General features: G+C 51.7%; 3 protein-coding genes and 1 long non-coding RNA gene across 10 annotated transcripts; 2 read left to right on the forward strand and 2 right to left on the reverse strand.

The window, feature by feature from the left end:
* The first annotated feature begins 2,962 nt into the window (after window positions 1–2,962).
* On the forward strand, window positions 2,963–17,729 carry DAPK3 (death associated protein kinase 3). Of its 3 annotated transcripts, none has more exons than XM_081077777.1 (9): window positions 2,963–3,053; window positions 4,016–4,172; window positions 11,269–11,629; window positions 11,910–12,039; window positions 12,385–12,433; window positions 13,111–13,137; window positions 14,081–14,233; window positions 15,053–15,098; window positions 15,556–17,729. In XM_081077777.1, exons 2-9 carry the CDS (start codon window positions 4,111–4,113, stop codon window positions 16,090–16,092), a joined length of 1,365 nt encoding a protein of 454 aa, XP_080933903.1. In that variant the 5' UTR covers window positions 2,963–3,053; window positions 4,016–4,110; the 3' UTR covers window positions 16,093–17,729. The 3 variants fall into 3 exon arrangements, with proteins under 3 accessions (XP_080933903.1, XP_080933902.1, XP_080933904.1); XM_081077776.1 differs by lacking the exon at window positions 2,963–3,053 and adding an exon at window positions 3,220–3,372; XM_081077778.1 differs by lacking the exon at window positions 2,963–3,053 and adding an exon at window positions 3,625–3,765.
* A 3,050-nt stretch (window positions 17,730–20,779) lies between these two features.
* On the forward strand, window positions 20,780–48,115 carry LOC308508871. Of its 2 annotated transcripts, none has more exons than XR_013995091.1 (4): window positions 20,780–20,830; window positions 45,489–45,750; window positions 46,256–46,411; window positions 46,557–48,115. It is a non-coding gene; the product is annotated as an uncharacterized lncRNA (long non-coding RNA). The 2 variants fall into 2 exon arrangements; XR_013995092.1 differs by having other exon boundaries at window positions 46,672–48,115.
* NMRK2 (nicotinamide riboside kinase 2) lies at window positions 22,671–29,346 on the reverse strand (the record flags this gene model as incomplete). 4 transcript variants are annotated; one of them, XM_081076276.1, is made up of 8 exons in its annotated part: window positions 23,821–25,378; window positions 25,650–25,756; window positions 26,112–26,183; window positions 26,643–26,799; window positions 26,885–26,933; window positions 27,492–27,582; window positions 28,127–28,255; window positions 29,225–29,332. In XM_081076276.1, 8 exons carry the CDS (start codon window positions 29,248–29,250, stop codon window positions 25,293–25,295), a joined length of 717 nt encoding a protein of 238 aa, XP_080932402.1. In that variant the 3' UTR covers window positions 23,821–25,292. The 4 variants fall into 4 exon arrangements, with proteins under 4 accessions (XP_080932403.1, XP_080932404.1, XP_080932402.1 ...); XM_081076277.1 differs by lacking the exon at window positions 28,127–28,255 and having other exon boundaries at window positions 22,671–25,378; window positions 29,225–29,346; XM_081076278.1 differs by lacking the exon at window positions 28,127–28,255 and having other exon boundaries at window positions 23,812–25,378; window positions 29,246–29,332.
* ATCAY (ATCAY kinesin light chain interacting caytaxin) lies at window positions 31,408–58,913 on the reverse strand. Its single transcript, XM_081076275.1, has 13 exons — window positions 58,564–58,913; window positions 56,097–56,214; window positions 46,807–46,865; window positions 46,225–46,446; window positions 44,726–44,911; window positions 44,365–44,467; window positions 43,196–43,327; window positions 42,417–42,503; window positions 39,380–39,478; window positions 38,604–38,639; window positions 36,692–36,763; window positions 35,461–35,493; window positions 31,408–33,854 (listed from the first exon to the last, which is right to left on the reverse strand). The coding sequence occupies exons 2-13, from the start codon at window positions 56,171–56,173 to the stop codon at window positions 33,845–33,847; spliced, it is 1,116 nt and encodes a 371-aa protein (XP_080932401.1). The 5' UTR covers window positions 56,174–56,214; window positions 58,564–58,913; the 3' UTR covers window positions 31,408–33,844.
* Window positions 58,914–60,835: the final 1,922 nt, after the last annotated feature.

Consider the following 60,835-nt stretch of genomic DNA (forward strand, 5'->3'; position numbering starts at 1 on the left):
AATTGCGCCAGGGATGAGTATATAAACAGAAAATTGAACTGCATTTGATTTAATTTCAAGAATTTTTCACCAATTCTAAATTAACTGGTGGCAGTGCCACTTGTATGTACTTTTATAGTTGTCACATTCACAGTGATTGTGTTTATAGGGTTGACTGATACCTTCAGTCCTTAAGGTCATGAGACTTGAACATTATTACTATGTTACAAGTGTGTATATTTGTACGTGTGTATTGCTCTCTACTTACATTTGTTGCCTTTTGATTTTAGTTGTTATTTTTCTCAATTGTTTTGGTGTCAGGACCGCTGTACACTCTCAAACACTGAGGGTCCCAGAGTTTAAATGGGTATATCTACTGACATACCGTATTTAAAAATTAAAATTAAGAAATTTTAAAAAGTTACTGACTTTAAAATAAAAATAAACCCATTACATTTTAACATAAATAACCTATTTTTAGGGGAAAAGTTCTCTATTTTCCAAAACAAAACAGGAGAGTGGGATTATTCCACATTTTTGCAAGTCTGCAATCTCCAGCATAATAGAAGACAGTTGGAGTCTCATGTTTGCTTCTGTATTAAATGTTTCAATACGTTGTTTTGGTTGAATTATAGGGAGAGAACCTACCCTCACTCATCCCAAACTTGGAATAGAGAGAAGCATTTTTTCAGATAATTGTGAATATTCTTTGATACAAAACCAAAACTCAACAAGTGTTTTTTGTTTTTTTAATTTTCCCCTCATTTCTTCCACTCCCCCCCGCCACTCCGGTTCAAGCCGTTGTCTCTCATCCTAGTTGTGTAGGACACACCCTGGCCCATGCTGCTGTTGCCCACAGCAGCTCTTGCCCACAGCACACGGTCGCCCTCGACACCACTCCGCAGCCTGCCGCCCATGGCAACTCACGCCAATCTCCGGGTTCTCACCGCACAGCCCAGCTCCAGGGAGAACTGTTGTTCACAATCTTAGCTGCAGAGGGCGCAGCTCACTGGCCCATTTGGGAATAGAACCAGCGACCTCGGCATTAGGAGCTGGGCACTCCACCTGCGTCACTGGGCCGGCCCCAGCTGTTGGTTTCTTAAATAGAAATTACAATGCATCTGAAACCACATTAATGAGCTTTTCGTACTGTTATATTAAAATCTATTGGTCTGTCTTGCATTTTGAATGGGTCTTTTCCCCAGGCACGATTTTAAAACACCAAGTGCTGGTTGTTTGGCAATTGGTAAACCAAGTTTGCAGCTATTTGAGATGTTGCCATATTTCATTAAACACTTGAAAAATCAAATTTGTCAATATCAATTTCATCAGGAAAGTGTGGAAGTATTGGGAATCTGTCAAGCAGTTTTTGAAAATTCAATTTTTTGCTTGAAATTTTGCCATTGGCAAACTGTTATTCTTGAATTGACAGTTTCAATTTGTTCGTTTTTGAGAAAATGCCTGTCTGAAAAAACAAGTCTGAATTATTATAGTTTGTTTATTATTATAGTTTGTCAGGTTTTTTTGGAAGTAAAAATGATGTTTCAACTCCTCATTAAGTGTGGGCTGCACAGAAGTAATTCCAAAGCACACAGTATGGAAGGGGAGAGAAAAGAAGTAACTTTATAGTGGAGAAACCTGTCAAACTAACCTAGAGCCAGGCGACCAAGGTCAACATCAACAGTGATAAGTCATGTTGATAGTATGGACCCTGGATATGATGGGATGAAAATGGCACTTTACTATGTAATACATTACCCATCACCCCAGTCTAACCATGAGAAAAACATCAGATACCTCCATTGAGGGAAATTCTATTAGGTTGGTACTAAAGTAATTGCGGATTTTGCAATAATACAAAATACCCGACCAACCCTCAAAACTGTCAGTCACTAAAAACAGGAAAGAGAAAACTGTCGTAGCCAAGAGGAGCCTAAGCTGTGATTACTAAATGTCATTGGGATCCTGGGACAGAGAAAGTACCAGGAAACAGGAATCTGAACAAAAGTACTTTGGTTAATAAAAATGTATCACCGCTGATTTCTTCAATTGTAAGACATGTACTATACTAATGGAAGAAGGTGCTGATTTAGCTGTGTACTGATGTGTGTGTATAGTTCTTAAGACAAGACTGGGGGAAGGTGATCTCCAGGCAGAAGAAACAGCTCGTGCCAACACTTGGGTTAGGAATGAAATGTTTGAAGTCAAAAGGAGGGCAAGTGGGGTTGAAGTACAGTGAACAGGAGGAGAATGGCACGATGTTAGAGTGGTCAGCAAAAGCCAAAAGACAGAGTCTAGTGTCTGAGGTGCTTAAGCATTAATTTGGGTTCGGGCCTATCTGGGAATCAGTCTCAGCGGTGTCATTTACTGGCTGTGTGATTTTGGGTGGGTTGCTTAACCTCTCTGTGTCTCAGTTCCCCATCTGTAGAAATAATATAAATAATAATATAATAATATAATTTACCTCCTAAGGTTTTTTTGTTGTTTCGTTTTTTTATGTATCTTGAGACAGACAGGAGTCGTAGAAGGATCCTCAAGAGGGAAAGGTAACACCGAACTGAACTCCTCGTGTATTTTTATTTACGGATTTGGAATGTGGGTAACATTTTACAGCTACTCAGGGACTAAAGCAACCCAGGAGCTGCCATGCCGGAGCTGGGCCTTGGATTCGTATATCTTGTGACTAAGAAAGGCAGGAAGAGGGATGCAGGACTTCAGCATGAACCTTCCAGCTTCAGGACCCGGGTCAGAGAAGAGCGGGCGGGGCGACCCAGGGGCCGAAAGTCGATCTGAATTCCGTAAGCTTGACCGGCTTCCATTATAGCCAATCAACTGCATAAAGGCGAGCCTGTCGACCAATGGCGACGCGGCATCCGGGTGCGGAGAGCCGAACGCTAGCGGACTTGGGCCTGGCAGGAAGCAGGGGGCGGGGCGTCACGATCGACAGGGGCGCTGACCAATGGGACTCCGCCTCAGAGGAAAGCACGGGTGGACGCGGTGACGTAGTCGCAGGTCAGCGCGTAGAGGTGGCCAGCGCGGCGGAGGGGCGGTCTGGGGCCGCGGGGCTGTGGAGGGTGAGGAGTGGGCTGTATTCGAGTCTGTTGAGTGTGTATGTGTGGGGCGGGGAGGGGAACCCTTGGGGGACCTGCGGCACGTTTGGGGACTCCTGGGATGACCGAGCCGGAGAAGGGTCTGGGCCGGGGCCTGTGAGGGGCGTGGCGGCCTCGGGGGCGCGTGAGCAGAGACGTTACCGGTTGGGGACCCTTGGAAGGGTTTATGAAGGGGGATTTCCGGGTCTGCCATGGAGTTTGAGGGAAGGTTGGGGGCGAAGGACAATGGAGGAGACTCTCAGATGTGGCTCTTTGCGGGGGCGCATGTGGAGTGGAGACGGAGGTGGGGGCCTTTACCAGGCGGGATGCCTTGCTCGGCATGAGGAGAGGGAAGCGGGGTCTTGCTAGGACGGAGGAGTTCGGGGGAGGCCAGAATGGGTGGGGAGCTCGCAGGAGCTTGGAAGCTGTTGTCCAGTTCCTGGATAATTCAGTGTTGGGGGGAGCATACCGCTGAGGAGGAGGCTGGGGGGGGGTATGTGGGGTGAGGACGCAGAGGACTTGAGATTGCTGATGGGCAGGGAGATGGGAGTGTCGGGACTAGAACCGGGACGTTGGGCAGGGAGTGTGAAGAGTGGGGGCGCCTGCAGGAATGCGTGGGGGCTCTGGGTGAGTAGGTGGGAGAAGCCCAGGAGGGAAGAAGCAGAGAAAGGCTGGGGCAGCGTGTGAGGAACCAGAGGTATGTGCCTGGTGGGAGTTATGGGGGCAAGGTGGCACCGGGGGGCTAATGGCGGCCTTGCGGCCGGTGTAGTGTCTGAGTGAGATGACACACGAAAGTACCTGGCCTGCCAAATGCAAGTGTCCTTCCCAGGGAGCGTGGAACTTCAGCGTGGAGTGATGTGCAACCTATTTTTGGTGAGCAGGTTGCTTTGTTTACTTGGAGTAATGGCTGACATCTCACTCCTCCCCTATTTCCCTGTCTCCTCCAGGGTCACGGCTAGGGGACTTCCCGAGGTCCTGTCCCCAGGCTGCGGTGACTGGGCTTTCACTGGAGCAGAAGGAGCTGGAAGGCAGACCGACCACCATGTCCACATTCAGGCAGGAAGATGTGGAAGACCACTACGAGATGGGGGAGGAGCTGGGCAGGTGAGTGACCCCTTTGGCGCAGCTCCAGTGTGGGAGAGGCACTGAGGGGTCTTCTGGATAGTTCTGTCCTTTATCCTACTCTCCTAAAAGGAGTGAGTCAGGGCCATGTGCCGGTGAAACAAGTTTGGGCTTTGGAACCAGACACCCTGGCCGAGAGTTCTTACTCTGACATCCTCTCTGCATTTTCCTTTGGGGAGAAACGTAATTGAGCACATATGGTATGACAGTGCCTGGCATATGGCGTGAGAGCAGTAGGTGTTAGCAGCTTTTGTAGGTAAAGGTCTGTCCCTCTCTTAATCCTCTCTTAGGGGCGGTACTTGAGTCTTCCCAGCTGTCGACCTTTCCAGGGAAGGCCTCCGGTCTGGGCCCACAACCCTGCTAGTTGTGTAGCATTCTTGTGGGAGAGAGGGGAGGCTTTCTGTGCCAGCCAGGCAGCTGATTTCCTGCCTGGCCGGGCCTTAGAGCCTCCCCTGGGAGCTGACTCCCCCGCCACCCCAGATCAGCCAGGCACTATCCTTTTTTGTTTTTGGTGGAGCCTCAAACCTTATTTGGTGAGTTTGCTGCTGGCTGGCCCCATGATGTCACCAGAAGGGAATGTAAATAACTGAGCCCTGCTTCAGGCCTTTGCTGAGACAGTGTTTCAGGCTCATTTGGGATTCTGAAGTCTCTCCTTTAGGAATTTCCCCTTTACAGTGGTAGTGAATGCAGCACCCCTCACCCCAAATCTCATACTTTATTGTTGAAAATGTATTAGGGTAGCCTGCTGAGGATAGTTTGGCAAAATTCAGCAAAATGTCATATGTGTATTTCCTTTAACCCACAGATTCCACTGCTAGGAATTAATTCAGTGTGAATATATACATACGTGGACTCAATGACCTAGGAACAGGGATAGTTGCTATAAAGATTTCATATGAGCAAAAGATGGGAAGCATCTTCAGCGGCCATAACAGCACCCCCGCGTCCATAGATGGAACATTATGCAGCCATTAAAAGAGCCAGGCACCTTGTGTGATGTGAGCCACAGAAGAAATTGATTGAAATTTAATTGAAAAATTAAAAGCTGTGTCAGTTTTAATAATTTTAATGATATATTTTATTTAACCTGATCAAACTATTATCATTTTGCTTTTTTATAAACTTTTATTTATTTAAGTGTGTTTTTCCAGGCCCCATCAGCTCCAAGTCAAATAGGTGTTTCCGTCTAGTTGTGGAGGGCGCAGCTCACAGTGGCCCACTAACTGAGCTAGCCAGCCTGCCCTTATCATTTTGTAATCATGTAGTCAGTATAACAATTATTAGTGAATATGTTACCACTTTTTTTATTCCGTATTTTTATTATTCAACATTTTATACATAGTAAATACAAACTTTTTACCGCCACTGGAAAGAAAGCATGTCTGCACCGAGACTCCCTTCAAGCCGGACCCTGTGCACTGTGATGCTACATTAAATGTCCTGCAGGGAGGGCTGCTTCTTAAAAAGGAGGCATATTTTTACAGCTTTGTTTTTTTGAAATAAAATTAGCAGCTCTTCCAAAAAACATTTTAAAAATATAACAAAAAATTTCAAATAACCCTCCAAAAATGTGGAAAAGCGAGATTCAAAGACAATTTGGCTAGCGAAAGAGAATACGCAAGTGGGTGGCAAGGGGGTGGACGCGTGGCTCAGTTGGTTAGAGCGCGAGCTCTGGGCAATGGGACTACCAGTTTGACGTCCACATGGGCCAGGGAGCTGTGCCCTCCGCAACTAGAATGAAGTCAGTGAACTGCCGCTGAGCTCCCGGGTGGTCAGATGGCTCAGCTGGTGGGAGCATGGGCTCTCAACCACAAGGCTGCTGGTTTGACTCCCACAGGGGATGGTGGGCTGCGCCCCCTGCAACTAACAACGGCGACTGGACCTGGAGCTGAGCTGCGCCCTCCACAATTAAGACTGAAAGGACAACAACTTGACTTGGATAGAGCTGATGAGTCCTGGGAAAAACACACTACTGTTTGTTCCCCAATAAAAAGTCCTGGAAATACACACTGTTCCGCAATAAAGTCCTGTTCCCCTTCCCCAATAAAATCTTTTTAAAAAAAAGGATAGAGAAAACAAAACTAATGGTGAATATTAGAAATGTACAGGGGTCATTACTGCAGATGGATCAAGACCTGCTTAAAAAAAAAAAAGGGTGGCAAGGACTGCCTAATTTTATGCACTTTGAAGATTTTTTTCTTTTTAACCTTTTTTTTTTTTTTTTTTTTTAATTTTAAGTGTGGTTTTCCAGGACCCATCAGCTCCAAGTCAAGTAGTTGTTTCAATCTAGTTGTGGAGGGCGCAGCTCACAGTGGCCCATGTGGGGATCGAACAGGCCACCTTGTTAAGAGTACACACTAACCAACTGAGCCATCCGGCTGCCCCTCGGCAGCTCAGTGGCAGCTCTGCTCAAGTTGTCCTCAATCTAACTGTGGAGGGCACAGCTCAGCTCCAAGCCCAGTCGCCAGCCTCAGTCTAGTTGCAGGGTGCGCAGCCCACCATCCCATGCGGGAATTGAACTGGCAACCTTGTTGTTCAGAGCTCCCACTCAACCAACTGAGCCATCCGGCTGCCCCTAGCACCTCTTTTTGATATGAAGCCTTTGAAATGTGGTGTGTATTTTGGCTCAAAGAACATCTCAGTTTGGACGGGCTTGACAGTGCCTTGTGGCCAGTGGCTGCTACCTTGGACAGCACTGCTCTGTGTAATGGTTGGGAACATTCCCAGAGATACATGAAGTTAAGGATTAATGGCGTAGAACACTGTGCACACTGTGTTGCAATTTGTATAAATTGTAGATGTCGTTTGATGTCATCTGGACATCTGAATTCTAGGCTGTCTTTATGTTACTTCCATTCACCTACCAAAGGACCTACAAGGTAGGTGCCATTATCCTCATTTTAGATAAAGAAATTGAGGCTGAGTGAAGGGCGGCGGCTTACCCAAGGCCACGCAGCCTGTCAGTGGCCAAGCAGGATTCAGATCTTGAGACCAAACCCTGCTGGCTCCAAAGCCCAGGCGTGCTGGGACCAGAGGCAGGCATTTGGCTTCCACATGCCTGCCAGCCTGCTCTGCCCCCATAGCCTGGTAACGGGCCCGTTAGATGTCCAGACAAAGATAAGCCCTGCGTGTTGGGAAGTCAGTGTGTCCTTATGCCCCAAACACCATCTTATTTCAGTTCACTGTGCCTGTGAAGTTGGCCACCATGATAAGCTCTGCGTTTCACAGGCAGGATTGAACTGGAATTTAGTTTCAAGCAGAACTGTCTTTCCCGAGTCTAGTTATTGACTGTCTTTGGGGAATTAGCTGTGGGGAATCACTATGGTGACAGGGACCTCAAGTAAAGCCGGCATATGTTTTCCTGTCCTAGGAGTCAGGGCTGAATGAACTGCGAGCGAGTTTCGTGTGTGTGTGTGTGTGTGTGTGTGTGTGTGTGTCGGGGGGAACGGGGGTTCTTTATTCCCAATTCAAGTTCACACTGACAATCTTGGGAAAGAAGCTAACGTACGGGTTGATGAGGCTGCGGACTCTGCCCTCCCTTTCACACCGTGGAATTGTGTGTGCGTCTATTATTAGCCCACTCAGGCTGCCATTGCAAAGTGCCACAGACTGGGCAACAGAAACGAGGTTTATCATCTCCCAGCTCTGGAGTCTGGAAGTCCAAGATCAAGATACTGACAGGATTGGTTCCCTCCGAGGCCTGTCATCCTGTCTGGCAGATGCTGTCTCCTCCCTGTGTCCTCCCACGGTCGTCCCTCTGTGCGTATCTGTGTTCTAATCTCTTCTTAATAAGGACACCAGCCATACTGGATTAGGACCCACCCCAATAACCTCATTTTAACTTACTCCCTCTTTAAAGGACCCATCTCCAAAAAGTCATTCTGAGGTCCTGGGTATTAGGGCTTCAACATATGGGTTTTGGGGGTCGCCAGTCAGCCCATAACATTTTTTTACCTATTCCCTCCGTGTTAGTTACCCTTATTTGTTAGTTCAGCTTGGAATGAAACTAAAAGAGAAAAAATCCTGGTATCTGAAAATGAGGCCACATGTTCAGTACCTAGCGCAGTGTTCCGGCATGTTTGGCATTCGCTGTCATTACCGTCAGGGAGTCGTCATGGGATGGGAGGTAGGCCTGGAACAATTAGCTTGGATGTGGGCAGAGGGGCGGGGAGAGGCATTTCTGTGGGGGCAGGGGCGTCGTGTACCCGGGGGGCTGTTGTGCTGGATTCCGGGCCCTAACCAGGGAGGCTGTGCCTGTTTGGTCTAACCTGTGCCCTTCGCTTTTAGACTGAATTTCCTGTTACTGCTGTAACAAATGACCATAATTTAGTGGCTTATAAGAACACACGTTAATTATCTTAAAGGTCTGGGAATTGGGAGTAGAAATGGATCTGCAGGGCTGCTCCTTCAGTAGTAGGCCCTAGGAAAGAACCGTTTTGGGCCTTTTCCAGCTTCTAGAGGCTGGCCCTGGCCCGTGGCCCCTCCTCCATCGTCACAGCCAGCAGCGCAGCCCCTTCCATCTCTGACTCTGAGCCTCCCGCCTCCCTCTTATGAGGACCCGGTGATGACACTGGGCCCCCTGGAATCCAGGGTCGTCCCCATCTCGGGCCTCGACTTAACCCCACCTGCAAAGTCCCTTTTGCCACATGAGGGGACACATTCACAGGTTCTGGGGCTTCAGACGTGGATGTCTTTGGAGGGGCCGTTGTTTAGATGACCGTGATTAGTAATGATTTTGCAGCCCCATCTGCCCACCTGGGCTCTCAGCCACCTCCTGACCACCCGAGTATGCGCAGAGCACGCCTGAGATGGCCTGCTGTGGGCGCCTCCGGTTCCTCACGTGGATGAGGGCAGCAGCTTGCCAGCGTGTCAGCTGCAGGGGGTCCTGGGTGCTGCAGGTCCTGCAGGTAGGTCCACCTCCTCGGGCAAACCCAGGTGGCTTTCCCCAGCTTGTCTTTTTTATTTTTATTTATTTTTATTGGGGAATATTGAGGACCAGTGTATTTTTCCAGGACCCATCAGCTCCAAGTCCAGTCACCATTTTACAATCTAGTTGCAGGGAGCGCAGCCCACCCTCCCCTGCGGGAATTGAATCGACAGCCTTGTTGTTGAGAGCTTGCGCTCTAACCAACTGAGCCATCCATCCGGCTGCTCCACCCCCCCTCCAGCTTTTCTAAAAGCCCCACTGGCTTGGCAGAGACACCCTCACTCGTCTGTCTGTCCCTCATTCTGCCTGGCCAGCCTTCCTATGCCACCACCAACTGCAGAGAGCCCTCTTGTCCCCAGGACTTGTCTCCGCAGTCCCTTCCTCTACGCACTCTTCCCGCCGTTTCCCCAAGATGGCTGTGTGTTCTTGACCCTTGGCAGGGCCTTATTGAAGTCTCCTGTCTGGAATTTGTGCCTTCGGTTTTGGACTCTGTCTCCACCTGCAGCTGGCACTCTGGCAAGCTGCTGCCCTCATCGGCAGCCATGTAGCCCCTTGAAGTAGCCCAGTGTCGTGCGGCCTGTCCACGAGCCTGGAAAGGTTTCTTACTTTTTTAAAGGGTTGCAAGAACACACAAGTATTGTGACAGACCATGTGGCCTATACAGCTTAAAATATTTATCGTCTGGCCCTTTTCAGTCAACTTCTGAGTCAAAGCAAATTAGTATAACTGAGTTCCTAGACAGCAGAAGAGTTTGGACATTGGACAGCTCCCTGGAGTGCAATACGTAGAATTTCGTTGTCCTTTAAATACCTGTCTTGAGATATAATTCACAAACAGTTCACTCACTTAAAGTGTACAATTTCATGAACTTTAGTATATCCACAGCGGTCTGCAACCATCACCACCATCTATTCCCAGAGCATTCTCATCACCCCAAAAGAATCCCCATTCCCATTAGCAGTCACCCCTATTCCCCCTCCCCCAGCCCCTGACAACACGAACCCACTTCCTGTCTGTGGATGTGCCTGTTCTGGACATTTCACATAGATGGAATCACACACTGTGTGGCCTGTGTGTCTGGCTTCTGTCACTGAGCCCCGTGTGTTTCACGTTGTGGCGAGTGTCAGTATCACTCCTTATGGTCACATAATGTTCCCCTGTGTGGATGGCCCACATCTTGTGTGTCTGTTCACGTGTTGATGGATGGACACTTGGGTTGTTTCCACCTTTCGGCTGTTGGGAATCATGCTGCTGTGAACATTTGTACAGGTTTCCATGTGGACACATCTTCATTTCTCTTAGATATATATCTAGGAGTGGAATTGCTGGATTTTGTGGTAATTCTGTGTTTACTGTTTAAGGAGCCACCAGATTGTTTTTCATAGTGGTTCCCCTATTTTGCATTCCCACCAGCTGTGTGTGCAGCTTCTGATTTCTCCATGTCCTCACTCTCCTCTCGTTTTCAAAATGTGCGCCTTTCTCTCACTCTGCTATTAAATAAGAAGGTCTTTTGAAGTCAATGGCTTCCTTTTTTTTTCTTAGATCTTTAGAAAATGATGAAATACACCGCAGAAAGTTGAATCAGTATAAAATTGTTTCAGATAGAGAATAAGAACCTCTACTTGCTGCCCCCGTTTCCTCAATGCCACTCCTCAGAGATGGCTGTTGTTAACAGGTTGGCATGTGTCCCTCATACCTTTTTTCCTACGTATACACGCGTCAATAAATATATCTGTGCATGTGGGTACAGTGTGTGCCTTTTTTAAACAAAAGAACTCATTTTGTGTGTCATTCTGCGGCTTTTTTCACTGTGAGGTCCTCGTGGATATCTTGTCAGCACTCAGCGAGTCACCTCCATTCTTTCATATGATGGTGTAGAGTTCCACTGGACTTACTACCACCACGGATTCTAGTTCCCTCCTGATAGACTTTGAGCTGTTCTTGTTCTCTCACTGTTGTGAAAATGCCAGGTAGCCGTTGTGTGCCAGGCCGCCCTGCACTCACATAGCATACCCCCGGGCGCATCTCGGAGGTGGTGGGGACAGTGTATCCGCATTGCACCAGGGGCTGGGACAGTGCTGCCTGCGCAGGTCGTGGCAGCCTGGTCCCTCGGTGTCCCGCTCACCTCCCCCCCCTCCTCCGCCCCCACAGTGGCCAGTTTGCGATCGTGCGGAAGTGCCGGCAGAAGGGCACTGGGAAGGAGTACGCGGCCAAGTTCATCAAGAAGCGCCGCCTGTCGTCCAGCCGGCGGGGGGTGAGCCGGGAGGAGATCGAGCGGGAGGTGAACATCCTGCGGGAGATCCGGCACCCCAACATCATCACGCTGCACGACATCTTTGAGAACAAGACCGACGTGGTGCTCATCCTGGAGCTCGTCTCGGGCGGGGAGCTCTTTGACTTCCTGGCCGAGAAGGAGTCGCTGACGGAGGACGAGGCCACACAGTTCCTCAAGCAGATCCTGGATGGCGTCCACTACCTGCACTCCAAGCGCATCGCCCACTTCGACCTCAAGGTGAGCCCTGCTGGGAACTCGGAATGGAACAGGACCTGCCGAGCATGGCTGGCAGGTGAGGGAGGGAGCCTAGAGCGGGTCTGCACACCCCTGGGTGTGTCAGTGCTCTGGGGGTCAAGGAGACGGGCTGGCGCAGCCCTGGACCCATGACATCAGCCTGCCCATACCCCATGGGCTGGGAGTGGGGGTGCCCAGGAAAATTCCGGGTGCTGTTCCCGGAGACGCCAGGCCGGCAGAAACCGCAGGTCCCCCTCCCACCGTCCCGCTCCCCCCAATCCAGCCGGAAAACATCATGCTCCTGGACAAGAACGTGCCCAACCCGCGGATCAAGCTCATTGACTTTGGCATCGCCCATAAGATTGAAGCCGGGAACGAATTCAAGAACATCTTCGGCACCCCGGAGTTTGTGGGTGAGGCCCGCCTGGTGCATCGGGCTGGGGCTCGGGGAGGGGGCACTTGAAGATTTCCGGTGTGTGAGGAGCTGTAGGCCCGGCCCCTGGATGCCTTGGATGCCTGGCCCTTTGCCCTCAGGTGCCCTGGCATCAGGCATGGGAAGCTCACGGCCTTGGGCTGGTGCCATCACCATCCCAGCCTTCCTGCCCTACAGCTGGCTCTGCCTGTGTGTGCGCACGTACATGCGCCCCCTGAGCAACCGCCACCTGCAGGGGTGCTGTGTTGCTCTTGACCAAGTCCCCATTACAGCCTTAGATGCAACCAGCTCCTGACCCTGCACTTTCTGTCTCCCTGTCCCAAAGCTCCCGAGATCGTCAACTACGAACCCCTGGGTCTGGAGGCGGACATGTGGTGAGTCAGTGGGAGCTTTGGGGGCCCAGGGCTGCCCTGGGCTGAACCCAGTGCACACACATGGGACTGCTCCTCGGGGAATGACCCCTGCTTGTCCCCAGGTGCATAGCCCATCCTGTGCGCTCAGTGCTGGGGGCATGGGCAGCACAGACCTTTGCCTTAGGATGGGGGTCAGCAAACCACAGCCCTGGGGCCAGAGCAGGCCCAGGGACTGGGAGCATTGTTCATGTTTTTCAGAAAGGTGTTAAAAACAAAACTGACAAATATGTGACAGACCGTTATTGGCCCACAAAGCCTGAAATGCTTGGTGTCCAACCCTCTATAGAAGCAGTGCCAGCCCTGCCTTTAGGCCTCAGCAGGTCTCTAGAGGGTGCCACATCCACGGGGTCTGTGGGGGCCATTGTGCTTTCTGCCCCACCCCCACCTCTAGTCCCTTTGAGCTTTGATAGGAAAATGTGGCCCAATCCTTAGAGCCCTGGGCAGGAGGACGGGAGCAGGCGAGCAGGCAGGCAGGCGGGCGGGCGTGACCCCTGAAGCCCTGGGAACTGATGCACCTGCCCTCCTGGCCCCTGGCCTGAGAGCCTGGGCTTGTGGCTCACCCTGGGGGCCTGTAGAAATGGGGACTCAAGGTTTCGTGACCCTCGGCTGAGCTGTGTTTTTCGTGTGTCCTCTTCCAGGAGCATCGGAGTCATCACCTACATCCTGTGAGTACCTGGCTGGCATCCTGCTGCCCCTCGTGGGGCCCTGCCGTGGCTGAGAAGGGTCAGGGGGGCTTTTGTGTGGGGACAGTGACCTCAAGCGTGGGCCGCCTAGCGCTCTGACCTGTCGAGGTGCCAGCAAACTCTGGGTGGGTGGATGGATGAATGAATGAGTGAGTGAATGAATGTGTGCAGGAGAGAAAGATGTGGAGATAGGGTGAGGGTGAAGGTTCCAACCTTCCCGTCCCACTGCTGGTTCCCCAGGCTTTCCAAAAGTAACCTCATTAGTGTAAGCTGAGACGTTGGAAGGGGCTTGTTATGAATAACAAACACTTTTTTCATCTTTATTCTCTGGAGCTATTTCAGGAACTAAGGACAAGGATTGAATGTTACAACAAAAGATGCTCCCACCTTCTTAGCTCTTAAGTTTTAGGAAATTCCCAGGGTTTGGGAGCTGTGTGCCCAAGGACAGGGGTAAAGACCATGTATGTATTTCTAACCATAACTCACAGTATCGGGTGCTCGGAGCCCCCTCCATGCAGCATCTCCGGAAGGCAGGCGACACCAGCGTGTCGTCACCGGTGATGTGCGCTCTGCGTGCTGGGTGGCATCAGCCAGATTCCTCTGGAATCACTCACCATTCTGGGGCAGATGCTTTGACACTGTGTCTGCGTAGGTACTTTGAGTTTCCACAGGGACCTTCACCCACGGGTTTTCACACCTCCGCTGGCTGGGCAGTGACTTCTTACTGCCTTCTGATTGGTGGCCAGGGGGTGGCTGGGGGAAGGTGCCAGAGGACTGTGTGCATGGGGTGGTCGGGGCCCAGTGTCCCTCTCCCTCCACGTCTGGCCCCTTTGTGGACAACGCGCAGATTGGTGGCAGCTCAGGCAGCGGCTTGGTCATGAAACCAGTGCAGGGGCCACTGAGCCTCATGTCGTCCATCTTCTAGCTTGAGCGGCGCGTCCCCGTTCCTGGGTGAGACCAAGCAGGAGACCCTGACCAACATCTCAGCCGTGAACTACGACTTTGACGAGGAGTACTTCAGCAACACCAGCGAGCTGGCCAAGGACTTCATCCGCCGGCTGCTCGTCAAGGACCCCAAGTGAGCACAGGCCGGGCAGAGGATCGGGGCAGGGGAGGCTCAGCGCGTGTGGCTGCTGTGGCCAAGAACACACCCCTCCAAGCCACCACCTCCTCATAACTGGCTTCCGCTTGGGCTGGGGAGAGTAATGCATGGCTTACAGTGGCGCACACTGTGTCTTAAGAAGCTTCTTAGGGCCGGCCGGTTAGCTCATTTGGAGCGTGGTGCTGATAACACCAAGTCTGCCGGTTCGATCCCCGCACGGGCCACTGTGAGCTGCACCCTCCTTAAAAAAAAGGAAGCTTTTGAATTCATTGCCGAATTTTAAAATCAAGGTTTCACATAAAATTCCAGATTATTTTCCTTTTCTAGAAAAATACCTCAAAAATTCTGGCAGCATAGAGCCCTCATTCTTGAGAAAGTGCTCCTTTTGGCCGCAGCCCTCCCCTGGCGTGTGCTACCCATTCTTGTCACCCACCTGGCCCCTCCTGTGGGTGCCGGAATTGTTTGACCACAGCATTAGGTCGTGACCTGTTAATGAAACTCCTCAGGGCACATGGAAACCCCAGAGCCTGCAACCCAAAGGCCCCCCTGAGGGGCTCCTTGTGGCTGGCCCAGCAGAGTGGGAGCTCAGGACTGTGCAGTTGCAGGTCATTTCAGGGACTTGCTGCTGGGCTGGAGGGTGACTTTAGGGGTTGGGGGCCTCCAGAGGCAGAGCGCTGAGAGCAGGGCTGCAGCAGGGAGAGCCTGGAAAACTCCTGCCCTGCTGTCTGCTTGGTGTGGGAGGACGGTGCAGATGGCACTTGTGTGACTAAACAGGGCTTGGGGGTGCTCTTCCAGGAGGAGAATGACCATAGCCCAGAGCCTGGAGCATTCCTGGATCAAGGTGAGGAGGGGGGCTGCTCCCACTGAGGGATGGCAGGCATGATAAGCCCTCAAAATCCAGGGAGGGTCCCAGAGCGGTGGGCCCGGGCAGTGGAGGGATGGGGTGCTCTCTGTGATGGCCTTGGAGCCTTCTCACTGAGACACTCAGTGGGAGTCCTGCACCCCTCTGTGCACACAGCAGGGCTCCCTCCCGCAGAAGCTTCCCCGAAAGAGCATTGTTCCATAAATGGACAGAGCATCAGTTTTTCCATCTCTCTGGTCCCTGGCGTGACTGCGTAGCGTGCCATCAATACTCAGCTCTGTCTTCATAGCAAGAAAACGTGCCAGGACCACATGCACATGGGCACAGCTGTGTGCCAATAAAACTTTATTTACAAAAGCAAGCAGAGGGCCAAATGTGGCCCTCGGTGGCCCTGCACCTGGCCCCTGCTCCAGACTGTACTCTCCCTCCCCCTCAGGCCATCCGGCGGCGGAACGTGCGGCGGGAGGACAGTGGCCGGAAGCCGGAGCGGAGACGCCTGAAGACTGCCCGCCTCAAGGAGTACACCATCAAGTCGCACTCGAGCATGCCCCCCAACAATACCTACATCAACTTCGAGCGCTTCTCCAAGGTGCTCGAGGAGGTGGCGGCAGCTGAGGAGGGCCTGCGCGGCCTGGAGCACAGCCGGCGGCTCTTCCACGAGGACATCGAGGCGCTGACGGCCATCTACGAGGAGAAGGAGGCCTGGTACAGGGAGGAGAACGAGAGCATCGGCCAGGACCTGCGGCGGCTGCGCCAGGAGCTACACAAGACCGAGGCGCTCCAGCGGCAGGCCCAGGAAGAGGCCAAGGGCGCCCTGCTGGGGGCCAGCGGGCTCAAGCGCCGCTTCAGCCGCCTGGAGAACCGCTACGAGGCCCTGGCCAAGCAGGTGGCCTCCGAGATGCGCTTTGTACAGGATCTGGTGCGCGCCATGGAGCAGGAGAAGCTGCAGGGCGTGGAGTGTGGCCTCCGCTAGGGCCACAGGAGGCGGGTGCCCCCTCAGCAGCCCGGGGCCACGCCCCTTTGTCACCTGTGTTGGGCCCTGGAGAGTCCCTGGGCTGGGGCTGAGGTGGGAAGAGGTGGGCTGGGCTGGCTAGGAATGGAAGGCTGAGGGGAGGGGCTCAGCCAGCTGTGTCCCAGGGAGCCAAGGCTGATCCCGCCTCCTCTGCACAGCATGCCTCCCTCTGGCTTAGCCCCTCTCCTGCAACACTGGGGACTCAGGGTGGGGGTGCTTCTGGGCAGCATCACCTCCAGAGCTGTGAAGTCTGCGAGGGATTGGTGCCTCCAGGAGAAGTGGCCACAGTGGACCAGATGCCTCAGCCTGGCTGGGTGGTAGGGTGGCAGTCTGGGTCCCAGGTCAGGGCTCTGTAGGGCAGTTGGATCACACAGCTGAGCCTGGTCAGCACCTTTAGGCCCTCCGCACTGGTCCAAGTACACACAGCCTCAGGGATAGTTTGTGAGGGCCCTTGTGTGCCCCAGGACTCGGAATTGAGGGGCATCTGCTGGGCAACCCATCCTCTCCTCTCCCTCAGATAGGATGTGACTCTTCCAGGGTCAGAGCTGGAGGCGGCCTCAGCCCGGCCCTCCCCATACTTGCTGTACCTAGACCGGGTACTGGGGTCAGAGATGAGGAGTGACCCAGCCCTCAAAGAGGTAGTATTGGGCGGAGCATGTGGCTGAGCACGTTACCTAGACGCAGTAAAGGAAACATCTGCAAAAGCTGTCTCTGTTCCCTGCCTGAGGCCCAGGGATTCCCTGGGCACTGGGTGAGGCAGGTCCAGGGGCCAGGGGCCTGGGGACAGAAGTGAAGAGCCATCGTCCATCTGGCAGCTGTCCCCAGTGGGGCAGGCTGTGGAGCCATCCCCTCATAATGCCAGGTGCAAGTTTTCCATGACAGTCCCTGAGGCACCAAAGCCCCAGTCGGGGCCCCACCCCATCTCGGTCCCTGGCTCTGCCCCTGCTCCGCACCCCTTGGTGGGGACCCCGTGGAGTAGTCCCAAGAGGCTGGTGGGCCCAGCATTCCCCTCCCTGCAGAGCTTCAGGGCTCCTTACCACCACCACCACCACCCCAGCCCTCAGGCTCTGTGCTGCCCTGTGGGGAGAAGCCCTTTGACCCTACTGCTGCTGGTGTTTCCCGCTGGCATCTGGCTAGAACCCCTCCCGGGAGCACTACCCTGGACCTGAGCGCTTGAGAAGGGGGTTGCAGTGCCATCATGTGCCACTAGGTGCCGCCCTCGAGGAGGGCCTGTGCCCTAAGGTTTGTGCTTCATGAAACGTAGGTCCCTAGCCGGTGGCCACTCAGAACCTGGAGTCGTCTGCTGCAGGTTGGGTTAAGTGAGGGACACCTGTGCAGACATCCTTCCCGCCCCCTGGTCTGGCTGAATGGAGGCAAGAACCAGGCAGGCAGGACAGACTATTCCTGCTGAGGCCACTGGCCTGGGGCTCAGGCAGGGCCTTGGGACCTGGCTGTGGGGTCTTGTGATGCGCAGCTCATCTCTGGGGTCTGTGGCAGAGCTCCTTGTATGCCCCTCCATGAGCTCCAGGCCATCATGTATGCACTCCTCTGCGAGCACGTGTGAGCCCAAAGGAAATAAAGTCCGGATTCTGACCCCCAGCAGTTGTCTGTGCTTGGGCCCGGCGGGGCAGCCAGCCTTGGGTCAGTTGGTGCCATGGTCTCCAGCTCTGTCTCTTTCCCTCCGTCCACTGCCTGCCCCTGTGCTCCTTCGGACAAAGAGGGCAAACCCAGGGCATGACATCGGGGGCTGCCTCAATCTTGGGGCTCAGCTGGACTCTGGTTATTTTTGTTGCAATGAAATGGAAACTTGCAATGTTGCAATGAAAAAGCAGCCAGAGCGGGCTCAGATGTGTCTCTTGGCACCTCCTGAGGGTTCCCCTGCCGTGCTCTGCGCCCGGGTGCCACCAGCGCAGGCCAGCCCTGCTGTCTGCACAGCAGGAAGGTGGTGGCGTCATTGCTGCTCAGCACAGCCTCTGGGTCTGGAATGTGGCTCCAACGAGGCACCTTCTGGCCCAAGTCCTTCCCAGGAGCCGAAGTTCTGAGCCTTTGGCAGCTCTCGGTCATTCTAATGTCGCCTCATTTCCATACACCAAGGGGCATGTTTCTCCTTGTTTTCCTTTTTAACTTTTTTTTTTTTAATTGAGATAGGTCTCACTATACAATCGATCTTTTAAAAATTCTTTCTGGTAAACAACTTTCACTTTTGAAATTCTAGTAAATTTCAGTTCATCGAATGTTCAGACCTGCTTAGGTTTCTGTGGTCAGTCCATGGCTGTCTACAGCCAGCTTGCCCAGGCCAGGTCCTGGTCTGGCCTGCACATGGCACCTGGCTTTTAGGACCCTTAGGGCTTAACGACTGGGCTCTGTGCAGCAAATTCCCAGATTTTACATTGCAAAGTGCAGTCAGCCCCTGGTGGGTGTACTTTCTGTCCAGGGGTGTGTAATTTCTGTAAAATCAATAAGGCCATTGTCTGCTGGTGCTACCTGCCTCCTATGGGAAAGGAGGAACTTTTATGCAGTGCTAGGGCGTCTCCAGATCCCAAGGCGGGTGGTTACACAGAGGCTGCCTGGCAGTGTCCACGGGACTGGTGAGCAGTGTTCACCCAGCCAGTTTATCAAGAAGTCGCACTGCATTCTGGGTATGTCAGGTGCTGGGAGACATCAGTGAGAGTTTGACACCACGTCTATCTTGATGGGGTTGGGTGAGGGGTACTTAGCTATCCTACATTTCAGATTAAGGCTGGGTAGAACCTTAAATGCACTTGGACTCACACCTACCCTTTCAGTATGCAGGGTCCGCCACACGGCAGGGCTAAATTTTCAGTGTTTTTCAGGGTAACGGCCGGGCGTCCTTGTTCTGGAGATGATCTCTGCCCCAGCCCCCTGACCTGGATTATCTTCAGTGGCTCAGCACTGAAGTGCAGCCTTAGTTGACTCATTCTGTCAGTCGAGGGCACAGAGAACCACCCTGGGGTCATAAAGCACCTCTCCAGTGTCTGGCCCATGCAAGCACTTAGCAAACAGCACTGCCCTTTCGTAGAGCCTGCTGGACTAGTGTGCTGTAATTCATCGTGACTGCAGCAGGCAGACTCATGCTCTCAAGGACCCCTGCGTCCTCCCGTTCACTCCCTTGGCCTCATGGCGGGTTCTAACCAACAATACAGCAGAGGTGATGGAGGTCACTTCCATGATTAGGCTACGTCGATGGTGATTTCCATCTTCCTGGCACCCCCTTTCCCTTGCTGCTGACTTTGATGAAGCCAGCTGCCATGTTGCAGAGGCCCACATGGCGGCAAGGTACAGCCAGCAAGGAATGAAGCCCGCCAAGCACATGAGTGGTCTTAGAGGCGGATCCTTCCCCGATTGAGCCTTCAGATAAAGCCCGGTCTGGCTGACACCTGGATTGCAGCCTCTTGAGAGACTGGGCAGAAGGCCCAGGGAAGCCATGCCCAGGTTCCTGATCTATGTAAACGATGAGATGACACCTGTATTGTTTTAAACTAGTAAGTTTCTGGTGATTTGTTTTGCAGCAGTAGCTGACTAATACCCTGATAAAGGCACACTGCAACCACTTCCCCGGTTTACTGAACCAGTTTACTGAAACCTCCAACTTCTGTTTCCCCTCTTTTAGCACCTTGTCTATTTGCTGTGCCTTCATTCGTTTCTTTCTGAGAGTGTGATTGGGGTTGCATGTTAGCGCTGGGCCATCATCGTCCTTCTCTTCTGGGGAAATGGACCACTCAGCAAATCTGCAGAGTCAGGACTCTCTGCTGCCTGGTTTTGCCATATGCAAAGTGGGAATGTCTTCTGCCTGCTTCTTGAGATGGGTGGGAGGCAGGAACTACGGGAGCCATGGATTCCATCCCTCCAGCTGTCGGGCGTCAGGTCAGACCTGCCTGAGCCGTAGGTCGGCTCAGGATTTGGCTGCCGTGTGTGCCGCGCTTTGGAAGAAAGGGGGTTAAAACCTGTGTTTATGTGGAAGCAGAACTCACACACGGCATAGCAAGTGAGGGAGGCCCAGGAAGGCAGGGCTTCTGCTGGTCCTGCTTCTAAATTACAGCGTGACCTCAGGCACATTGCCCTGTTCTGGGCAAACCTCCTGCTTTTACCAGCTCGTAAGGTGGAGCCCTAATTTTAGGCCTTACACCCCAGCTTGGGTTTAGTCACAGCACCTTCGAGATGAGTCAGAGGGTCCTGGGTTTGAATGCAGCCTGATTGGGCTCCGCTCTTCGCAAACACACCCCCTCTCTGCCCAGTCTCACCCTCCCCCAGGGAGGAGGGTTCCGTTTGCCTCCTAGGGTAGCACCGAGGGTGGAAGGAAAGGGTGTGTTGGGGTCCAGCACACACTGGGCACCCCCAAGCATGAGGCTTGTTAGATTTGGGCGGCTGCGGTGTAGGAAGCACCATCACACTCTGGGTGGAGCAGAGCGTTCCCATCTCTTGTAGATCAGAAGACAGTCCCTGTGCCATCTTCCTCGGGCCTGGTGGCCGAGAGCAGGTGCCAGCCAAGCTCACAGCTGCCGCACTCCTGACCATACTTGGGCAAAAAGCTGCGGCCGCTATTAATAACCAGGCTGTGCCTGCCCAGGTCCTGGGGCAGGGAGGGCCGGCAGCTCCTATAAAGCCAGGCCCGCCAGCTCCTAACGGCTCCTTCAGCCCCTGAGACTTTTAGCCCCCCTGTTGTGAGAGAAAAAGAAAAGTAAGTACCAAAACCATCTCCCCCATCCCTCCGTTCGGCCCCACTTGGCGGCCTGAAAAGTGAGACACAGAACAGTGGTGAAATGACATACCCCACGCAAAGGACGTCTGAAACACAGCCTTGGTGGCACTTAACTGTCCCAGGCGGTTTGAGGGCCTGTTCCAGTGGGGAAGAGGGCAGAGAGGAGGAAGAGGAAGAAGGAGGAAGAGGAGGAGGAGGCAGCTGGGTCTTCCTCAATTCTCTTTGTCTTAGAGGGGAGAGAGCTGGGCCACCCGCCCTGGGCCAGGCTACCCCAGAATGCATGTGTGTTTTGCGGTGATGTGGCCATAGCGCTGTCTCCCCTTGGGGAGTAAACGGTGGGGAATGAGGTTGGGGTTACCTCACTACCCTGCTCCCACCCCTGTCTCCAGACCCCGTGCTATCCCCTGCCCCCTGGGGTTTTGTATTTTGAAAGTCCGTTTCTGGGGGTACTTATAGGTACTTATTGAATGAGCCCTGTTTGCTCTGACTAAACCCCAAGACACCGCTGCTCTGGCACCTGCCTGACCCCTGCCGCTCCTTTCTCTCCCTGAAACTCAGTTGTTTGGTGACTTTGTTGAATGCCAGAGAAGCTTCAAAGGAACAACGAGGAGATGGGACCATTCTTGGGTCCCCCCAGGTTCCCACCAGAATGTGCTGGGTGAATTTGGGAGGGCTTCTGGGTGGCAGTGGAGGGCATATGACAGACTGAGGCCATCAGCCACACCCGTCTGTCCCTGTCAGCCCAGTCCTCCCCTCAGGGGACTGGCGGCTGGGAGGACAGGAGCCCGAGGTCAGGCAGCCTTCAGCGGTGACCGGTGACCACTGTGGCCCTACTGGGACATGTGTGGGGGTGGGGGTGCCAGCAGAGTAACTGCTGATTAAGAGGGCTGGCTGAGTGCTACTTAATGTGAATGGCAAATGCTTGGGGTGTGTGTGGGGGGGCTGGTCCTGAAATAGAGTAAAAACGAGGGGGGCGGGGAGACGGGTGCTGCAGCCTGACCCCACAGGGCGTCTACCTCCACTGGTGCTGTAGATTGCAGTGTCTCTGCCCCCATGGCTGTAAGGACGTTTGGGGCAGGGACCAGGACAGAGTGCTGATGGGGTGAGAGTCCCGGGGCCAGGGAGTGCTGGTGGGTCCCTTTGCATAAAAGGTCGCCTGTCTGTATGTCTGTTTGCGGTGGGCTGCTCTCCCCAGCAGGTTTGGGGCTTCAGATTGGCTTTGTCAATGAGGGAACCGCAGAGGGGCCAGGTTCCAGTGAGGGGCCCAGCAGGGTCCCGTCCACCCACCTCAGCCCCCAGCAACCCTGAGGCAGAGGCACCTCCCCCTCCGCCATGGGGTGGCATTCCTGGCACAACAGGGCCCTGCAGGGACCAAGAAAGGGGGGGCCTCGGGCAGGTCTGGCCTGGCCAAGTTCCTCAGGGTGGGGAATGACTTGGCCCAGGAGGGTGTCAGCCACGGGACGGGCACATGGGGGTGTGTCAGGGTCTGTCCCTGTCCTGGGCCCTCAGCCTTCCCTGCACAGCGAGCCCCACTCGGAGCTCCTCCAGGGGATGGGGGTTCAAGCCAATTCTCTGTCCTCAGGACAGGGTGTGCCCTCTGCAGTTGGACACTGGGGCCGGGTCATTCTCTGTGGGGGGCCATGCTATGCATTGCGTGGTGTGGCCAGTGGTGGTAAGCACAGATGTCCCCAGCGGCAGGATCACCCCCTTGAGAGCCCCTCCCCTGAGGTTGTTTTTGGCCTTGAAGTTTTCAGGAAGGTGGGGTGCTGAGCGCTAGGTATCCCTGGGGCCGGTTTTAGGTGATAACTGGGCAGGCATTCTAACTTCAGTAGTTATGTGCTTTATTCTAATGTATATCAGGAAATGTAGGTTTTCCCATAGGCACCAATGCCATAAAGTTTTCTCTTCAAACGAATTTAGTTAACATCAATAAAATAAGTGAGATTTGTAAGGAAAGCTAATAAATGCAATCATCTGGGAGGGGGTCTTCGGACCTGGCCCCCCACCCCCATCATGAGGGCAGAAGGAATGGCTTCAGAAGGAACCTCTGAGGGATGCAGTGAACAGCCCGGGTTCCCAGGCCCGTCAACCTGGCTTAAACCCTCTGGGGTGCCTGGTTCTGAGGGTTCCCAGAGATTCAGGACTTTCAGTGCTAAAACTGGGAACGTCCCCTGCGAATCAGGACAAGGTGGTCACCCTACTAGTAGCTTAGACGGGGTCTTCAGGGCAGGCGAAAGAGCACGAGAGGCCTTTACTGAAATAAGTACCCGGGATGAGCCCCAGGCCCGGAGCGTGTGGGTCCTCCCGGCTCTGCTGCCATCCGTCTGTCTGTCCCGTCCACCCACCTGTCCATTCGCTTAGCGCTCGTCCTTGTGTCTTGTTCTGTGCTGGGTCCTGAGGCCACAGAAGTGAAGAAGGGCCACAGTGACTGCAGCTGGTTGCTTTCTGCTTACAGGGAGGCTGTGTTTAGAAAGGGCAATTGCCCAGTGGACCAGCCAATCGGGAGTCTCCTGGGCTGGGGCACAAGAAGTGAGCAGCACACTGGTACCCCAAACCCGGGTGCAGCAGAGCTTGTAGGGCGGACTCACTGCCCAGCTTGTTCTGTGGCAGAGGGCTGGGGGCCTTCAAGCACAGGCCCCCACTCCACAGGCCCCCCTGCAGAAAACTTAGAGGGCAGGGGGGCTGTCTGGGCTGTGGGGTGAGTGAGGGATCTGGGCACCCACACTCCTTGTCCTATTGCCTTTTCCCGATGACTGCAAATATGGCAATAAAGCCTGTGGGGCCCTCGCTTCACCTATGCCCTGTGCGTCCCCTGCAAATGCTGGCTTGTGACTGAGACTCTTTTCCAGAATCATGCCAGTGCCCAGACCTGACCTTTTCCTCCCTCCTTTCATTCCTCCCTCCCTCCCCCCTCCTTCCTTTTCGTTTTACTGAGGTGAACTTCACATAACATAAAATTAACCATTTTTAAGTCAACAGCTCAGTGGCATTTAGTGCATTCACGATGTTGTACAACCACCACTTCTATCCAATTCCAGAACATTCTCATCACCCCAAAAGAAGAAGCCCCATCCCCATCAGCTATCACTCCCCCTACTCCCAGCCCCTGACAAGCACTAACCCACGTCCTGTCTGTGGATGTGCCTGTTCTGGACATTTCCCATAAGTGGCATCACACACCGTGCGGCCTGTGTGTCCGGCTTCTCTCATGAGCCCTGTGAGTTCAAGGTCCATCCACACCATGGCGAGTGGCAGCGCCTCCGTCCTTTTCACGGCTGAGTAACATTCCAGTGTGTGGACGGGCCACACTGTGTGTCCATCATTCGTCCGTAGACACTTGGGCTGCGTCCACATCTTGGTTGTTGTGAATCCTGCTGCTGTGAACATTCATGCACAAGTTGTTGTTTGGACACCCGTTTTCAATTCTTTGGGGATATTCCTAAGAGTGGAATTGCTGGGTTATATGGCAATTGGTTCTTTATTTTTTCTCCATAATTTGTGAATGCTCAGTGTCTTTGTCCAAACCTGACTGGACCACGAGCTTTCATGCTGTTGTGGCCTGAGCAGGGTGGGGAGCAACAGCTCCACAGCTGGCCGTGGGCATTACCTCAGGTCAAGGGGAACCTGCCCTGCCCCCAACTCCCGGGGATTTGGTCTCACCGGACCTTCCAGACTCCTTTGGGCAAAGAGAACAGGGTCTAGGGAGACCCAGGTTCAAGTGCCAGCTCTGCTAAGCCACCAGCCATTGCTGAGACTGAGTCTCCCTCTCCTCGAAATGGGTATAAAAAAACTTTTTATGGAGGCTTTGGGGAGGGAACAGGGAAATGTGGTTCCTGGGACAGGAAGTGTGTCCTTTACAAGCATCCTGGGTCATGAAAACTGCCCAATAACCCCACGGAGTAGGTGTCAGCTCCAACCACAGAGAAGGGACATGCTAGGGACAGGGCTCAGCCAAGAGCTGGGTGCCCTCAGGCCGCTGACTTCCCAGTCCCTGCTCTGGGCTATCTGTTGAAAGTTAGCAGGAAATTTCCTCTCTGGAGAAACTGAGGCCCCAAGGACCCCCACGCAGCCCCTGGGGTCATGTCTGCATGGGTCCAACAGGTGGAGACTAACTTCCCAGAGCTCTTAGTGAAACCCAGAGGCCACCAATGATCCAAAGAGAGGGGATAGGAGGGTCCCTTTCAGCTCCTCAAACAAAACAGTCTGGACGCCAGTGGTTAAAAAACACACAGGACTGAGTTTAATACTTAAGCTGCTGTGAGGCTTCCTGGGGCGGGATCCTGGGGCCCCGAGATGCTGAGCTGTGAATGCGGCCCCCACTTTTGTATGTACAGATGTCCCCAAAGGGAAATGGTCACGCCACCAGCCTGGCCATACTGTGGCCCAAATCGTATGTGGGTCCCTGCAGTGCAGGGCTGGGCCCCTCCTCCCCCAGCCACGCCTAGGAGCGGTTCAGGAGCGAGTTCTGAATGTCTTCCAGGACCTGGTGGAAGAGCTCCTCACGAGACTTCATGCCATCCAGGTACACTGAAATCAGAAAGGCCATGGTCAAGGGTGAAATGGCTGGCCTACCAGGAGGCAGCCAGACAGCTCACAGGGAGACAGGCAGACTGCTGGCTCAGGAGGAAATGGACCTACAGAGTCAGGCTACTGGAATAGAACAGCCTCTGGGGCCAAAAGCAAGCGGGACTGGTAGTACAATTCGAGGAGGTACTTCTGGGTTCCCCAAATGGTCCCGATGTGGAGAGGCTGGGCTCAGGGTCCCCTGGGCCAGGCCTCATCCTACTCAGAGGCTTACCCACTTCCATGCCATTGGCCTCCATCTCCTGCTTATACTTCTGGTACATGGGCCACACGTGACCATCAAAGAGGCCTGGTGGGTCGGGTACCTCATAGCTTCGAGTACTGGGGAGAGAGATAGACAGGAATGAGTGATGCCCATGTCGCCCATGGGTGGTGCCATGAGCAGAGCCTTGGGGACCTGAACTCAGTCAGGGATAGCATCGGTGAGAAAGGGGACCTCACTGAGTCAGGGGCCCCCGGCTAAGGTCTGGGTGCCCTCCCTAGCTTCTGGCATTTTCACTCCATGGGCCTGGGAGATGCCCAGGGCAGGGCGTGGGTGGGCCATGCCTCTACGCCCCAGGTTGGGGCTTCTGGAACCAGTGTCTGCTGGCTGCCAGCCTGTGGCTTCTGTGTGGCCTGTGTCCCATGGGCATCATCGCTTTCCATCTGGGAATCCAGACAGGGCCTGTAGGCTCACCTCCTCCTCCACTTGCACTCTCCATAGGGCACAGTCAAGAAGTACCGTCGGCTGTACAAGTCCACCAGGGGCCTGGCGGGGATGGGGGACAAGGTCAGTGCCATGGGCCTGCTTTCACTGGGGGTCAGAGGGCACAGTTCCACGGCCCTGGCCTCCAGCCTCGTTCCAGGGCCATGAGTGCTGGAATGGGAGGGTCTGGACCAGCTGGTTTAGGGATCAGGGCAGGGACCAGCGTCGGTCAGTCTCTGCTATGCCCACAAACATCCCCACAGCAGCCCCCAGTTTGGACGGGCCCAAAAGGGTAGGATATCTTGCCCAGGGTCACACAGTGGGGTCACGGGTCCAGTCCAGCCTCCTACTTTGCCTGAGGGAGGATGAGGTTCTGGAAGGAGGACTCAGTTTCCCCAAGAAGCAGGAGTGTTTTCCCCAGACCCTTGAGCTGAGTCCAGCTCTGCCCCCGACTTCTAAATAGAGACTAAGTGACCCCTGGGAGGACCCAGATTGTCTGGGATGCAAACCGCAGCTGCTCACTTGTAGCTGTATAGCAGGAAGCCTTCCAGAAGGAGGATGTGGGTGTCTGAGGTGTCCAGCTGGACGCTGACCCCATGGGCATGTGCGAACTTCTGGGGGTTGCTCACCCAGGCCTTCACGGTGCTCAGCATGGCCTCCATGTCCAGGGACTCCAGCACTGGGGGTGGGGAGAATGGGCATCAGGAGGGCCGTGGGAGGGGGGCAGAGTGGGCAGGGGTCGTGGGGCCGCTGGCCATCCTTACCATCCCATTGCTTGAAGCCGTCCTCCCCAACTGCGATTTGGTCTTGGGGCTGAAACAGAGGAGCCCGAACCTTGGGCTCAGTGCCCGCCTTCCCACCTCACTGCCACCCTGGAGTGACACACCCTTGGAGGGCCCCTAGGTACCTGGAGAGCCCACAGTGAGGGGCCTGGGGTCCTGCCCCATCCCTCTGCAGTTGATGCTTATAGGTTCCAAGGTGCCGGGCAGTGTGGGGGCTTCAGGTGGGCACTGGAACACTCCTCTCCCCTGCCCTGTGACTCTTGCCACAGGACTTCACACCCATTACCCGCTACAAAGCATGGAGGGCTGACTCAGAGCCCAGTTTGCAGATGGGAAAGTGGAGGTACAGAGGGAGAAAGGGCGAAGAAGGCCACAGTGGCACTGGCCTGGTTGCACCCCCACTCTGGGAACCGGTGTCCCCATCAGTCCAATGGGGAACAGGTGTCCAGTGAGAATGTGCCAGGTGCTTAGTACATGACAACGCCCAGGGCAACCTGGGAGGGGCCGCTGCCTGGACGGTGTGGGCTGTGGGCAGCAAAGGGCAGGATGGCCTGGGCTGGCTCCCCCATCCCCAGGAGAGGGTGGTCACCTTGAAAAAGTCGTCCTGGTGGATCACGCAGCAGTTGGGCAGCACCTGGAGCAGGCTATTGGTCAGTGTGGTCTTGCCACCGTTGGTCACGCTGTGGAGACAGTGCACGATGAGGCCGCCTGGCTAGACCCGAGGGGCCCCCGGAATCAGACTTAAATACAAAACACAGAACCATCAACCAGAGAGCTAAGAGGATATTGTTATTGGCCTAGGGTCAGAGAAGGCTTTCTAAGCAGAGACAAGGGGCAGAAAGTATGAAAATAGACAGAAGCAGCTCACACAGGCTCTCGGCCGGCACAGGCCACCCTAGACTTAGAATCATTTCACTGTCACCGCAAAGCCAGGAGCTATGTCTGCAAAACTCAGTTTTACAGACCAGGAAAGTGAGACCCAAGCATGATTTAGCTGTCGTTGGGCTTTTTTTTTTCAAGGCCAAAATGGTAAAACAAGTGCAAACTGGGGGAGAAAAAATTTTGCAATAGAGAAGCCAGCAGTTCGTTTTAAAACTGAAAAAGGCACTCAAGCCTGTGAAATGGTTCTCACCAAGGAAAGACAAAAAAAAAAAAAAAAAAAAAAAGAAGAAAAAAAGGAAAGGGAAAGAAAAGCAATTGGCAAAAAGCAATTGACCAACTCGCCCTGGTTTGCTGAGGATATCTCTGCTTTTAGCACCAGAAGTCCCAAATGTCAGGGACCCTTCGGTGCCAAGAAAACCAGGACGGGTGGTCGGCCTGGGGCAGAGGGAACAACATTCTGGACTCCTGGAACTGAGGAAGGACACAGAAGGGTAACGGTCAGATTTTTCTGGAAATGAGTGCCCTTTGACCTTGTCCCTGTTCCAGGAACCAGGGGCAGAAAGCTGGGTGTGGAACAGGAGAAAGCAGCAGTCGATTAAAAGGGCTCATGGGAAAGGGGACGCCCCTACATTGAGGGGGAGCAGGTTAGAAGACCCTGACATTAATTTGGGTTGCCACTAAAAGGCACATCTTATGCTCAGCGTGGCTATGGAATTTGCAGGGCCCTGCACATAAGGAAAGGTTGGAGCCCTCCTTCAAATTTATTAGGAATTTCAAATGGGTGCCAGCAGAGCATTAAACCAAACACGGGAAGGGTCTAGGGCAACTGCCTGGGTGGGACGTCCGTGCTCCCAAGCCTGCCCTGCATAGGTGAAAGGCTTCCCCAGCATTACCTCTTTTTTTTTCTCCTTTTTTTTTTTTTTTAATATTAGTTTTAGGTGCACAAAACAATGTAATGGTTAGCCTTTTCCCAGCATTATCTTAAAAGACCTGGCTATTGGTAATAAAATGGAGATTGAATCCCGGGAGGAGGGAGGCCCCTGTTGGGCATGTGCTACACGCAGTCGCACAGAATGCAATTCTGGGGGTTCCCACCCTACCCACCCACGTGTCTGCCTCAAGGTAGGGTGTTCCCTGCCCTCAAGGACTGGCCCCAGCCTGTTAGGAGAACCTGCCTGAGCTCTATAAAGTCTTCCATCCCCACTGATTTTTGGTTTTCCGTGGAGTATAGAGGGGAAAAGTGATTTCCATTTGGAAATTTAAAATTGGGCCCCCGCGCCCAGCCCACTGTCCCCACTGCGGGAGTCCAGCAGAGACCCCTCCCCAGACTCAGGCCTTGGGTGGTGGGCCCTGCCACCCCAGGCACCAGGAAACCCTCCATTCATTCCGTGGCCTCTTCTGGATGCTACCCTGTGCCTTTGTCCCCGTGGGGCCACTCACCCTCCGATGCCCACTATGTACTTCATGTCTGCGTGGAGGGCTGGCAGGGACTGCACTGGGCCTGTCTCCTCCCGGGCACCCCGCTGGGTCTCACCCCTCAGTGAGCTGTGTCCCAGCTTCATTGAGAAAACCTGGCACTTTTATAGACCCTGGCAGCCCGGAGGCCACCCCAGGGGAGGCAGCCCTCGGCCTATGGGCAGCGCAGCCCCCAGGGTAGGGGCACATTTCCATCAGATGGAAATAGCTCCACGTTGCCTTTCGCCTAAATTAGTCACGGGCCAGCAGGATGGGGGGGGTACGGGTAGATGTCACCCCAGCTGCCTCTTCCCTCCTCCTCCTCCCCTCTCCTAGCCAGACTGCCCACAGGGCAGATGGCACCACACATCTTCCCTCCCTAAAAATATCATGCCCAGTGTGTCCCCTGGCCTGACCCTGACATTAAGACTGGTTCTGATGGTGCTGAGGAAACGGAACTCACTCCCTGCCCCATCACACACGAGTAGCAGTACCAGCCCCTACCCACCATGGGGAACTTCCCTTTTCAAGGGGGCTGCAGCCAAGATGGAATTAAGGTCCAGAACGGTGAGTGCCAAGATAGCTGTACTCTGATGACCTGGGCCCTGCCAGAAACTCTCAGCGTGACACCGGGGGCTGTTCACCGAGTGCCCATGTGAGGCCTGACGGAGTCACCAGGTTTGGCCTCGTGCCCCTCAGCAGCCTGGGGTGGGGTATGATCATGGTGGTGGCCCCTGGTCTGGTGCCCCAGGAAGCTGAGGGACACAGTCACCCAAATTCAAATAGCCGTTTCCTGACGGAGCTGGGACACACATCTGGACTAGAGGCTCCACCCAACTATACGAGGGGAACAGCCCCTCGACGGTCCTGTGTGACCTCGGCTGAGCCATGTGACATCTCTCTGCTCAGTCTTCCCTCGGTAACATGGGGACTGTATGATTGGGCACAGGCTGTTATTATTATTATAACTGAGATATTGTGATTTATAACAAATATATATTTGGTCTTAGTCCTAGCTCCCAGCACACACCTCCTAAAACCATTTCCTAAGTGGTACAAGGGAGTATCTTTTGTCATATTTGGTTCCTGGAATCTCCAGAGCACTGAAGATGAAATAAATGTCTTTTGCTATTTTTAAGAAGCCCTTTGAACCACACCTGAATTTATACTAGTGGGGTGACTTTGGAAAGTCCCTCTAACCACAGGATGGGCGCTGGTAGCCAGGGGAACCAGAGTGGGGTTAGAGGATGGAGCTTTCAGAGGAGTGGGGCTTAGGTCAGTCACCAAAGGCCAACAATCCCTACATGAAGAGGTCTGGATTGCTTCTGGGTGAGCGAGCCCCATCCCCACACCCTGCCCTACGCACCTCTGCATCTCTTCCATCTGGCCGTTCCTGAGTTATAACCTCTATGATAAACTAGTAACCTAGTAAGTAAACTGTTTTCCTGAGTTCTGTGAGCTGCGGTAGCAAATCATCCAAAGGGAAATGTGTGTGTGGGGATGTAGGAAGCCCCGATGTGTTGCCAAGTGGGACAAAATTGTGGGTATCCTGGGGACCCCCTACTTTCAACTGGGGTCTGATGTGGGGATAATCTTGTGGGGCTGAGCCCTTCACCTGTGGGGTCAGTGCTAACTCCAGGGATAGTGTTAAATTGTAGGACACCAGCTGGCGTCTGCCGAGAAGTGGACAATTGCGTGGTGTGGGGCAAAGCCCCCTACATTTGGTGTCAGAAGTGTTGGTGTGAGTATAGAGAGTAAATAGAACTTTCCCTCTCAATAGTAATAATAATAATGATGATAATATATTTATAACAATACCATAATGATTAAAGTAATATACAATTATGTAAATATATAATATAATAATTAATAATAATATTATTATTAAGTACTGACTGGGTTTGATTCCAAAAAGGGTTGGGGCCGGAAATGGACTTGAGGCACAGAGAGGCAGAGTGGAAAGGGGCCTTGGGAATAACCCAGAGGGCGCCCCATTCTACAGATGGGAGATGGAAGCGAAAGACAGGTGATGGCCCAAGGTCACCCAAGGTCACCCAAGACACTGAGCTGTGCCCCCTCTTGCCCCGTTAAAGCTCTTTCCTCTGAACTGTGCCCAACACTGGCGAGCACTATAGGCCTTGAAAATGGACAAAAGTAACAAACCTCTGTTCTCAGTTATAGTTTATTTCACATAAAAATCCCCCAAAGTTTATGGAAATGATGTCTTCACATCACAACAGTAATCATAATGAGTTGTTTTTGTCTTTAAAAATCGCAAAACTTGCTGTCAGAAGGATGAGCCCGTGAACTGTGACTTTGGGGCAGGACTGATAACTCCCCCGTGTGTCACAAGAGAAAACCCCAACTTGGGGGTCCTTTGCATTTTGGCCAAAACTGCCCCACAGATACACATCTTTCACAAAGCCTATTTCAGAGGGTGTGGGTAGCAGCAGTCCTGGACACCATGGCCCCGTTTGAATGGAGACTTTCAGTGAACCGACTCACACCTGTGACAAGTGGCCGGCCTGGAGACGATCTCCCCGGGGGTCTCTCTTTGTTTTGGAAGGGCTGCTGTGGCTGAGTTGGGGTCCTGGGCTCCACTTGCCCCTTGTCTGTGGTGCTGGTGGTCCGGAGGGGTGGCGGTGGGCCACGGTGAACCTGCTGGAATTTCTTGTGTGCCCAGAATCTTTAGTCTTCAGAGTCTTTGAGGGCTGGATGGGGTCTGCCCTTTCGTCTGTCACCTCTGTATGCAGGCACTCAGTAATTGTCCGATTGGATAGAATGAATCGGTTCCTATCCCTGGTTCCTCTTTTTCTTGTAATGAGGCACCAGCCTTCCAGAAGCTATTGCATTTCCTTGGGATGGGGGAGTTGGGGACTTTGGGGACCACATGTTGGTCTCAGGTGAGTAGCGCCGGCCACCTGCACCTGGAGTTTTGGGCCCGGGATGGAGGGGCCTTTTGGAAGGCAGCTTGGAGAGGCCCATCCACCAATCTCTGCTGCCTCGGGCTCCAGGTGACTCCCCTTGGCCTGGAACAGGATCCCTGTCCCTTATTTGACATTTGGGAAATACCAGAACCACAGATTAAAAAAAAACCCATCAGGCCTCTAAATGTCCAGGCCTCACAGGCAGTGCTGAGTCCCAGAAGATGCCGGTCCAAAGCCCCTCAGAAGCTTGGCATGCTTCAAGGTGGTAACCGCTGGGGTTGGGGTGTTCCCTCCAGGTGCAGGACCCGCTCTCCTTCGGTAAAGCGATGGGCATCCCTTTTCTCAGCACTGAATAACTTAGCTCCCTCCTGTTGTTGGGATAGCTCCAAATGCACTCCCTTGCCGTCCCAGATCAAGAATCATTTGACATTTCCGCTGAGGCCAAGAACCTCATACTTGCAATTGAAGCGTGGGTCAACTGAACCTTGGGAAGAAGCCAGCCACAGAGCCAGTAAGAGAGGCCTGGAGAAAGTACCCACTCAACTTTTGTTCATTTTCATAGAAATAGAAACTCTTAGGATTGGAGGGGACACAGAGACCACTTTCTGCAAGCACCATCCAGCCTTTTCTTAAATACCTCTGGAGACGGGGAACTCACTGCTTCTAGAGACCACCTGACTGGTGTTTGGGCCACATTAGAAAAGTCTGTCTTTTATCAAGTGAAATTTGCCTCCTTTGAACACAGGTGGCTGTCGTGTCCAGTCTATGGGATGTATTTTCCCAGATGACCTTTGAAACACTAAAATGAACACCCAGTACCCTGTATCTTCCTTTTTCTTGCCTATGTTTCTAGGATAAGCCTATTTCAGAGCTGCCTTCTCAGTCTCTGCTCTTGGTGAGAGCCCGAGGGGTACTTCCCAACCCTGCGTTGGGGGCATCAGAAAAGTGGGAGCGGCGCACTCCCTTAGTAGGAGGTATTGTCAGATTGCCCTGTGGCATGGCATCCGCATTCAAGGGGCTTGAGAATGTTCTAGATTGAGGGGGACTGGAGGCAAGGATGTTTATTGGCGGCTCTCAACTTGTGCTGTGGGCTCCAGTGCTCCCACAGGAGGTGGGTGTCGTGAGACATGAAGAGGGCCAGTCAAATGAAAAGCCATGAGGTTGAAGATGCCCAGGGCATGGCCCCGCTGGGGGGCCAAGCCTCCCGGCCAGATGTCCAGGGTTGTGGGGGCCATTCTGGGAGGAAAGGCACAAGAATGAATTCCAGACCCAGCCAGGAAGCCAGTGGGCATCTGTGGCTCCAACCTGGGTCAGGTGACAAGCAAGAGAAGGGGCTTGAACCACGACTTTGTGCAGTGGGAGGGGCCTCTGAGGCCACCAAGGACACATAGGCCACGCCCTGTGCTTCTCTCCATTCTTGGCTGTGAGCTCATGAGTACAGGGCTGAGAACTGGGTCCTTTTCCAGAATGCACTACTACAGCATCGTTTAAAAAAATGTTTTCAAGCAGCTGAAAAGGATGCTGGGTTTTAGAGATGGGTGGAGAAGACAGGCACTCTCCGAAGACTGGGGTTCGGGATGAGGTGGGGATGAGATCCAGGGCCAGTGGGTATCTGACAGAGGTTTCTTGGCATGTGGAATTTTCTTTCATGTTCTTCTCTGTACTTCTGCTCATCACTTTAGGACATGCTGGAGAGGGAGAAACACAGGACAAGTTATTAGTATTGTTTTTATAGAGAGTGGAAAATGTTCCATATGCGTGGAATCCAAAAGAATGATCGAATCCGGCTTTGGTGCACCCTCAGTAGCAAGAGTAGCACCTGCCTGTTAAGATCTACCCCTTGCTATCCACCTTCCAGGTGTGGTTCTGAAGGCGACCTCTCTCTTGGTGCCCCAGCAGAACAGATCTGGGCGCTGATGCCCTCAATCAGACTGGAGGGTAGCTTCAACCCATCCACCCCCCCATCCATCCCTCCATCCATCTGTGAATCCGTCCATCTATCCACGAATCCCTCCCTCCCTCCATCCTTCCATCCATCCATCCACCCACCCACATAGCCATCTATCTAACCACCCATTTGTCCATCCATCTATCACTCCATACAATTCCTTTTTGTGTGTCTTTAATCATTTTAAACATGTTTATTTTATCATTTCTACATGAGGATCTCCAGGAGGGGGTCTAATTCTGTTGACTGTTGCGTCTGCTGACTTTTTCTCATGGTGGGTGATTTCCTTTTGTGTTTTATGTCTGTGGATGTGAACTCATCTGCAGAAAGCATGGATTGAAATGGTCTTTTTAAAAAATGCATCGAGAACTTGCTTCCATTTAGTGTCCCCAGGGCAGGCCTGGCCATAAGACCATTTCTGATGTTTATTTCTCAGCTTGGGGCTTCCTAGGTCACATGGGTAGTATCAGGGCATGGGGCCAGGCCATGTTCTGGATCTGTAAAAGAGTGTGTGGTCAAAAGTTAGCCTTGCACATTCCAGAGAAAGGTCTGGCTCTTGCCCAGCTCCTGGGCGGCCACTTCTGAGCCCTGGGAATATCCTGCCTGATAAGAGTGTCTCTGTTTCCCTGGGACCTTGGATTCTGTCAGATAGTCTATGCTAACAATGTGATTTAGAGTGAGGGGGTATCAGTTTGAGCTCTGGAGGGGCTGGAGACTAAGGTCAGCCATGTAGGCAATCAGTGGTGCATATGCGACTGACCCCAGTAAATACCTGGACACCAAGGCTCAACTGAGTGTCCCTGGTTGGCAACACTTCCTGCGTGTTGCCCACATTGTTGCTGGGAGAATTAAGGGCTGAGAATTATTGCTGATTTTCACCTGTATCCATCCTTCCACTATCATAAACCATAACCATGACCATAGCAGCTTTGCTGAGTCTGAGTCCTTATAGCAAACCACTGAACCCCAACACATCAGGCTTTTCCTGGCATCCAGAACCAGGCAGAAACACTGAGACAGGCTGTGGGCTGATGGTGTGCCCTTGGCTGAACTATATGCTGGGCTTCCGGGGGCCTGGCTCCAGGTGGGCATCTGAGTCATGGCTACCATATTGCTCAGCTCTGGGGCTTCATGCCAAGGACAACCCCTGAAGTTGCGCAAGGACAGGATGCCCGGCCACTGCAGAGACCCTATTGTCATGGTAACTGCTGACTCCCAGACTCCCTAGTGCAGTTCCCCCCACACCCCTACCAACAATAATAAATTGTGGGCCATTTGTCTCTGGGTGGACTCCACTTAGAACATCTCAAAGAAAAGGCTCCAAGATCGCCCTGCTTCCTACCCACCTTGTTTCCTGATCTTCTGTGACTGGAGCAGATCTGTGGAAGAGAGAAGGGGTCTTGGCATTATTTGCCTATTGTTGGGAGCCTTGGCATTTGGCTATGGGTCCTGTGAGGGCTGACACAGCTTCATCTTCATCTGGTACAATGCAAATATCTGTGTGTATCTGCTGCGTAACAAATGAGCCAGCCAGGCAGTCATAAGGAGATAGGCTGAGGCCCTTCACTAACGCAAAACGAAGCCACTAATGTTGCTTGGGGTCTACCAGGTCCGGGAGGCCAAACCCACCCCTGGGGACTTGCACAAAGGTCACCAGCAAGGACCTTCATCTGAGAGCAAACTTTGGTCTCTCAGTGGCATTAGCTGCCTGTGGTTCCTGTGCTTGGCCTGTGCTACATACAGGGAGGCAGAGGGGGCAGTCCCGAGATGGAGCCACTGCACTTGGGGAGCTAAGGGGTAGAGAAGGAGGGTACAACAAAGGTCAAATGCAGGAGGCGGACCCGACAGACAGGAAAGTTGGGAGGGCCTTCCAGAGGTAAGGGAAGGGGCCAGAGCCATGCTGTGCTTGTCTACGCACATCCCAGGGCGAGGCTCTAGAAGATTTTAAGTAGACATTTGCTGGATTTAAAAGGAAAAACAAAGGATGGGGAGGGAGGGAATGGGAGCAACTGTTTAAAAGGCACGGGGTCTCCTTCTGGGCTAATGGGATGTTCTAGAACCAGCCAGAGGTGCTGACATGGCGAATGCATTCAATGCCACTGAATCGTGCACTTTAAAATGGTTCATTACATGGTATGTGAATTCCAACTCAGTTAAAAAAAACAAATGAGTGAGGAAAACCCAGAAGAAGGGAAGGGCCTGGAAGCGCGCTGTCCACAGACCTTCAACCGATGATTGGCGGGTTCTGTGTCCATGTCATTCAGGACAGCGGCACTGAGCCCCGAAATGTGGCAAGTGCGACCGTTACTGTTCATCCATGTAAGTTTAAACAGCAGCCTCTACAAGTGCGCCCCGTGTGGGACAGCTCAGGGAGGAGGGAAGAACGACCCCGACATCGAGCATTTATGACGGAGTAGTCTTCATGCTGGCTGGTCCCTACTGGTGTTTGCATTTCATCCTGATCATATCAGGATTATGAAAACACGATAACGTTGTGATCCCTTTTATGAGACATTTCAGCGGGCTCAGCAGCCCCCAGTGGGTGTCAGCTCTCGCCTGTGTCACCTGCATATTTACCTGTCCTCCACCAGTGCTGCCTCGGGCTTCTCTTCTGACCTGGGCAGGACGAACTCCGGCTGCGGCCTCGCACTGGGGACAGAGAGAGGTAACGAGGGATGACAAGCTGCTGTGGACCAGGGGCTGTGGGCTCCTTGGTCTGGGTCCACTGTGGCCTGAGGGCAGTTTGCAGAGGCCTTAGCTGCCCCCAGGAAGTGCTGGGCCCCGGAAGTGGAAAGAAATGATCACCCAGGGGTTCATGAAGATGAGGCAGCTGTGAGAAAGGGGGCATGAGCGGTGACAGGGGATGGGGAAAGACCCTGAATCATTCCTTGGGAGCATTTATTTCAGTTCATCACTGGAGAGGCATTTTCACACGTGCTCCATGGACACTGTCGCCCCCTGTGCTATGATTCCAGAAGGTGGGCACCCTGCTTGTGTTGTTTATGTCTCTATTCCTGTTCACAGCTAAGACTTGGGAGGTGGAAGGAGTATAACGAGAGAGAGAAAGGGGGTATGGAGGGAAGGAAGGAAGGAGGGACAGAAAAGGAAAGACAGACACTACTCTTCATACTCATTGGGATGGTTATAATCATAAAACAGCAAGTAACAAACAATGACAAGGTTGTGGAGAAATTGGAATTCTTGTGCATTGTTGGTGGGAATAGAAAATGGTGCAGCCACTGTGGGAGAATGGCCCCACTCATAGGAGGTCTCCAGAGGAGGCAAATTCATAGCGACAGGAAGTAGATGGTGGAGCCAGGGGCTGGGGCGGGGGAGGGCAGTGAGTGTTTAATTAATGAGGACAGCATCAGTTTGGGGAGATGAGAAGGTTCTGGAGATGATGGTGGGGATGGTCGCACGACAGTGTGAATGTGCTTAATGCCACTGAGCTGAGCATTTAGAAGCGGTTAAGATGGTACATATTACGTTATGCGAATTTTACTACAAGTGAAAATTAAAAAAAAAGAAGACAGGATGGAAGGAAAGAGGAAAGGGAGGGAGGGAGAAAGGAAAGAAAGAGAAAGGACAGACAGAAGAGCTAGGTGAAGTGAGGAAAAATCCCCAAATGGCACGGATGGTGAACCCTGCCTGCCCTCCAGCCTCACCTCTCACCATGCGGCCCTCTGTCATCATTAAATGACAATGTGTGAAGCCGCTGGACTTTTGCTCATTATATTTTTCATCTGCTGACATCACCTCACCCTGTCCCCAAGACCCGCTTTTCTCACTGGTTGAGGTGTCCCTCTCCTTTACCATTTAAAGAACCCTCTGGACCAGGACTCTGTCTTAGTCGCCTCGGTGTCCCTGGTTCTAGCACAGGGCCAGGCAATGATACATGCTTTCAACCCACTGAAAGCCTCCACTCTCTCACAGATATGCTGTGTGGCCTTGGGCAGGTGTCTTGCCCTCTCTGAGCCTCAGATTCCTGGGCTGTAAGATGCTGTTAGGGATCCTGGGCCTGCCTAGCTTGTGGGGGATGTGAAAGTATCCAGGCACTGGGATAAGGACTTCATAACTGGGTGGGACAAGAATAGTCCTGAAGGTCTGTGAGTGCTGCTTGGGGTTACGACACTAATAAAAAATGAGCCAAGAACGTATTAGAGGGGTGAGTCTGGGTCTGTCGAGTCGAGTATGGAGCTTGTGTTCCCTCTGTAAAGGGAGAACTTAATATTATCATGATTACCATGAGCCCACCTTTTTGCCAAGTGGGCTATACTGTTTCTGATTTTTCACAATAACCCCCAAGGTCATTGTAAACTTTCTATTTTCCTAATGTCATTCTGTGACTAAGTGGGGGAACCAGGATTCGAACCCAGGTCTGATTCCAAGCCCTTGAGCCATGTGTGAGCATGACATTGGTCCCTGCTGAGGCGAAGTCCCCGGTTGCCCCCCATGTATGCCCCCCACCCCACAGCCACTCTGCACCCACCTTTCTCTTCTGGCCTTGAGCCTTTCCTCTTCGTACCTGGAGGAAAGAAGGAAGAACATGTCAGACACAGCCCTCCTTTCCCCATAGATACACTGTCCTGGGAATTCCCTTCCTTTTGGGAACAGAGAAACAATCTCACTGTCATCTCTGAATATATGCCAGGCTTTAGAGCAGAAATTACAGTCGGAGCTGACAGTCTGCTGGCCTTTTCATGTCTCCTGCTGCTTTGCAAGTCCCCACTCCCCTGCCCCCTAGCCCAGGGCAGGAAACATCTGTTTTGTTGGTGTATTCCAGTGACTCACTAGATATATTTTGTCTGATTCAGAGATTGAACAGTGCCATTATGAAGCAACACTCTCATTGACATGGGTTGTTCTACACACCCCTCCATTAGGGCAAAGTGTTTCTATACAGGGCCAGAGAGGAAATATTTTCAGGCCGGTGTTGGTCACACCAACTCAATTCAGTTGTAGCTTGAAAGCAGCCGTAGATGATCCACCCATAGATGGGTGTGGCTGTGTGCCAATAAAACTTTATTTATAAAAACAAGCTGTGGGCCATGGCTGGCTGGCCCCCGCCTGTACTACGGTAGGTGCCCAGCTGACTGTATTCTCTAATGTCACCTGTGCTTGTTTCACTGTGTTTCCCTCTATTCTGCTGCTCTCCCACTCAATGTCTGGTTGGTTCCTGGGCCTTGTTCAGCTGAATGTGTAGTTGAGGAACCCTGGCGGCTTTGAGACTTCGGTGGGCGTGCTCGCAGGGCCGGGGACACTTACTGTAGCACGCAGTCTGGGATCTGCACGTGTTCCATGGGGATGAGCTGCTCCAGATCTTCTAAGCTGTGCACATACTGGATCTTGTTGATGAACTTGACACTGGTAGGAGAAGGAGGGGATGATGTCCAGGACCAGAAGGAGCAATGGCAGATTCGTATGCACACACATCACCCAGTTCCAGGAAGCCACGAGCACCTTGGCTCAAAGCTCCCCCCCCCCGCCCAGTCCCAGCCTCCACCCTCTGCCGCTTGTGGGGTGGACAGAGCAGAGCCGGGGCTCCGACCCTGCTCCCTGCTAAGCTGATGCTCTTGTTTAAAGGAGACAGAGAGGTAAGAGATTCTGCTAGATTCTAGGCCGTCTCTCGGTCCTCCCTCTGCATTAATTTCTTCTATAATGCTTCCCTGGCACTCTCGTCACTGCCTGGGACAACACCAGTAGTCATTTGGGCACAAAAAAGGCACACGTGGCACTCTGATTCACTCTCCATTCTTCGGGATGAATGGCTTGTTCCTGTAGAAACCTGTATTCAGCTTGTCCGATACCACACGGTGCTTTGTCACCAGCACGTTGCTTTGAATTCACGGTATTTAAAACAAAACATTTTTAACTCAAACCTAATTTTGGTGATATGTAAAATAAACTTTTTTCAAGGAAAAATGAAATTTCTTCACAATGAGAAATGTAAGGCCAAGAGAATATAATAGTCCAATGAATAAGAAAACAATCACATAGCAGTAAAAAAAAGGTAAGATAGAGCAAAACATCCACAAGACTGTCAAGAAGTTTTATATCTATTTTTAGAGATTAGATGAAAATTCGGCTCAAGCTTTCCGGCATCCAGTGCAAAAGGAGACACATGACGCTCAGCTTACAGTGTCTATAAATGGAAAAATAAAGCAGTTACTCAGCAGAGGCCAATGGTAACTGATTAGGGGCTGACATACTTTTCCCAAGGAGAGGCACCAAGTGGCCATGTGGACCGGAATAAACAATTCCAATTACTTTCAGGCAGTTCAAATTTATTTTTTTATGAAAAAATTATTCTCAGAGCACGAGGTCTCCCTCCAGTTGGCATGACAGAAGGGTAAAGGGAGAACAGACAGGGTGTGAATATCAGACAACGGGCAGGAATTGTGCCCCGCTTGTCTCATCTGGGTTGTCCACTCTGTACCTGAATATGTCCGGGACCAGAGGGCTCTGGGTGGACCGATCAGATTTGTGAGGAAGGTTTGCTGTGGTGCCCAGAGCCAACACCTGCTGCTCTGAGCGCTGCTCTATAAATACAGGTGAAAGTCACATCATGCCGATGATGTGATCACACACACCACGCCCATTGTTGGAAATGATCCCCAAATCTCTGCTGTGACCAAGCTTTGTCTGCCTCTGGGCCCAGCTTTCTGCTTCTTGTTGGGGGGTGGCGTGTCCGGAGGGAGAATTCCAGTCCAGGGCAAGGCACATTCCCAACGTTTAGATCAGCGTGGGACACACCAGCATTTCCCTGGAGTTTGCAATCACAGACTCTCAGGGCTGGATGGCAGCTCAGAACCCATCTCTACTTTCCCTGGCTTTGAAATGGAGACACTCATTTCTCTCCCCTCTCCCACTTTGAAAGCTCAAAACGAGACCCTCAAAATTTGCCATGGGAAAAGCAACCACAAATGAGAGAAGCATCTGCCTCGAATGACAGGATATTGAAGACAGTGAAGTTCTGAGGCCTAAGTGCGAGCTCACGGTTTTGCCTGGTGGATTCATCGTTAGACAAATGAGCCATAATTAGTGTATTATTTACCTGATTTCGCTAGTCTTAGGAAACCTTGCACACAGAGCACCTGAAGTTGCCTCCTTTCAAATCGTTCACACTGTGAGTGTCTCTTAAAGCAAAGTGTGGCCCCGTCTCTTAAACTCCTCACAGATTCTTAACTGGGAGCTCCATTCAATTCAATATTTGGAGTGACCTTAAATTAAATGTACATTCCATTTTTATGTGATTGACTAGGGCAGTTAGTGCCTGATTTTGTTTTCCTTGCTCTGTTTCTCCAGATGCTTCTATATTGTGCAGTAAAGGGTGAGCTCAGCAGGCTTGGATGCCCAAACCCTGTACGTGGCAAAGAAAGAACTGGCTGTGAATACTTGTGGGAGGTCACCTGGAAACTGAGAATCGTCTTGCCTAGTAAGAGAGAAAGAGTCTAGGGTTACCTGGGGCCTTGAGCCTGGCCACGTATGCTAACAATGTCATTTATGATGGGGCTCTTGGGCCACGTCCTATCAGTTTGACCTCCTGAGTGGCTGGAGACTGAGTAACTAAGGTCAGCTACACGGTGCTCCATCTCGGTGTGGCTAAGCCCCAGTGAAAACCCTGCACCAAGGTGACCTTCCTGCTTGACAATGCTTGCACATGTCACATGTTCTTGCTGGGAGAATTTAGGGCTTTTGGAAGGGGACAACTGGAAGCTCTCTTGTGGTGTCTTCTGGGCTCCAGGAGCCTTTTTTTTTTTGATGATTGTAATCTTCGTCCTTTCACTGTAATAAACTAATCATGAGCATAACCGCTTTTCTGAGTTCTGTGAATCCTTTTAGCGAATCATCGAACCTGAGAGTGAGTTCATTGAATTATTGGCCGGGAGGAGGTCAGACTTTCTTGGCATCCTAATCCCCAGCCCCACACAGATTCGGGAGTGAATGGAGCTGGGCTCCCTTCTCGGGGAGTGCGGAGGGCTAGTGAATTTGCTATGTGACTCTTTGAGTGAGGATTTCCTTGACTTTTCTGAGCCTCAGTTTCCTCATCCATGAAATGGGTGCAATCACACCAGCCACCCCAGGGTTGTGGTTATAAATGTTAAAAGGTATCCAACATTCAGTATGGGAGAGATGATTATTATTATTTTTCGCATGTTTGTAGCTTAATAACAGTCCCTATGATTGAAAACTATTTGAAGCAATAATATGTCTCAGCACGGAGAAGCTAGAAAATGCAGATTAATTAAAAAAAGCCTCACAGCCACCCACATGGGTATCCGGACACAGGTTTCAATCTCACCTGATGAAAGGGCGGGAGATGGCCAGGACGGTGCGAATGAACCAGGACGGGTGGACGATGATTAAGGACTTCAGGTTCTTGCGCAGTCTGCGTGGGAAGACAGAGGAAGCAAAATGGGTTCCTGGGCAACACCTGGGGAAGGGGGCCCTAGCAGGTGTCGCCTCCTTTGTACTCCCTGTAGGTGCTGTGGTTTTACAGGGAGGAGGCGGAGTCTGTAAAGCTCAGCTGCTTGGCGGAGTCTGCAGCACCAGAGCTGATGTCTAGTCCTGGCTCTCTCTTAAACTGGAGTCTGAGCTTTTGACTGCGTGGCTTCACCATCTCCCATTCCTGAAAGATTTCCTGGAATGGAAATCTTCCATCAGAAACCCTGATTCTCACCACCTGTGTGGTCATGTTGAATTGCATCCCCCGAAATTCATATGTTGAAGTCCTACCCCCAGGATCTCAGAATGGGACATTATTTGGAAAACAGGGTCATTGCAGATGTAACGAGTTAAGGTGAAGTCACAACGGAGCGGGGTGGGTCTGTCATCCAAGATGAGTGATGTCCTTATAAAGAGGGGAAATTGGGACACGGACACGCACAGGGAGGTGCCATGTGGCGATACAGGCACAGATGGGGCAATGCACCTACCAGCCAAGCGATGCCAAGCACTGCCAGTGACCCCCGGAAGCCGGGAGGGACGTGGCACAGATTCTCCCTCCAAAAGAACCAGCCCTGCGGACACCTCGGCTCGGGCCCTGACAGCCCGAGGCAGCGCTCAGCCCCGCCCACTCACCTCCTGTCAATCATCTGGTAACACTTCTTCAGCCAGCCGATGCCAGGCATCCTCCGCCGGGGGGTGGCACCATTCAGGTACACGATCATGTAATCCTCCGCCACCAAGAGTTCCAAACTGCTGATGACATACCTGGTCACGGGGCACAGAGAACAGGGGACCCAGTGAGAGGATGCCCAGAGTTAGGAAGCCCCAGGTCCTAGGACTGAACGCCTACGGCACCTGCGGCCGTTGCTTCCTCCTGCCCCAGCTCTACCAGCCATACCTTTTCAGGTGTTATTGGTTGTCCCGCACCCTCAGGGTAAGGTGGGTATGAATGACCCAGCCCACCCTGAATTGTCCGTGAGTATAGTGATCAGAGTAGTTACTCTTTAATTGAGCACTTACTATGTGCCAAGTATTTAAACGCATGACCTCATCTAATATCTCCACTAATCCTGGGAGATGGGTCTCAAGAGCCCCAGGTATAGCTGGGGAACAGGCACCCTCAGACGGTACACTGCACTGGATGTTAGGGCCCTGGGGTCCATCCAGGCTCCATCTCTCCTTGAGGGGTTTCAGAAAAATCCTTTCCTCTCTCAGCCTCTACCCCTCTGTAACTGGGGAGACTGGGCTCCCTGGTATCTCAGGCCACTCCCCATTGTGACCATCCATGGGTACTTCCTCCTCCTCTAGTCCACCTGGTACCCAAGCCACACTGTATAAGAAGGAAATCTACATAATAACGATAATAAGTAATCACGATTTACTGAGATCTTACTGTCATCTGCTAGGAGCTTTGTTTGTATGTATTATCTGTCTCTTGTGGGTACCTGCAGGTCCTTGGGCAAGTGACTTAACCTCTCTGTGCCTTAAGCTCTGCACCTGTAGAATGAGAGTGGAGGGTGCCTCTCATTGTGGTGAGGGTGGAATGCGTTATCATCTACAAAGCACTTAGCCTCATGGCTGCTATGTAAGAAATGCTCATAGATGATAGTGACGATGGAGATGATTGCACCAGAGGAAAGCAGGGAACTCAGACCCAGGTCTGCTGGCAGCCAAGCCTCTCCCTGGTGCCAGATAGAGCCCCCACCAATGTGGTTCTTGCAGCCTGGTCCAGCCCACTGGCGGGGACTCTCGGAACTGTCAGCAGCCATGACGGGTGGGGGGAAGTTAGGGGGGGTACTTACAGGAAGAGGTGCTCCATGATGTAGTGGTAGTCAGGGGAGCTGCTGTCCGGGAGGAAGCAGGCGGCAAAGACAATGATGGCGTTGAGACCTTCGCCGTAGTACCCTGGGAGAGGTGGCCAGTGAGTGGCCCCAGGCAGAGATGCAGAGCCCTCTCTGAGCTCCGAACTCTGAGACGCCCCATTTCCTTAGGGAACGCCAGCCACCCTCATAGGCAGGCACCCCCTGTGTGCACCCCACACATCCTGACCTCCCCCCACTGCAAGTTTCACTAGGAGACAAGGGTTTAACATCCTTATGGCTCAGATGAAGAGACTGAGGTTCAGAGAGGGCCACTGCTGAGGCCTGAGGAGTATGGTCTCACCTCCGTGGGTCACCACCCTCATGTAAGGCCGGATCATGTGCAGGTCAATTCGGTGTTCTTGTTCTCCAATGATCACCGTCCGCCACAGGCGCCCGTTGGCGGCACTGCCGTCCTCGGCTGCACCATCCCCAAATAGATCCGCACTGTCCCCAGGCATGTTCTTGGCGGCGGCCACAGGGGTGTCATCTGGAAGCAGGCCAGGGGACAGCAGAAAGACTCCTGAGTCCAGACATCCTGTCCCAGTCTCCCTCTCCCGACTCCCTTTGCTGCCTGTGTCCATGGAGCCTGCACCCCTCTCCCCAGGCCACAGGCAAAACCACTTCATTGACTGACAGTGTTAGCTTGGGGCTGCTGGGGAAAACGGGGGACCTAGGAGTCAAGGAGTCACGCCCAAACAATTTCTTTTTTCAAGCCGTGGAACAGATGAAAGTGTTTGGGGTGCATGTCAGGAAGTCCACCTGGGTAGAGCTCCTTTCTATGAATGACTTGCTGTGTGACCTTGCGCCAATTCCTTCCCTCTTTGGGCCTCTCAATGTTCTTAACCTCTCTTAAAATAGCCACCTCTTTTCCACCTTTCATCCTGCAGTCTTCCCGCCTCAGGAAATGGCTTGGCTGCATTCCCAGCAGCTCAGCCCCCAAACCCAGGGCTCATGGTCAACTCCTTACCTTTACATTCCACATCCTTCCAGCAGACTCGGTGGCTCTGCTTTCATCCCCACGGCCACCACCACCACGACCTTCCTGACCTGTGTTCTTGCCTTAGGATGTCAGCTCAGATAACACCCACTCCGCAAAGCCTGTCCTGACCTCCCTTCGGAAGGAACCTGCCGCCCCTCAGTTACCACCATTCGAGGTGTCTCACCCTGAGCATTTCTGACATTTGGGGCTGGACCATTCTCTGGGGGAGGCTGTCCTGGACCCCGTGGGGTGTTGAGCAGCACGCCTGCCCTCTCCCTTCCGTCGTGACAACCACAGATGTCCCCAGACGTTGCCAACTATCTCCTGGGGGGCAGAACCCCCCTCAGGTGAGACCCCCCCTGCCCTATGTCATCACTCCACAGCGCAATGACCAGCTGCAATGATCTCGGGTGCATGTGCTTCATTATGTCGCCTTTCTCTCTGACCACCGTGCATGCGGGAGGGCACCATCTATTCCTAACGTTTTGCTTCCATATCCCCACATCTCAGTCAAGACCTGCTCCCAACAACACTTGTGGAGTCAGTTGGAGGCGCTTCCTTTTGATCTGTCACCTTCGAGAATCTGATGGAAGCCATGTTCCCCCCGAAAAATTCACAAGTTTACAAGAAAAATGTGCACGGACTTGCAGGAGCAGGTGGACCCTCCTGGGGCAGTTCTGTGAGCCCTGGGTTAGGACGCCTGCCCCACCTGAGCCTGTGAGGATGGAGGGATGGCTCCAGCAAGCGGGCTGGGGAAGCCAATAGGAGCGCTGAGTCTGGCATGGGGCGGGGCAGGTGTCGGGAGCCAGCCTGGAGCTCACCTTCCCACTCCAGCTCGTTGCCGTTTCCCAGGAACTCCAGAGAGTCTGTCTCATCAGGAGTCTCGATGTCGTCCACGTTGATGTCCAGGTCATCAGGTGTGTCCAAGAAGTCGTCGGACAGCAGGGAGCCCTCACTCTGATCCAGGGAAATGTTGATCTCTGGGGCAACCAGTGTCTTTCGTTTACGGTGAGCTCCATTGAAGTTCAATGTGTTGGGAGGGGCTGTGGGGAAACAGGAAAACCACAAAACAACAAAATCAAGTGCTTTTCTTTCCTTTCTTTCCTCTCTGCTTCCCAACGGGTGGGAGCTGCACCTCACTAACTATGTTTAGATGAGAAATTGGAGGCACAGAGAGGCTGAGGAACCAGCTCAAGGACACACAGCAACACCTGACTTCATGATGGTGCCCACATATCTCTTGCCTACCACGGCCACTTTCCTTCCAGGCCTCAGAGCAGAGCAACCCGCTTCCCTGACATTCCACCTAGAAGGCACAGCCGCTGACGTTTCTGGGGTGACAGTCCCAGGCAGAACCGAGACCTGAAAACAGCGAGCCTGTTTCTGCACTCATGGAAACTTACAAGACATATCTTCTGTGGGGCTGCCAAGTGAGTCCATCCCAGTCTCTTCCGGGAGTGGCCTGCAGATCCCGCCGGGGGTGGACATCAACAACGGGGCACAGCAAATCCAGCCACCGGAGCATGGAGTTCAGACACAGCAACAACAACAAAAGCCCTTTAGTTCTGGGGAATCGTTGGGACAAAATATATCTGTTCATTAGCACAGAAAATCATAGAATATCATGGCTGGAGGGCTCCCTGCAGATCACCTAATGAATGTTATCTTTTATGTTTCTTTGCTTATGGTTGGGGAAAGCCGAAGCCTAGAGAGGGAGAGGGTCTCGTCCAGTGTCACACAGTTTCACATATTCTGGGATATAAGCAGCATTCTTTTTTTAAAAATGATTATTATTAGTTTCAGGTGTACAAAACAATGTAACAGCTAGACATATTTGGTGTCTGTTGTTATTACATGCAACAAGAGGTTATCCCATGGCCACCTCAGTCATCTGAACCAGCCATCGCTGGGACAGTTTGAGCAACAACAAAAAACATGAGGAGTATTGGATTGTAAGCCAAAGCGTAAAATAAAATGTCCGTCAGTCCATATGGGTGTAAATAAGTGACTGAATAAATAAATAAAGAGGAGGAGACCACTTTCCTGCACAGAAGAATTCCAAATCTCTGCCATCGGGAGATGGAGAATAACTCCCTACTCTTTAACGTGGGCAGGACAGAGTGACTTCCTCCCAAATAGAACAGCATGGAAAGGAGGAGAGAGTGACTTTACAATGGAGAAACCTGACAAACTCACTCAGCCAGGGGATCAAGGTCAAAATCAACAGTGACAGGTCACGGTGACACATGACTCTGGATATAATGGGATGAGAAGGGCCCTGCACTCTGAGGTCTTCCTCTCAGAACCCATCACCCTGGTCTAACCACAAGGAACAGACTAGACAAACGCCAACTTAAGGACATTCTACAAAATACCTGACCAATCCTCCTGAAAACTTCAAGGTCACCCCAAAGAAGGAAAGTATGAGAAACTGTCACAACCCAGGGGAGCCTAAGGAGACGTAATGACTAAATATCATATGGGATCCTGGATGGGGTCCTGGGGCAGAAAAATTATATTAGGAGAAAAGGGCTATGGAAATCTGAATAAATTGTGGACTTTAGTTAATGATAAGGTATCAATATTGGTCCATTAATTGTAACAAATGTACCAGCCTAATATAAGATGTTAATCATAGGAGAAATTGGGTGTGTGGTATATGGAAGCTTTCTGTAATATTCTTGCAACTTTTCTGTAAATACAGAAACTTCTAAAAAATAGTGGTGTGTTTTTTTTTTTTAAATCCTGCCAACTACGCATTTGTGTCCCTTTAATGTTGGTTGAGCACAAATTTGCAGAATAAGACCCGCTTTTTGGAGCAAGAACTCCCGCTGCTTGAGTTTGACCCACACGCTCTGGTTGCTTTTGCTCCCCAGGGAAATGCTCAATTCCAGGAGGAAGGTTTTGCAGGGGAGTGCAGGGCGATGACTCAGGGAAGTGCTTGCTACAGGTTAATTCATTTCTGCAACTCAACAGTGCAGGCTCAGCTGAAAGGGGAGCTGTTTAGACTGGGGAGGACAGTAGGATGCGTTCTTTTCTTTTCTTTTTTTTAAGTTTAAAATAATTTTTATTTACTACATATAAAACCCTCTTTACTCTCATTTAGAAATATAGTATTGGTAGCAATTCCTTTTCTACAATGTCTCTTGTAATGCCAAATATAGTAATTTCTTAATATTTTGAGTCCTTAATTTTATAAAATTGACATTTAAGAAACTGCTTTGAATAATATTTTTGAAATGATTTAATGTAAACACATTATGCACATATTTGGTATATTCGTTCTTTTCTTTTCAAAAATGCTTTATTCCCTCACCTCTGTTCCTCGTAGGGGTCGAGCTGGCGCCCTTTACCAGGTGGAACTTACTATGCTTCTTCCTTTGCCCCCCTCCCACCTTTCTCCCATTCATCAGGCATTGAATATTCTTTGAGTAACCACTCCCTTCCAGGTGCTTTGGTGGGCCTTGAAGATAAACAATGAATCAGATATCGCCTTGCTCTCATGGAGGCCAAAATAGAGCAGAGGCCTAAAGGAAATGAAGACGTATGTCCGCACAAGAACCCATACTTGAATGTTCACAGCAGCATGATTCACAATAGCCAGAAAGTGGGAACATCCAGATATACATTAATGGATGAATGGATAAACAAAGTGTGGCCCAGACACACAATGGAATACTACTCAGCCACGAAAAGGAGTGAGGCAGTGACACTCGCCAAAATGTGGATGGACCTCAAAAACATGATGCTGAGGCCGGCCCGGTGGCTCAGGTGGTGGAAGCTCCTCATGCTCCTAACTCCAAAGGCTGCCAGTTCGATTCCCTCATGGGCCAGTGGGCTCTCAACCACAAGGTTGCTGGTTCGACCCCCGCAAGGGATGATGGGCAGCGCCCCCTGCAACTAGCAACGGCAACTGGACCTGGAGCTGAGCTGCGCCCTCCACAACTAGACTGAAGGACAACCTCTTGGAGCTGATGGGCCCTGGAGAAATACACCGTTCCCCAATATTCCCCAATTAAAATTTTTTTAAAAATTTGCTGTAAAGCCAGAGACGTGACATCAGAAGTCTAGCTTTCTGTATCTTCTTGAATCAGATTGGTCCTTCACGCGAGGTAACCAACACCAGGAACTGACTGTCCACCACTCCTGTTCACCTGGGTGTCAGAATTTCCTTCTAGCTCCTTCTCTCATGTATGCTGTCTGCTTGGCACCCTTCAATGGCTGTAATTCCTGTTCTAGAATCAACTAGAATCATAACTTACCCCAGGGATGGGGCACTCACTGTGTGCCAGTTTGGTATGTCCACAGCATGACCTCATTTGCTCCTCACAGTAGGCCTATAAGGCAGGCAGAAGCCCATTTCACAGAAGAAACTGAGGCTGGGCTAGAGGACCGTCCCAGGGTTGAAATGACCAAGGTGGCAGAGCTGATTCCAGTCATTGCTCTCTACTGCCCCCTTGTGCCTCGTTAGTACACGTACACCTACCCTGGTGAGGACAATAGGAAGAAACCCGCTGGCCTGGGAAGCACCTCACCCTGGGTGTCCTGTCCCACCACCAGCTCCTCCTGCTGAAAGAAAACTGTGCAGTTGTGCAGCCAGTGTTGTCTTCGGTTTTTATTAGGATGTGATTCAGCCTCCCAACTTTGGAGGGTCCAAGTAGATCCTACAATGGCTGCTGCTAATCCAGAGACTGTTGCTTGCTGCTGTCCAAATGTCGAGGTGGGGAAAGTATCTAACGGCTCAGCGGCACAGACTGGGAAACCGAGCAACGTGAGTAAAACAGGGTGGTGTCTGAGGGACTCTGGGAGCAAACATCGCTCTGCGCTCTCCAGTGCTAGGTGTCTGGGTGGTGCCCTTCCCTCTCTGAGCCTCAGTCTTCCTCATCAGTAAAATGGGAACAGAGCCAGTACCTACTTTTCATTCATTTCACTAATACATTAGGTGTCTGGGTTCTGAGAAACGTCCAGGGCTGAATGAAACAGATGGTTACATACAGTTTGGAGGGGGTTCTGGGCAGCTTTCTGCCAAAGTGGCCAGGCTCTAGCACCCTGTTGTTCAATCAAACACTAGTCTAGGTGTTGCTGGGAACATATGGGGTAGATTTAGTTCACATTACAAGCAGTGAACATTAAATAAAAGAGATAATCCTTGCCAATCTGGTGGACCTCATGCAACAGAAAGGCCTCAAGGTTTTTCTGAGGAAGAAAGACTTCTGTTTCCAGCCTGCTCTACGGATCTTAGACTTGACTGTTCCTACAAATGGGTAAGCCAATTCCTTGGGATAAATCATATCTATGTAACATACCTAAAATATGCAGTTATATATACAAAATTATAGATTAAAATATATCTATATTATATGCAAAATATACACAATTGTATGTATAATTGTATACACATAATATAAATAAATACAATGCTATATATTAATAATATTATATACAATGAAATACAATGCCTTCTTTCTACTTGTTTATTTGATTATTACCTGTCTTTCCTCATATCAGTCAGGGTTCTTCACACACACAGAATTATTTGGTTTTCATTATATATATTTGTATTATTATAATGAAAACCAAGTAATTCTGTGTCTTTGAAGAACCCTGACTGATATGAGGAAAGGAAAGTAATAATCAAGTAAAAAAATAGATGAAGAAGGCAGATGGTGATACTTGCAAACAAAGAAAATAAGCAAGATAAAAGAGAAAGAGAGTGAGGATGCAATTATGGGGTAGTCAGGGAAGACCTCTTTGAGGAGGTGACTTTTCAGTGGAGACTTGAAAGTAAGAGGTTAGCATCATGGGAAGACTAGGGGAAGGGCATTAGAGATGCAAGTCACAGCAGGCACAAAGGCCCTAAGGCCAAATAAGCCTGGTGAGTTCTAGGAACAGGTCAGAAAGCGGACCAAGGTGCTAGGAGCAAAGACAGAAATGGGTGTGTGTGTGTGTGGATGGAGAATGTGGGTGGGGAAGGTGGCAGGGTCAGGGGAGGTGCTATTGTGGGGGTGGGAGGAGGTCACGAAGCTGAGGCACCTGGCACAGCCCCCAGAACACAATGGATGTTCAATAAATGTTTTATATTATGCTGGAGAGCTGGAGAAGCTGACTCAGCAGGACTCCAGGCTCCTTGGAGGAAAGCCCACAGCTTCCTGAAAAGGCCAAGCAAATACCCACCCTGCCAGTCTGCAGGACTGCAGCTTTCAAGGCCAGGTGAGACCTTGTTATTTCCCCAAGTCCCAGGAAAACTTCCAATTATGCAGATCGAAACCCCCTCATGGACCCGAGGTGGATCCAGGTGGCTCTCTGTAGAGCTTGCTCTCAGCAATGTGCAACCCATGGAAAAAGTGGGGCTCCCCTTACTATGCAAAGTGCACAGTGTGGCTTTACTTTCTTTAGTGGATTGAATTGTGTCTGCCCCAAAAGATAGTTCAGATCCTAACCCCAGTGTCTGGGAATGGGACCTATTTGAAAATAGGGTCTTTGCAGATATAATTAGTTAAGATGAGACACTGAATCCAATGAGTAGTGTGCTTATAAGAAGAAGGAAACTTGGACAGAGATGCTCAGAAGAGAAGGCCATGTGAAGATGGAGGCAGAAATTGCAGTAATGCATCTATAAGCCGAGGGACACCAAAGATTGCCAAGCCGGAAGAGGCAGGTAGGATTCTCCCCTAGAGCCTCTGGAGAGAGTATGACCCCAGTGACACCTTGATTTTGGACTTCTAGCCTCCAGAACTGTGAAAGAATACATTTCTGTTGTTTCAAGCCACCCAGTTTGTGGTACTTCCCTATGGCAGCTCTCGGAAACTCATACATCCTCTCAGCGTGAAACCCAAAACTCTTGCCTGGGCATCCCTCATGATGTGGCATCTGTGAACCCTCCAACCTCATACCTGTGATCTAGCTGGGTTCTCGTACTGCATTCCCTACCATGCCAAGGTCTTCTTTGCACATTTCATCTTCTCTGCCTAGAACACTGCCTCCTGCTTTTAGATATTTTGTTAAGTTTGGGACTCTAGCAGAATAAACAGTTACAAAGAGACAAAACCCACATTGTGAAAGGAAGAGCTGCCTGATGTATCAGTTAGACATCTAATCCTGCACCTGTCTTTTCATAGTTATGAGACCCTGGCCAAGCCCTTCTGTGTCCTTGTTCTCAGTTTCCCCACTCAATCTTCCTTCAGTCCCTTAATCTGCTTCTGGTGGCCTCAGGGCCTTTGCATGTACTGCTCTCTCAGCATGGAATGTTCAACCCCTACCCCAAGCCTCCTTCCCCTGTTCATCCTTCTTCATCCTTCACAGCCCAGGGGCAGTGCCTCCCCCAACCCAGTCAGACCCCACCCTGGCATTCTTCAAGGGCCAAGAACACACCTGCAATTTCACATTGGGTTGTGAGGTTCAAGGAGACGGCCTGTCTCTGCCCCAGACTGTGAGCGCCCCATGAGGGTGGCTGTCTTGTTCTCCATGTGTCCCCAGCATTTTGTCCAGGGCCTGGCATACAGTTGGTGCTGATCATTAGAATGAATGAATGGAGAAAATGAGGCAGTGAGATAAATAATCTCCAGGTTGCCCTCAGCCCAGGCTCCACAGGAATCTGCAGGAGAGCAGGAAGTGAAGGAAGATACTGCAAGATAATGGTAGCAGGAGGGGCTTGTGGCCACAGGGTGAGGCTTCCGACCCCCCCAGGGAAGCTCGAAGATGCCGCATGGAAGGGCTCACTGAGCTGGAAGGAATAGAATTGTAGGTTGTCTGGCACCAGACAGAGATGCTTATGTCGAGATGCAGCTGGACACAGCATCAAGAAGCTGTACTCATTTCTTCCAGAACGAGGAAGATAGAAGCCTTGGCAAAGGCACGGCTCACGACCTGGGACTGCACAGTGAGGCCACTATCCTGCAAACACTGACCTACTGAATAGGGAGAGGGATTCTCTGCAGCTGGGGGAAACTCACTTGAAATTCACATTAGCAGCTGCAGTCAGCCCCATTTTTGTCTCCACCAGGCTTGGAAGAGGAGCTATCTTTTAAAAAATGAGGGGAGGGAGTGTGGAAAAAGGAACTGGGGTGAACAAAATACAAGTTCGTAGGACGATACTGAGGGTGACAATTACTTCGGGCAGCCTTCGTCAGTTAGACAGCCTATCTTAGCAGTTCAGTTCCACACGTCTCACTGAATTCTCACGACAACTTTGTGAGTGAGGCATAATCGTCCCTATTTTATAGATAGGAAAACGGAGGCACAACAATGCTTGAAGAATTGCCCAAGGTGGCCAAGCAAGCCTGTTGGGGTTTGAATGAGAAGGTTCTCCAATTCCAGACCCAGGTGTGCTTTGGTCTCAGCAGGGCCAGAGTTGGTGGGACCGGAGGGTAAATGGTGCTAAGTGTGGCTGGAGACCCCTCCGAAACATGAGCATTTGATGCTGGAAGCAGCCCACCGAGATCACCCCACATGATTCCACCTGTTATATGGGAAGAAACAGACCCCATGTCAGGAGCAAGTGACTGCTCTCAAAGCCAGTTCTTGTCCATTTCAGAGCATTCCTAACTACACCAGGGGTTCCTTGCTTAAAAAAATCGATCCTTCATTTGGCCAAACTGCCAAGTCTGGGTGTCATGAGACCCCTTTCTACATATCCAGGTATTAGCACTCATCTTACAGAGCTGAAGAGAAAGACTTATACGAGGGAATATGGAAAGAAAAGAACATTCCAAAGGTGAAAGAACAGGAGGTCGGCCCCAATACCGTCACCATCTTTCCCCCAAATGCTTGTATTCCTGGAGACAAATGCCTGCAGACCATAGTACGGGGCAGACAGGAGATTCTCAGCTCTTCTGAGAACCGGCAACTCCCACAAGTGCTCTCACAAGTACATGTGCAAAATGTTGAGATTGAAAATGACTAGATTTGGGAGAGGGCTAAGTTCAAATTCAAATAAGAGGTGACACCTTCCACGTCACAGCTTCTACTAGGGCACAATCACAGGGAAGTTGAAAACTCCCCCACCAGCCCAATGTGCATTTGAACAGGACCAGTCATATAATGTGCATATCAGACCATTTGAGTCCAGTATGTCCTATACTGGACTCAAACCTGTGTCCCTTTCATGTCCGTTGTGCACCAGCCTATTTATGAATCTCGACACCCTCGCCAGTTGGAGATGCTCTGCAAAGTCTCTTTTCCAGGGCGAACACGTTCAGTCTCTTTGACTATTCCTTCCCAGGTGGTTATGTGACTAACTCTTGGTTATCATCTCCTGGGGGTAAAGTCCTTGCATGAAAGGGGAAGAGAGATGAGTGGTTGTCTTCAGCCAACGAATGAAGGCAGCCTGTGCTGAAGGTTGTTTTCTCTTATCCAATGCCTCACGAGAGAGAGAGAGATCCTGGTGGCTCATGGATATCAGCAGTGAAGGCACATGGCTTCCCTCCTACATAAGCTTTTATTCCTTCTGGTGACTGTTACCCAGTCACCCAATATCTATTGAGTGCCGAGTATGTGTTAGGTTCTGTCCTCGTACTGGCATACAGCAATGATCAAACCAAAGGCCGCTGCTCTCGTGGGGTTCTATTTGGGGGAAATAGACTTTAAACAAGATGAATATGTAAAACACTTAGCGTAGTAGATAGTGTGAGACTCCTAGAGCTGCCGTAACAAATCCCCACAAACTCAGTGGCTTGAAACAACACAAATGTATTCTCTCATGATTCTAGAGGCCAAAAGTAAGTCTGAAATCAGTTTCACTGGGCTAAAGGCAAGGTGTGACCAGGGCTCGTGCCTTCTGGAAGCTCCAGGGGAGAGTCTGTTTCCTGCTTTTTCAAGTTGGGGTGCCTGCATCCCTTGGCTCATGGCCCCCTCGTCCCATGACTCCAGTCTGTTACTTCCATCATCGTGGCTCCTGCTTCTGCAGTCAAATCTCCCTCTACCTCCCTCTTATGAGGACCCCTGTGATGACACGAGGACCCACATGGAAAATGCAAGATCATCTCCCCATTTTAAAATCCTTAACTTACTCAGGTTTGCAAATTGCCTTTTGCTGTCAGGGAACGTTCTCAGGTTGCAGGGGTGAGGACGAATATCTCTGGGGGCTGTTTTTCAGGAACTTGGAGGGGGTGATAAAGGGGTCAAGAGGTCCTCTCTGAGCAGGTGGCCTGTGGGCAGAGACCTGAAGGAGGTGAGGGAGGCCTAGGTGTCTGAGGAAGAGCATTCTGAGCAGAGGGAACAGCCAGTGTGAAGTCTGAAAGTCAGAGGCAGCTGGGCACAGTGAAGGACATGGAAGGAAGCTACGGGGCTAGAGGGGCATGAAGGGGATGGAGAGTGATGGGAGTGAGCTCAAAGAAGCAGGCGGAGGCTGAATGCTGGCTTCTCCCAGGATGGGCATTTGCCCCAGGAGTTTAAGCAGGGGTGTGATACGGTCCCTTTAGCTGCTTCAGGCAAAAATACGCTATTACCTGGATTCATGGAAGCCCAGGTAAGACTATTGTAATAGTCCATGAGATGGTTTAAAATAGCATGGAAGCAGGACCTTTTTTGGCACTTTGGTGGGGGAGGAGATGGGGCGGGACTCAATCTTAAATAATGCAGCAGATATCCATTATGGGTCTGGCCTGGTCAGCGGGCGGTGCCTCCTGCACCCCACCTCGGAGAAGCACCAGGCCCTCTCCCTCCACAGCTGACATGGAGACCTGGGGAGCGGTACCTGGGAAGACCTTCATCCTGCCATTCTTCCTTCACATCCACGTTTTCCATCCGGAGTGTGGCTTCTGTGGTCCCCATGGGAGCCGGGAAGAGGCACTAGTTTGAAGCAGGGATGATTTCTGAAGGAGAGCCGTGGGTGGAGGTTTTACTGAACAATCATCGTAATAACAACCCCCCACCCATGTGCAACACCTCACATCCATCTGCAAAGGGCTCTTGTATCCATCATCTTACTGAATCATTGCCCAGCTCTATGAGGCTTCCCCATTTCACAGGTTGGAAAACATAAGCATAGAGAACTGAAAACACTTATGTGGATCTGGAGTTTGAACACAAGTGAGAGGCTGAGACTCCAGCTACAAGCCCCCCCTCCCTTTGACGCTCTGAAATCCACCCTTATCTTGAACTTCAACTGGGAAGCCATAAACAAAGTAAAGTCATTTATACTAAAGTGTTGATGACTGATATACTTAAGCTTCCTTGCTGGGATTGACACTTTCATATAGGACCTGGTCAACACCAACCCATCCCTATCTGCTCCAAGCCACCTGCCCTGCCCCTGTGCCCCCCACAAAGAAGCAAGTCCTGATAACCTGCTGACCCAAGGGACAACAATAGCAGTGTGCAGAGACTGAGGTTGGAAGTCAGGATCATAAGTATTATCAACCACCAAATGCCAGTTTTATTTGTATTGTTCTAGGAGCCGACTAGGGGCAGAGGCTGGGTCAACGCAGCACTCGGATGGTGGCTTAAGTGCTGGGCTGTCTGGGAGCAGAGTCAGCTGCTGAGTGAGATTGAATTTGGGTATATCCTGGAGTATGCCGACTCTCAGGCCATTCACCTCTTTGAACCTCAGTTTCCCTATCTGTAAATGAAAGAGTGGGCTAGAAATCATCTCTATGATATCTTTTGGGTGTAACATTCCAGGATCTTATGACTCAACTGACACCACAAGTTCTGTGCTTTTAAACCACTGTTTCTCCACTGAGGGTGATTCTACTCTCCCCGACCTCAGGGACACTTGACAATGTTTGGAGGCAACTGTGGTTGTTACAACTGGGGGAGGAGTGCTCCTGGCATTGAAAGGATGGGGGTCAGGGATGCGGCTCAACAGCCCCGTGTCCAAGACATGATCTGGCCCCAAACGTCCAGAGACCTGAGATTGAGAACGCTGTTTTAATCGGCAGGTTTGTGAAAGGACTTCAGGCACGGCTTTGCCTGTCATTACAGAGGGACTCCTGTGTCAGCTCATCCCCTCCTCTCATCCTCCAAACAGCTCGTGCTGTTGTCCTCACTTGCCAGCATCTGAGGTCCCCCACCTCCAACCCCTCCCCTTCCCTGATGCCCCGCTGTCTCCCTGTAGAGCTGGCACGTGGCTAACAGTTCGAGTGTGGCATCTGAAGACCGGCACTGGGTCTCAGCCCCTGGAGAGGGTGGGTCTGCATTTGGGATGTGGCTCAGAGAGGAGGAGCCTGAGGCAGATGAGGGCCAGGCACTGACGGAGGGGTTGGCTACAGTGAGACCCCCCTGCACACACTTTGGTGAGAGTTTCTCACTCGATTTTTGTCACTGTCCTCAATGTCGTCATTCATTCATGGAGGAGGGACCGTGAGACGCAGTACGCCAAAAAAAAAAAAAAAATCTTTCTGACGTTACAGGCAGACACCACAATCCAGAACCTTACTGCGAGTGAAAGTTCACGTCAATGGAAATTCATTGCCTACCTAAAGGGAGTGGTCTTTGCATCAGTTTTCCTTATCCTGAGCTGGGTGTGATCTCAGCCCCCATGAAGGACCCCTCCTTCCCCCCGCCCCCCCCCCCACACACAGCAGAGACCCTTGGAGCCATACATGTCGTGGGACCCACATCCTCTAAACGTGGGTGTGGGTGGGCCCATGAGGGGCCCGGTCCACTCTGGCTCTCCCATCCTGACTTCACATTTAAGGGTGGGAGGTGAGGCAAAGGGAGTGACAGCTGAGAAGTGTTTCTTTGCGCTGTGGTACTGAATTATTAACACATCACATTGAAGTTCAGATGGAGAAGGAGGAATCTGTCTTCAACCGTCGCCCTCCTCCCCATCCCACAGGCAAGCCTTTATGTACACAGTTCTCAAAGCCTCTTCCCAGATCCGCTCACAGTGTTATAAATAGGAAAGGTACAGAGATGGGACGTGGGCATTTCGGTCTCTTAGGAAGCGTCCCAGAGAGCGGCTGAGGGTTTTATCTGCCTAATTTACAAACACGTCCTGAAAATGGTGCGATCTTCTGCCCGCAGGTGAGCGGTGGGCATGGAAGGCGGGTTGGGGGTGTGTGCCGGTGGATGGAAAAATGGATGGGTTCCCACCCAAACAGTCACAGGACCGTGGCTCTCTGCTCCCACCCTCCCCATCGGCCAGAAGGGGGTTTGCAGCAGCAGATGCCTGGGCCGCCCTTCCTGGGCAGGGCCGGGGAAAAGGAAGGTGCACTCACCTCGGCGGCGAATGCCGGCTACGCCGCGGCCTCTCCTGGTTACGCTCAGACAAAGGCGAGCCCAGCGCGGGAGCCGCCCGGCATCCCTGGTCTTCCGAGCGCGGTCCCCGGGCCTTCAGAGAATCCACGGAAGATGCGCGCAGGGGCGGACTTTGCATCCAAGCAAGGTCACCCAGAGCAATGTGGCCGGCGCCGAGGGGCGCTTTTGTCCAGGGGTGGGGAGCGGCTTGCCGCTAACAGTCGGCTCCCCCTCGCTCGGCGGCGGCTGCGTCCCCTGTCATCGTCGCAGCTCGTGCCTCTAAGGTATTTTCTTCTTTCCAGCTCGCAGCTGGTAGAGGCTCGGCTTCCGTAAGATGGTTAATTACAGTGCTTTTGTGTGCAGGGTGGGTGGGTGGGGGCAGGGCTGGCCAGAAAGCACAGCCCCCTGCCAGAATCCGGGGATCTCCATTGGCTGGGAGGGGAGCGTTTCCAAATTCACCAGCGGCAGAAGCGGAAATGAGTTCCTGGTGGCGCATCACAGATTTAAAAACAAAACAAGGAATGAATAAATAAATAAATAAATAAATAAATAAATAAATAAGTGGTGGCGATGGCCTCAGTCCTCCAATTAAGAGGGACGGAGGGAATGATATCCTCAGGACCCCATTTCATGGGTCCCTCAGGCGGCCACTGACTACTGATTGAGCCGTGTGCCGAGGAGCGGGATGGGGAGCCGGAATCTTCCCAGGCACGCTTGCTGCGGACCACCGAGGGAAAGGCGCCCCCTGCAGCTGTGTGCTGCTGTGGCCCTGCTCCGGAGGATTTCAGGAGGACAGTAGAATAGTTAACACTGAGGCCTCTGAAATCAGACCAGAAGTGGGTTTGAACCCTGGCTCTGCCAGTCACTAGCTAGGGGACCAGGCAGGGGAAGTGATCTTAACCTTCTGGGTCTCAGTTTCCTCATCTCTGAAATGGAAACATGGTACTGGTGTTTTTGCATTTAATGAAATAATGCACCCAGAGCGCTTAGCACGGTGCCAGAGCTTGAGAAAGGCTCTATACATGTTTCTTGCTTACTGTTTTTATTTTTAGATCTGCAGCAGGTTGAATGGTGCCCCCCCCAAAAAAAAAAGATATGGCCATGTCCTAACCCCAGGAACTTGTGAATGTGACCTCATTTGGAAAAAGAGTCATTGCAGATGGAATTAAGGATCTCCAGATGAGATCATCCTGGATGTAGGATAAGCCCTAAATCCGATGGCAGGTGTCTTTGTAAGAGAAGAGAAGGGGAGAAGACCTATGAGAGGGGAACACCATGTGACAACAGAGGTTGAGATCGGGGTCATGCAGGTACAAGCCAAAGAACACCAAGAGCTGCTGACCACCACCAGAAACTGGGAGAGAGGCCTGGAATGGATTCTCCCTCCCAGCCTACAGAAGGAGCCAGACCTTTTGACACATTTGATTTCAGACTTCTAGGCTCCAGAATTGTGAGAGATAAATTTCTATGGTTTTGAGCCACCTAGTTTGTGGTACTTTGTTACGCCAACCACAAGAAACCAATACATGAGCCCAAGTAGGAACTGCCGCCTATTCTTATCTCCTGGCCCTCTCAGTCACTGCGGTGGCTTTTGTTCTGGGAACACATGAAGTTCGTGTGCAGTTGCCTCTGCCAGGAATGCTCCTCCCCGAGATGTTCACATTACTCGGGTGTCAGCTCTGACATAATCTCAGAAAGGCTTTCCCTAATCACCCTGCAACCCATAGCCTATCATAGTCTGATTTTTTTTAGTATATATTTTTAAAATGGTGGTAAAATATGCATAACATAAAATTTAACATTTTAACCATTTGCAAGTGCACAGTTCAGTGCCATTAAGGACATTCACGACGTTGTGCAACCATCACCACGATCTAGTTCCAGAACTTCCTCATCTCCCTAAATGAAAATCCCATCCCCATTAAGCACTCCCTCAATCCCCCTCCCCCAACCCTTGGCAACCATGAACCCATGTCCTGTCTCTGTGGACGTGCCTGTTCTGGACATTTCCCATACATGGAATCACACACTGTGTGGCCTGTGTGTCTGGCTTCTCTCACTGAGTATGTTTTACAAGGATCATCCCAATGTAGCGTGTCAGCGCCTCACTCCTTATGCTGAGTAGTATATTCCATTGTATACGTGGGCCACATTTTGTTTATCCATTCACCAGTGGATGGATATTTGAGCTGTTTCTACTGTTTTTGGGTATTGTGAATAATGCTGCTATCAACATGGGTGTACACGGACTTA

Source organism: Rhinolophus hipposideros (assembly GCF_964194185.1).
Source record: "Rhinolophus hipposideros genome assembly, chromosome: 16".
Lineage (NCBI taxonomy): Eukaryota > Metazoa > Chordata > Mammalia > Chiroptera > Rhinolophidae > Rhinolophus > Rhinolophus hipposideros.

Bases quoted from the DNA above. Each gene is read 5' to 3' on its own strand.
- DAPK3 (XM_081077776.1), top strand. From the start codon at position 3,315: ATGGAGGAGACTCTCAGATGTGGCTCTTTGCGGGGGCGCATGTGGAGT. The intron at 13,138-14,080 runs GTGAGTACCTGG...TCCATCTTCTAG, and splicing joins GGAGTCATCACCTACATCCT to CTTGAGCGGCGCGTCCCCGT. The intron at 15,099-15,555 runs GTGAGGAGGGGG...CCTCCCCCTCAG, and splicing joins TGGAGCATTCCTGGATCAAG to GCCATCCGGCGGCGGAACGT.
- ATCAY (XM_081076275.1), bottom strand. From the start codon at position 56,173: ATGGGGACCACAGAAGCCACACTCCGGATGGAAAACGTGGATGTGAAG. The intron at 38,640-39,379 runs GTAAGTGTCCCC...TCTTTCCTCCAG, and splicing joins ATCCCAGACTGCGTGCTACA to GTACGAAGAGGAAAGGCTCA. The intron at 35,494-36,691 runs GTAAATATGCAG...TCTCTTCCACAG, and splicing joins GCAGCACTGGTGGAGGACAG to ATCTGCTCCAGTCACAGAAG.